We start from the raw sequence: 72,089 nt of genomic DNA, 5'->3' as shown, positions 1-72,089 counted from the left end.
GGGAGGGGACATCGCCAGGGCAGCTGACCTAAACCAACCAAAGGGATATTCCATAACACCTGATGTCACACTCAGCAATAAAAAGGGGGGCTCTCGTGGGGTAGGGGGCTGTCCTCCTGAACAACTGCTACATGTTTTGAGGCCCCGCTTCCCAGGACATGGCCGAACATCGCTCGTTGATGGGAAGTAGAGAATAACTTTTTTTTTTCTTTCTCTCTGTGCTTCCACGCGGCCTTATTGTTTCTTTTGTTTCTTTTTCTCCCCATTCCCTTTCCCTTTAATTAAATCATTCTCATCTCAAACCTTGAGCTCTTTGTGTTGTATTTTCTCCCCCTTCCTCTTTGAGGAGGTGGGGGGGGGGAGGGGGGGGGGGAGTGAGAGAGCAGTTGTGGTGGAGCTCGGCTGCCCACCCGAGTAAAACCACCACAGTCCTTTTTGGCGCCCAACGTGGGGCTCGAGGAATTTGAGATAAGGATGATAGCTGAGAGAAGTAACGGGCAAAACATGGACTGGATGATTGTTATGAATGGAAAAGTTCTGAAGAATTTAAGAAAGCAGTAATTGTGAAGGGATATATTTCATGTTAGTGTGGTGAAGGGATGAGGGGTGGTGTGTGTGTAAATTGTCCAACTCGTCGGTGTTGTGATGATGTTATGTTTATTTTGGTGTGGGGAATTCTCTTTCTTTTTTGATGTAAGTGAAGTTTGTGAAGATTGTGATAATTGTAAAGTGAGAGAATATTGTGATTATTCTTAAATATGCTTTTCACAGAGGCGAGGGGTGGAATGTAGTGGGTTTACGTGGCAAGGTTTTGGTAGCAGGGGGCCATAGGGGTGGCTTCTGTGAGAAGGATCTAGAAGCTGCCTCATGTTTGGTAAGGGCCCCACTGCTGACTAGAGCTGAGCCAGTAAGTGATGTTGTTTTTCACCACTGTGAGAGCATATTTAAGACAGGGAAAAAAAACGCTGTGCCACACAGCAGCTGGGAGAGTGAGAGGAGTGAGGAACAGCATAGCAGGTGCTAAGGTCAGTGAAGAAGGAGGGAGAGAAGTGCTCCAAGCGCCGGAGCAGAAGTTCCCCTACGGCCTGTGGTGAGGACCATGGTGAAGCAGGCTGTCCCCCTGCAGCCCATAGAGTACCACGGTGGAGCAGGGTTCCATGCTGCAGCCCGTGGAGGAGAACACGGTGGAGCAGGTGGACCTGCACATACGGAGGCTGCGGCCTGTGGAGGACCCCTGCAGGAGCAGATTCTAGGCCGGACCTGTAGCCCGTGGAGAGGGGACCACGCAGGAGCAGGTGACCTGGCAGGAGCTGCTGCCCGTGGGGGTTCCAGGTTGGAGCAGTTTGCTCCTGAGGGATGGACCCCATGGTATGGACCCATATCTGGAGCAGTTCTTGAAGAGCTGCTGCCTGTGGGCAGCCCACGTCAGATCAGTTCAGCAAGGACTGCATCCCATGGGAGGGACCCCACAGCACAGGCGATGAGAGTGACTGAGAAGGAGCGGCGGCGAAGAAGCGCTATAGACTGACCATAACCCCTATTCCCCCGTTCCCCTGCGCCACTCGGTGGGAGGAGGTGGAAGAGGGTGGATGCGGTGGAAGGTGTTTTTGGTTTCTTTCATTTGTTTCTCACTTCCCTAGCTTGTTAGTAATAGGTAATAAATCTTACTGTCTCCCTATGCTGAGTCTGTTTTGCCCATCACGATAATTGTTGAGCGATCTCCCCATCCTTGTCTCAACCCTTGAGCCCTTTGCATCATATTATCTCCCCCTCCCCCTTTGAGTAGGGGAAGTGAGAGAGCGGCCATGGAGCAACTTGGCTACCCACCTGAGTAAAACCACCACAGAACTCTAGTCAGGAAAATGGTCAGGAAAACGCATCAATTATAATAGCTAGTTTGTGACACAGATATTTTTCTACTATGCTTAATAAAAGACATTGCTTTTTTTTTCTCTTTTCCGAGTAAGAATTTTCAGTTTATACTAATCTGTCTAAGCTGTATGAACATGGGCATGAAAGCCTGACTGTTATTTAGACAGCTGTTTGGAGGTTCGCTGGTGATTTCAGCTACATTTTACAAATAAAACCTTTATATCCTACACAAATTATGTTCCCTGTGACCAAGGTTTCACAGAAAAATTGTGTAAATTATTTCCCACTCCTGTCTTTGCTAAATAAGGTAAAAACTTTTTTGTTTGTTTGTTTTTTTTGCTTTGTTTTCTATTTATATTTGAAAAGAGTTATACCAAAGAGTTACACCAACACCTGATAGGCATTTTTATAAACTGTTCAGCAAGATATTTAATATTAGCTGTGATGATGACATATCTGGAATCCCTTAGACTTAACAGAAGCTGTTAATTATGTTCTTTTCAGCAGCTAAACTCCAGTAGCTGTTACTTCATGAGTAAACAAACTTCAATCAACTATAAGGCTTTCAGACCTCATTAAAGATCTTAGGAAAAAGAAGAAAAAAAAAAGATTTTTGAATGTTTTGAAAGGCATATTGAATTTGTAAATATTTTAGCTATAAGGAACATAAATCTTTAAACTGAACTGTAAAGCATCAACATCAATTAGTGTTTGAAAGATATATACATATAAAAGTATATGAATTAAAGTAAAATGTTAATTTTCAGAGAAAAAGTATCTACTGAAACCTTCTGCAAAATGGTGCCTAAGTACATGTTTTGATTTTTGCTAACATTGCATATTTTATTACAGGTAATGTGTACCAATACTAATAACCCCCTAATATTAATTCATAATTTTAGAAGAGGTGTATGATCTTTTAAGTGGTTTCCTTGGGTTAAATGTTGAGGTGGTTTGAGAAAAGTATGATTTATGTTTGCTTTTAAACATTGAATATGTTAGAAATTCAGAAGCTGAGTCTGGAAATCACTTTCATAATAACAGTGAAAAGAAAAAAAATTGGAAAAAGTAAACAAGCTACAAGTATTTTGGGTTATAATTCTTGTAACAGCAAGAATTGTGGCATAACAATGTGGCATATGGTTACAGAATGTACTTTTAAAAAATATATGTATATATTTGCACTGATAAATTGGTATTGAATCCATCCAATGTGATAATAATTCATAGTAGCTTCCTCGATTCCCTGAGGCTTATGAAAAAGTCAAACACTTGGTTTTTTTGAACACAGTGTCTACCAAGGTAGACAAGATTCCATACCCTGTTGGTAAAGGGGAAATACATATGATAGTCACCAAGCTAATGAAAAGATGTTCTACTGAATGGTATCTGAACAAGAAAATCAGAAAAAAAAAAAAAAAAAGGAGAAATAAGCAAAGGGTATTAAAAACATATGACTAACAGCGCAAAGCTTGTCAATGTCTAAGTCCTGGTTCCATTAGGAAAAAATATTTTATCCCTTTAAAATATGTAAATGAAGGGAATATGGAAAATTAATATTTTCCTTTGTTCTTCTGCAAGGTGTTTTGTACTGCTGATAAACAATATTTCCTTGAGAAGTCACACTGGATATTCCTCTTGTGGAAAGTTTATTTTTACCTTGACAACAAGATAATATGTGCATTCTCTCAAATGATATGCTTATGGCTCTTATAAATGACAACTTATGTATGAATATCAAGTATATTTTTCTAAGGATATGGAAATAAAATCATAAAGTTTATTAAACACATTCATATAATTAATTGTTGAACACTTGTAGGATAATTTGCAAGCAGTAACAGCCAAAACCAAGTGTAAAAAATAATATATATATGTGCATATATATGAGGTTATTTGAAATATATATGATTGTGTATGATAAACATATGATACAAAACTATATCAAAATGATATCTAGAACTCAAAAAGGAAGCTTAAGTCAATCTTCTTATATGTGCAGACAGTGTCTTTACCTGATGATTTTATGTTGTTATCTCCACATAACCCGCTTTCTCTGTCAGTGCACAGTGAGTTGGAATAAAACCAAATTGGAACCAAAGTAAATTTCAGGTATTCATAGCTGTGAACCTATGTAAATAGAAAATATTTCTTCCTGTGACTCTAGAGGAATTACTAAATGGTCTCAAAGTGCAAACCAAAGTCATAATTGGTCCTGAGGGAAACATCTGTAGTAAAAGACAAAACACAGCAGGGGACAGGCATAGCCAATGGTATCAATTATCTATTTTGTTTGATATTTAACATGCTCTTTAGAATGGCTTTGGTCAGTGCAAATAAACTTTGTTCTAACAATTCTTACTCATGATCTAAGGGATAGCATGATTGGGGAGTACTTCAGGATATATTATGGATACTCGACTGTTTGGAGTGAATAGAGAGTTTTAGCCATGTGGACACAAGCTATACCATGCAACATGAGGGCCTAATACCAACGCCTTAGCTTAGTATTTGCTAGCATATATCTGAGTCAATAAGAATCGTGAAAGAACCACAGAATCATTTAGGTTGGAAGAGACCTCCAAGATCACTTAGTTCAACCCACGACCTAACACTAACAAGTCTTCCACTAAACCATATCACTAAACTCTACATCTAAATGTCTTTTAAAGACCTCCAGGGATGGTGACTCAACCACTTCCCTGGGCAGCCCGTTCCAATGTCTAACAACCCTTTCGGTAAAGAAGTTCTTCCTAATATCCAACCTAAACCTCCCCTGGTGCAACTTTAGCCCATTCCTCCTCAACCTATCACTGGGCACATGGGAGAATAGACCAATCCCCACCTTGCTACAGCCTCCTTTAAGGTACCTATAGAGAGCGATAAGGTCGCCCCTGAGCCTCCTCTTCTCCAGGCTGAACAATCCCAGCTCCCTCAGCCACTCCTCATAAGACTTGTTCTCCAGACCCCTCACCAGCTTTGTTGCCCTTCTCTGGACACGCTCGAGCACCTCCATGTCCTTCCTGTAGGGAGGAGCTCAAAAGAAATCCACTCATCCTTTTTCTTCTGTTGTGTACATCAACTACTCCAGAATCAATCTCTAAATCTGGGTATCAAAACAAAACAAAAAATATCAAACAAACAAACAGGAAACAAAATAAATGCCTACTCAAAAAATCATAAAACACATAATTAACTTTGGAGATGGAGAAAATTCAGCCCTGTTAGGTAGAAGTGAAACAAGTTAAAAAGAAAATGTTGATTGTATCTTCAAGTATCCTTGAGGTTTATGTACTCTAAATTGCTGTCACTTATATTAGAAATTCAAAAACAGTCTGTAGAGATTGCTGCAATCCAGGAAGCCATTGCTTCAGGAAACCGTTCAGAATTGCCAGACTATCTCCAACGTATTTGAGGCTTGGCAGTGCATCTGCTGTCTGGTCTTCTCTCAGTAGGTGTCCAGTTTAAGCTCTGCAAATGTCTTTTTATGCTGTATCACTGAATTTTTTATTCCTCTAATCTCCTTCACCCTTTCTCACACGCTCTGCACACCAAACTGCTTTAAAAGAAATGTCTATCTTCTCAAATCTTCCATCCCCCCAAATCTTCAGCTACCCAAACATGCAGTGGCAAGCAGTCAGGCTTTTTCATCACAACTCCTGAAGAAAGTGTAAAGTACTAGTAGGTATAATAGACAGTGAACAAACAGAAATAGATGGTACCACCATAAAGCTATTACAAATTACAATTAATTTCCCTCCAAAGCTCAATACAGCATTAGCACATTCAGAAAAATACTGTTAACAAAGGATAATCTTCAGATTCCTATTTCTTGCCATGGAGATTGTTAAGTAGATGTGAAACATATCCAGTACATTAGAACTGCATGGACTGTGAAGAAAACTGAAGGAGTCAAGCTTGTTCAGCCTAGACAAGAGATGCTTTGAGGAGACCTAATAGCAGCCTTACAGTGCTTGAGAAAATGTTGCTGAAAAGATGAAACTAAAGTCTTTACTGAGGTGCACAGCACAAGGAATAATGCTCATAAATTCTGACGTGAGATTCTGAACAGATATAAGGAAAAACAAACAAACAAACAAACAACAACAACAAAGAAACACCCCATCACTACAAAGATAAATAAGGATACCAACAGGTTGCCCAGAGGCAATCTAACTCCTTGGAGGTTTTAAAGTCTTGACTGCAGAAAAGCCCTGAAAAACCTGGTCTGAATTCAGTGTTGACCCTGTTCTGAACAGGAGGCTGAAGCAGCAGACCAGTCAAGATCCCTTCCAGACTAAACTTTTCTTTGATTATTTATAAGGATGAACAAAAGAATGAAGTAATATTCCCTTGTCTATTTAAAGAATATTTCACATTCACAAACTTCCAATCTTTTCCAGAACAAAAACGCATGAAAACTAAGACTGAGATTTATTTTTTATTTTTTGTCTGTCTCGTCCTTTCCAACAGACAACTTTGAAATTCTGTCATAAACTGATAAATTTCCATACAGTAGTAATTTTGTTTTCTTGGCACAACTACTTCTCTTGAAAGTTTATCCCAGATGTTCATTCAGCTGATGATTTGAAATCAGCAGGACTGAAGAGCACAGGAGTTTGGATAAAGGAGGAACAGGAATTTCTTTCAATCAAACATGCAAAATGGTAAAAGGTGTATATAGATATCAAAAAAAAAAAAAAAGGAAAAGGAAAGGAAAGGAAAGGAAAGGAAAGGAGAGGAGAGGAGAGGAGAGGAGAGGAGAGGAGAGGAGAGGAGAGGAGAGGAGAGGAGAGGAGAGGAGAGGAGAGGAGAGGAGAGGAGAGGAGAGGAGAGGAGAGGAGAGGAGAGGGAAGGAGTAGGCATCTTCTAGCTATATGAGTAAAACTTCAAAGGGATAATCAATTTAGGGGAAGTGTGGTATCTGAGACAGCAGGGAGGGGCTAAAGAAGTTCAGGCTAAACAAACATTGGCATGCACTTGAACTTATCCCAAATGTTGTGGTTTAACCCGGCTGGCAGCTAAACACCACACAGCCGTTCACTCACCCTCCCCCCTCCCTCTCTGGGATGGGGGAGAGAAACGGGAAAGTGAAGCCTGTGAGTTGAGATAAAGACAGTTTATTAAGACAGGAAAAATAATAACAATAATAACGATAATAGTATTACTAATAATAATGTATATGAAACAAGTGATGCACAATGCAATTGCTCACCACCCGCTGACCGATGCCCAGCCTATCCCCGAGCAGCCGGCCCCCCACCCCGGCTAGCCACCCCTATATATTGTTTAGCATGGCGTCAGATGGTATGGAATACTCCTTTGGCCAGTTTGGGTCAGCTGTACTGGGTATGTCCCCTCCCAGCTCCTGCTGCACCCCTAGCCTGCTCGCTGGCAGGACAGAGCGAGAAGCTGAAAAGTCCTTGGCTTGGTGTAAGCACTGCTCTGCAACAATTAAAACATCAGCATGTTATCAGCGCTCTTCTCATCCTAATCCAAAACATAGCACCCTGCCAGCTACTAGGAGGAAAATTAACTCTGTCCTAACTGAAACCAGGACAGATATCCACCCCTTATTCCATACCATTTATGTCATACTCAGGTTACACCCTTTCCAATACCTTCTAATTAATCACCATTTTCATCTATGATATATAGCAATCATGGTAGTGATGACATACAGTATTATATGATAATTAACATACTATAATTCAACTCATGGGCTATTCTCACCCAGTATTAGGTCCCCTTGAGGTACACACCGGACCTCCCCATTCTTTTGCATTACCCACCAAGTGCATCCAGGTCCCTGAGCAAAAGCAATCCCACGAATGGGTGGTTTGCCTTTTCCTGAGGCAGGAGTAGCCCAGACTGTCTTACCCAGCATGTTTCTTACGTGCACTCCAGGAACTTTATCCCCTTCTACAGTGCGTAACAGGTTTGATTGGGCAGGTCCAGCTCGATTGGCAGATCCCCTAGTATTGACTAACCAGGTGGCCTTTGCCAAATGTGTATCCCAATTTTTGAATGTCCCAGCACCCATTGCTTTCAGTGTAGTCTTTAACAGTCCATTGTATCGTTCAACTTTCCCGGAGGCTGGTGCATGATACGGGATGTGATACACCCACTCAATACCATGTTCTTTGGCCCAAGTGTCTATAAGGCTGTTTCAGAAATGAGTCCCATTGTCTGACTCAATTCTTTCTGGGGTGCCATGTCGCCATAGGACTTGCTTTTCAAGGCCCAGGATAGTGTTCCGGGCGGTGGCATGGGGCACAGGATATGTTTCCAGCCATCCGGTGGTTGCTTCCACCATTGTAAGTACGTGGCGCTTGCCGTTGCGGGTTTGGGGGAGTGTGATGTAATCATCTGCCAGGCCTCTCCATATTTGTATTTCAGCCATCGTCCTCCATACCAAAGAGGCTTTGACCGTTTGGCTTGTTTAATTACAGCACATGTTTCACAATCATGAATAACCTGTGCTATAGTGTCCATGGTCAGGTCCACCCCTCAATCACGAGCCCATCTGTATGTTGCATCTCTACCTTGATGGCCTGAAGTGTCATGGGCCCGCCGGGCTATAAATAATTCACCTTTATGTTGCCAGTCCAGGTCCACCTGAGCCACTTCAATCTTAGCAGCCTGATCCACCTGCTGGTTGTTTTGATGTTCTTCAGTAGCCCGATTCTTGGGCACATGAGCATCTACATGGCGTACCTTTACAACCAGGTTCTCTACCCGGGCAGCAATATCTTGCCACAATGCAGCAGCCCAGATGGGTTTGCCCCTGCGCTCCCAGTTGTTCTGCTTCCATTGCTGTAACCACCCCCACAGGGCATTTGCTACCATCCATGAATCAGTATAGAGATAGAGAACTGGCCACTTTTCTCGTTCAGCAATATCTAAAGCCAGCTGAATGGCTTTCACTTCTGCAAACTGACTCGATTCACCTTCTCCCTCAGCAGCTTCTGCAACTTGCCGAGGCGATCGGCTCCGGGGCAGACGTGTTCTGCAGCGGAGCGGGGGATCGGGACAGGCAGGGCTTTTTTTCCGACATCGAGGCCGCTCGAGCGAGCCGCCAGGACCTGGCAGCCCCCGCGAGGGAGGCTGACGAGGCGTAGGCGGAGCCAGCGGCGCCCCCTCCCCGGCCGTTCAAAAGCAGCCCCTAGGGAGCGTGAGCGACCAGGAGCGCGGCGACCAGGGCGGGCAAACAGGGTGTGGTGCGTCAGAAGGGTGGGCTCGGCAGTTCGCGCAGGCAGGGCGAGCAGGAAGGGCGGAGAGGGCAGAGTTTCCCCCCGCCCATAAGAACAACATCTTTAATGGCTGTCGACTGCTAACTGAATTGCGATGGTCTTCACTAGGCAGAGCACTCTCACTAGAAAGTCTGTGGCCACCCAGACTGGCCGCCTGCTCAACAATGCGGCAGTTCAGGTCTCTGGGTGCAGGGACTGCCTGAGCCTGTTGCTGCCATCTGAGGGAGGCAGAGGCACCGTGTGTGTGAGGTGCGAGCAGGTGGATGACCTGGTCCACCTGGTGGAAGAGCTCAAGGAGGAGGTGGAGAGGTTGAGGGCCACCAGGAAGTGTGAGCGGGAGATAGATTGGTGGAGCAACTCCCTGCAAGGCCTGAAGGAGAGGTACCGGGGTGAGACACCCCAAATGGGGATGGACCCCCTGCCCTGTCGCTGACGGGCAGAGGGTGGCGACCTAGAAGTTGAGGAGGGATGGAGACAGGTCCCTGCTCGACCTTTCAGGCAATGCCCCCCCCTACCGGCCCCACCTTCCCAGGTCCCCTTACGCAACAGATTTGAGGCCCTGGAGCTTGAGAGGCCGGTGGGTGAGGATGAGGTAGAAAGTCTACCCAAGAGGATGCCTAGGGCGAGGAGGCCGACCCCACGCCTCAAGACTGCCTCCACCAAGAAAGATAGAAGGGTGATCGTAGTAGGCGACTCCCTTCTCAGGGGAACGGAGAGCCCTATTTGTCGACCTGACCCTACCGGTAGGGAAGTCTGCTGCTTCCCTGGGGCCAGGGTCAGGGATGTTGCCAGGAAGCTTCCCAACCTGGTCCGCCCCTCTGACTACTACCCTCTTTTGATAGTCCAGGCTGGCAGTGATGATATTGATGAGAGAAGCCTGAAGGCTATCAAATGGGACTTTAGGGGACTGGGACGGTTAGTGGCTGGAGCGGGAATACAGGTGGTGTTTTCAGCTATCCCTGCAGTAGCAGGGAGGGGTGCCGAGAGGACACGGAAAGCCCACCTGATTAACACGTGGCTCAGAGGCTGGTGCCAACACAGAAATTTTGGTTTTTTTGACCATGGGGCGCTTTACTCGGCACCCGGCCTGATGGCCGCAGACGGGTCCCTATCTCTAAGGGGAAAACGGATCCTAGCCCAGGAGCTAGCAGGGCTCGTTGAGAGGGCTTTAAACTAGGAAAGAAGGGGGATGGGGCTGAAAGAAGGCCTGTTGGAGCTGTACCAGGGGGAACAATGGCAGAGCCGGGGAAGATGTCAATGGCCCAGCTGAAGTGCATCTACACTAATGCACGCAGCATGGGCAACAAACAGGACGAGCTGGAAGCCATCGTGCAGCGGGAAGGCTATGACTTGGTTGCCATCACGGAAACGTGGTGGGACCACTCTCATGACTGGAGTGCTGCAATGTCTGGCTATAGGCTCTTCAGAAGGGACAGGCAGCACAGAAGGGGTGGTGGTGTGGCTCTCTATATTAGAGAATGTTTAGATGTTGAGGAACTTGAGGCTGGGAATGATAAGGTTGAGTCCCTATGGGTTAGGATCAGAGGGAAGGCCAACAAGGCAAGCATCCTGGTGGGGGTCTGTTATAGACCGCTGAACCAGGATGAGGAGACGGATGAGGAGTTCTACAGGCAGCTGGCAGAAGCCGCGAAATCGTCAGCGCTTGTTCTCGTGGGGGACTTCAACTTCCCAGACATATCCTGGAAGCACAACACAGCCCAGAGAAAGCAGTCTAGGAGGTTTCTGGAGAGCGTGGAAGATAGCTTCCTGACGCAGCTGGTTAGTGAGCCTACCAGGGGAGGTGCCCCGCTAGACCTTCTGTTCACAAACAGTGACGGTCTGGTGGGAGATGTGGTGGTTGGGAGCTGTCTTGGGCAGAGTGACCACGAAATGGTTCAGTTCTCTATTCTTGGCGAAGTCAGGAAGGGGATCAGTAAAACCGCTGTCTTGGACTTCCGGAGGGCTGACTTTAAACTGTTCAGGTCACTGGTTGGCAGAGTCCCTTGGGAGGTGGTTCTGAAGGGCAAAGGAGTCCAGGAAGGCTGGGCGCTCCTCAAGAAGGAAATCTTAACGGCTCAGGAGCGGTCTGTCCCCACGTGTCCAAAGACGAGCTGACGCGGAACTAGACCGGCCTGGCTGAGCAGAGAGTTGTGGCTCGAGCTTAGGAGAAAAAGGAGGGTTTATAATCTTTGGAAAAGAGGGCGGGCTACTAAGGAGGACTATAAGGATGTTGCGACGCTGTGCAGGGACAAAATTAGAAAGGCCAAAACTCATCTGGAGCTCAATCTGGCTACTGCCGTTAAAGATAACAAAAAACGTTTTTACTAATACATCAACGCAAAAAGGAGGACTAAGGAGAATCTCCATCCTTTACTGGATGCGGGGGGAAACTTAGTTACAAAAGATGAGGAAAAGGCTGAGGTGCTCAATGCTTTCTTTGCCTCAGTCTTTAGTGGCAAGACTGGTTGTTCTCTGGATACCGGGTACCCTGAGCTGGTGGAAGGGGATGGGGAGCAGGATGTGGCCCTCATAATCCATGAAGAAATGGTTGGCGACCTGCTATGACACTTGGATATACGCAAGTCGATGGGGCCGGATGGGATCCACCCGAGGGACTGAGCGAACTGGCGGAGGAGCTGGCCAAGCCGCTTTCCATTATTTATCGGCAGTCCTGGCTATCAGGGGAGGTTCCAATCGACTGGCGGCTAGCAAACGTGACGCCCATCTACAAGAAGGGCCGGAGGGTAGACCCGGGGAACTATAGGCCTGTTAGTTTGACCTCGGTGCCAGGGAAACTCATGGAGCAGATTATCTTGAGTGTCATCACGCGGCACTTGAAGGGCAACCAGGCGATCAGGCCCAGTCAGCATGGGTTTATGAAAGGTAGGTCCTGCTTGACGAACCTGATCTCCTTCTATGACCAAGTGACGCGCTTAGTGGATGAGGGGAAGGCTGTGGATGTGGTCTACCTTGACTTCAGTAAGGCTTTTGACACCGTTTCCCACAACATTCTCCTCGAGAAACTGGCTGCTCGTGGCTTGGACTGGCGTACGCTTTGTTGGGTTAAAAACTGGCTGGATGGCCGGGCCCAAAGAGTTGTGGTGAATGGAGCCAAATCCAGTTGGAGGCCGGTTACTAGTGGAGTCCCCCAGGGCTCAGTGCTGGGGCCGGTCCTCTTTAATATCTTTATCGATGACCTGGAAGAGGGGATCGAGTGCACCCTCAGTAAGTTTGCAGATGACACCAAGTTAGGTGTGTGTGTCGATCTGCTCGAGGGAAAGAAGGCTCTGCAGGAGGATCTGGATAGGCTGGACCGATGGGCTGAGGTCAACTGCATGAAGTTCAAGAAGGCCAAGTGCCGGGTCCTGCACCTGGGGCGCAACAACCCCAAGCAGCGCTACAGGCTGGGAGATGAGTGGCTGGAAAGCTGCCTGGCAGAGAAGGACCTGGGAGTACTGGTTGATAGTCGGCTGAATATGAGCCAGCAGTGTGCTCAGGTGGCCAAGAAGGCCAACAGCATCCTGGCTTGCATAAGAAGCAGTGTGGCCAGCAGGTCTAAGGAGGTGATTGTCCCCCTGTACTCGGCTCTGGTGAGGCTGCACCTTGAGTACTGTGTTCAGTTTTGGGCCCCTCGCTGCAAGAAGGACATGGAGGTGCTCGAGCGAGTCCAGAGAAGGGCAACGAAGCTGGTGAGGGGTCTGGAGAACAAGTCTTATGAGGAGCGGCTGAGGGAGCTGGGGTTGTTTAGCCTGGAGAAGAGGAGGCTCAGGGGAGACCTCATCGCTCTCTATAGGTACCTTAAAGGAGGCTGTAGCAAGGTGGGGGTTGGTCTATTCTCCCACGTGCCTGGTGACAGGACGAGGGGGAATGGGCTAAAGTTGCACCAGGGGAGGTTTAGGTTGGATATTAGGAAGAACTTCTTTACCGAAAGGGTTGTTAGGCATTGGAACGGGCTGCCCAGGGAGGTGGTTGAGTCGCCATCTTGGAGGTCTTTAAAAGATATATATATCTTTTATATATATCTTATAATAATCACTTCCAAGATTCCTGGGCGACTGGGGTTTCCTATTCGAGCCCGCTGAGTAATCAGTGCAATCCACTTGCTCCATGTAGCATCAGTTGCATGATGTGTAGAGGGGACCCTTCCTTTGAACATCCAACCCAGTACCGGCAGTCGGGGTGCCAGGAGGAGCTGCGCTTCAGTACCGACCACTTCCGAAGCAGATCGAACTCCCTCATATGCTGCCAATATCTCCTTTTCGGTTGGAGTATAGCGGGCCTCAGATCCTCTGTATCCTCGACTCCAAAACCCCAGGGGTCGACCTTGAGTTTCCCCAGGTTCTTTATGCCAGAGGCTCCAGGTGGGACCATTCTCCCCGGCTGCGGTGTAGAGCACATTCTTTACATCTGGTCCTGTTCGGACTGGCCCAAGGGCTACTGCATGAACTATTTCCTGCTTACTTTGTTCAAAGGCTTGTCGTTGCTCAGGGCCCCATTCAAAAGCATTCTTCTTACGGGTTACTTGGTAGAGCGGGTTTACAATCAGACTGTAATTTGGAATATGCATTCTCCAAAACCCCACGACACCTAGGAAAGTTTGTGTTTCCTTTTTGCTAGTTGGTGGAGACATAGCTGTTATTTTGTTGATCACATCCATTGGGATTTGACGACGTCCATCTTGCCATTTTATTCCTAAAAACTGGATCTCTCGTGCAGGTCCTTTAACTTTATTTTGTTTTATGGCAAAACCGGCCTTCAGAAGGATTTGGACTATTTTCTTCCCTTTCTCGAAAACTTCCTCTGCAGTGTCACCCCACACAATGATGTCATCGATGTACTGCAGGTGTTCAGGAGCCTCCCCCTGCTCCAGCGCAGACTGAATCAGTCCATGGCAAATGGTAGGGCTATGTTTCCACCCCTGGGGCAGCCGATTCCAAGTATATTGGACTCCCCTCCAAGTGAAAGCAAACCGTGGCCTGCACTCTGCTGCTAGAGGGATGGAGAAAAATGCATTAGTGATATCAATTGTGGCATACCACTTGGCTGCCTTTGATTCCAGTTCGTACTGGAGTTCTAGCATGTCCGGCACTGCAGCACTCAGTGGTGGCGTGACTTCGTTCAGGCCACAATAGTCCACTGTTAGTCTCCACTCACCATTAGACTTTCGCACTGGCCATATGGGACTATTAAAAGGTGAATGAGTCTTGTTGATCACTCCAGTTGACGAATTAGCTTATGGATGGGAATCAGGGAGTCTCGGTTGGTGCGATATTGCCGCCGGTGCACAGTTGTGGTAGCGATTGGCACTTGCTGCTCTTCAACCCTCAGCAACCCCACAACAGAAGGGTCCTCTGAGAGACCGGGCAAGGTAGACAACTGTTTAATGTCCTCTGTCTCTAAGGCAGCTATGCCAAAAGCCCACCGGAACCCTTTTGGGTCCTTGAAAACTGAAACCAGGACACCGAACAATGTTGGTTTTACTCTGAGCTTCCAGACGTTACATGAAGTTCCAAATTCTTCACAAACTTTCATCTTGTCCTCTTGGTATGAACAGTGACAGAATCACAGGATGGATGAGGTTGGCAGGGACCTCTGGAGATTGTGTAATCCATCTCCTTTTCTCAGGGCAGGGCCACCTATAGCAGGTTGCTTAGGGCCATGTCCAGTTGGGTTTTGAATATCTCCAGGGACATAGACTCCATCATCTTCCTGGGAAACCTATTCCAGGTCACCTTCAAAATAAAAGTTTCTTCTTACATTTAAATGGAACTTCCTTTATTTCAGTTTGTGTCTATTTTTTCTTTTCCTGTCTCTGGATAAAACTGAGAAGAGTATGGCTCCATTATCTTAACTCTCCCCTGTCAGCTACTTATCCACATGGATAAGGTGCCCCTGAGCCTTCTTTTCTCCAGGCTGAAAAGTACCAACTCCACAGAATTCAGATGCTCCACATGCCCTTAGTCATTTTAGTGTCCCTAACACTTCGTAGTACATAATTTTCATGACAAAATAAATATCCTTGATTTGCTTACAGGAACAAAATGTATCAGTATTAACATATTTGACATTCCTCTAGAATTAGTTCTTTTCAAGTTTGAAATGTTATAATTTATTTGGAGAGAGGTTGCTGTTCCAGGAACAATCCCTTCTTCTCTCCCCACTTCAAGCACTGCAAAGTCTATGTGAAACTTATACAGAAGTATTTCTTTCACTGCTGGGGCTAATATCATAAGACAAAGTATTGAACACTTGTAACAGATAAAAGGTAAAGTTTTTTTTTTTGTTGTTGTTTTGTTTTGTTTTACTTAACATATATTTTAGCTTTTATAAGGTAATTTACCAAGTTTTGGTCTATGTTATGCTATTCTTGTGGTTGGGGTCTACTACAGGCTGCATGATCAAGGGGATCCTGTGGATGAGGCCTTCATGCTTCAACTACAAGAAGTGTTGTTCTCACATGCTCTTATCCCGATGAGAGCTCAGATGTCTCCTGGGAAAACTACACAGCAGGCTGTAAGCCACCTAGAAGATTCCTAGAGTACGTTGAGGATAACTTCCTGGTCCAGGTATTAGACAAACCAATTAGACAACCATGATGTCTGAGCAAGGGCCTGCTGGACAAAATGAGGCACAAGAGGGAAATGCCCATGCGGTGGAAGCAGGGACATGTGGTCTGGGAAGAGTACAGGGATGTGGTCCAATGCGCAGGGATGAGATCAGGAAAGCCAAGGCATGGATGGAACTGAGCTTGGTAAGGGATGCAAAAAATAACAGGAAGGGATTCTATAGGTACATTGGTCAGAAAAGAAAGGCCTGGGAGAGTATACCCCTCTGATAAATAAGGGAGAACTGATAATGACAGACATGGAGAAGGCTGAGGTACTCAACAACTTCTTTGCCTCAGTCTTCACTGGCAGTCAGGCTTCTCAAGTCTGTCGTTTTCCTGAACCCATAGATGGAGGCTGGGGGAGAAAAGTCACACCTACTGTTAGTGAAGAGCACGTTTGAGACCACCTGATGAAACAAAACAAGTGCAAGTCTATGAGGCCTCATGACATGCATCCTAGGGTCCTGAAGCAATTGTCTGATGTATTTGCTAAGTCTCTCTCCATCATATTTGAAAAGTCCTGTCAGTCAGGTGAAGTCCCTGGTGACTGGAGAAAGGGAAACATCACTCCAATTTTAAGAAAAGGTCAAAAGGAGGGCCCAGGGAACTACAGACCAGTAAGCCTCACCTTTGTGCCTGGGAAAATCATAGAAAAGATCCTCCTGTAAGCAATGACAAGGCACATACAAGACAAAGAGGTGATCCGAAGCAGCCAGCATGGAGTGACTGCATCAGTTGACAAGTGAAGACTGCCAAATGTCATGTACCTGGACTTTTCTCTAAGGCCTTTGATACAGTCCCACATGACATCCTGGCCTTCGAAGTGGAAAGAGATGGATTTGATGTGTGGATCACTCTGTGGATAAGGAGTTGGCCTGAGGGTCGAACCCAGAGAGTGGTGGTCAATGGCTCTACATCCAAGTGCAGGCCGGTGATGAGTGGTGTCCCTCAGAGGTCTGTCCTGGGACCTGTACTGTTTAATATCTTTATCAAAGACATAGAGAGTGGGATCAAGTACACCCTCAGCAAATTTGCTGATGAAACCAAGCAAGTTTGCAGATGACACAGTTGTTACAATAGAAGGAAGGGATGCCATCCAAAGGGACCTGGAAAAGCTTGAGAAATGTGCCCACATGGAACTAATGAGGTTCAAGACCAAGCGCAAGGTGCTGCACCTGGGTTGGGGCAATCCCAGACATGAGTACAGTATGGGAGACGAACTCATTGAGAGCAGCCCTGCAGAGAAGGACTTGCGGGTTCTGGTGGACAAAAGGCTTGACATGAGCTGGCAGTGCATGCTTGCAGCCCAGAAGGCCAACTGCATCCTAGGCTGCATCAACAGAAGTGTGGCTAGCAGGTCAAGGGAGGTGATTGTCCCCCTCTACTCTGCCCTTGTGAGGCCCCACTTGGAGTACAACGTCCAGGTCTGAAGCCCCCAGCACAAGAAGGATGTAGAGCTGTTGGAACAGGTCCAGAGAATGGTCACAAAGATGATCAAGGGGCTGGAGCACCTCTCCTATGAAGAAAGGCTGAGAGAGCTGGGGCTGTTAAGCCTAACAAAGAGAAGGCTCTGGGGAGACTTTATTGCAGCTTTTCAATACTTATTATTATTATTCAATACTTTTCAATACTTATTATACTAATACTTATTTCAATACTTATCGGGAGCATATGAAAAAGATGGAGAGCATCTTTTTGCTCAGGCAGACAATGACAGGACAAGGGGGAATGGTTTTAAATTAAAAGAGGGGAGATTTGGATTAGATGTTAGGAGGGAATTCTTCACTCAGAGGGTGGTGGGGCACTGGAACAGGTTTCCCAGAGAGTTTGTGGATGTCCCATCCCTGGAGGTGTTGAAGACCAAGTTAGATGGGACCCTGAGCAAACTGATCTAGTGGGTGGAGTCCCTGCACATGGCAGAGGGGTTGGAATTAGATAATCTTTAAGGTCCTTTCCAAACCAAACCATTCTATGTTCCTATGATATTCTCACAGAAGGAAAAAAGACAAACAAACAAACAAAAAGATTATGTTTCCATATGTGATTATTTTTCTATTAAAGTTTTGTTATATGTACCCCTGGATTTATTATTATTATTATTATTATTATTATTATTATTATTATTATTATTATTATTATTATTATTTTCAGTTCAGAAGAGAGAACATGCATGTATTTATGTTATCTCACCTTCTTGTGGTCATGTTTAATTGACTCCATTATTTTCCAGAGGAATAGGAACGAAACTAGGAACTTCCTTGCAGTAGCAAGGTGTGGCCTGAATAAATATTTCTTTCCAACCATTTTCTCCTACGATTCAGATAATTATGCTGATTGTACAGATGAACGAAATTCATATACTGCCATTATTCCTTTAGACAATTAGTGATGTAACTGATAAAAATATATCAATAACAATTAGGAAATGATTTGCTTCTGTTATCTAAGTGCATTTTTTTTTGATATCAGAATGACATGTAGTGAACTTCTCTTTATTCATAGTACCAACCTGTCTCTCTAAAATAAACACTAAGCACATTTAACCTATTTTTCTTTGGATCTAGGTGTTAGTATTTTCTGTCCATTTTTATAGGCCAATAGTCAATCTCTGCCCCAAAGAGCTAACACATTAGGATTAAGAGATGTGCAAGAGCAGTCAGCTAATTGTAATAGTGGCTGTGTTTCAATATTAGATGGAATCATTAGGTTCTAATAATATTACTTAATACTACCAAGAAAATAGTTTTAAGTAAGGAAAAATATTATAACTAAATGGATGTTGCACTTATCATCAGCTATTAAACAGGAGTCACCAGATGGTGCTGTAACACCTAATTTTATATAGTCCTTTGTCTGATCAAATAACAACCAGAGGAAAAACTGCTTTCTTTATAATTCCATGATGCAACTCATTTTAGGGAGAGTCTTGCAATCAGCTAAAATGTGTTTCCTACATTGGTCTCATTCACTGATCATTTTTGTCAGGACAAGTAGACTATATATGTTTGGGCTAAGAATCTTAAATCAGACAAATTTTCTGCATACAATGTATCTCTGTGAGAAGAAAAGTAGGTGGTGTAAAATTAACACCTTAGGAACATAATATAGGCTGCTAATTTCATTCTTAAGCGTGTCTGTCCCTTGATAGAAGACTAACGGCTTCCTCATGATACAGAAAAGCAAACAAACCCTCACAAACAAACAAACAAAAACTAAAGCAAAACAAAACAAAACCACCACCACCACCAATTCTTTCACCCCTATTGCTGTTCATACAACAGCACTGAAGCACTTTCCCACTACTTTTACTGCAGTCTTGGAGAGTTGCAGCAGGAATACTGAAACCCATGACAAATTACAGGCTTCTGAATTTATGGTAGCTGGCACTTCATACATTTTAATATGTGAATTTAGACAGGTTCAAATGTAATAGAAAGCTGTGTATAAATATCTATTTCACATCTAAGATCTTTCCCATTGCGGACAGCTATTGCCCACTGATATACTCTGTTATGCTTGGGATTACTTTGACTGGAAAGAAAACTTGTTTCTTTCAGTCCATGACTTTTGAGGGAATTACAGGCTTACTTTTAAAAGAAAGAGTGGTAAAAAGCTTGAAATGTGATCCAGTCATTGACCTTAAAGCTCTGTAGACTTGTACATCTTCCCTTGCAAATACAAGGAAAATAAAGGAAATTTTGGATCTCTTTATCTGTTTCTTCATCTCTGGTGAAAATTCCAGTGGTGGTTCCTCCCCAGATTTTACTACCCGAAATACACTGAAAAAGGAGTAAAAAAATGAACTTTGGGACAATAATGTTAATTGGAAGCCAGTTAATTGTATTTCCCCAATCATTTCATATTTATTTTTTTCTCATTCATACTTGCTTACTTCCCCTCTTAATTTTGTATTTTTTGCAGCCAATTCAAACAGGAGTGCAGGTCTCCTTGTTTCAGAACCTAAGAGGCAATGAAAAGCCTTCTTTCATTGCCTGAAAAGAAATCTGAAATATTTTTTTCCTGCCTGTCAGAGAGCGAACACAGCAAATTTTACCTAAAACTTGCAACAAGATCTTTTGACTTCTGATGTATGCCAAGAACAGATTGTGCAATAAATATTAAAGCAAGCAAGGAACAACATAGAAGAACATATCCAACTGCTTTTATTACAGCAAGTTTTAAAAATAATAATATATGTGACTATTATTAACATTAAGCAATAAAGCATTATTTGTCTCTTTCTTAAAACTTTTCAGTATTATTTATCTTTAGCTGATCTAACACTGCCTCAGAATTTCCATTTGGGAATCCAGTTTGTCTTCAGATCAGAGGACTATTGAGTTTAGGTCCTGTGTGCATACTTAGCTTGCAAAAGTATGTGAGGATAATAAATGAAAATGCTCTACAAAATGTATTAAAAATATCAAAAAGAATTAGAATATTAATAGATTCTTCAGTGTTTTGCTATCAACAATATCTAATCTTTACTTCTGCATACTGTGCTCCAAATAACTTAAAACCTAATCTCTAACTTTTAATTGATCCAAAATAAATATTTTGGGAATTAAGACGATTCTAATGTAAAATCTTCAAGACATCTCTTGGTAACTTGTTTAAATTCCTGATTTATCCAGTATTTAAAAATACATATTTTATAGAATTTATTTGTCTTTAACTTGTTATACAGTCTAAGGTTTGGACATACTACCAGATGACTGGCTACTGCACATTGTGATGGCTATTATTATATCTTATTAGCCTGTAGAATATCTGAGGAAAAAAATATAATAAAAGTGAAAAAAAGCTATTCAAATGAAGCTAAAATAACATCTTTTACTACATTAGCTTTAGTTACTTCCTGAAAGTTAACAAATACCAAGTAATATTACTGCGGTTAAACTAAAGTATTTGTAGTATGCCTTAAACAATCCCATTAGCTAATTCTTATTTAATCCTATGACACATGCAAATAACAGGTATGTAGAAGAGTAGGTGCTTTGGAAGCTTACATTCATTTTTGTAGGTGGAATATCTGATACCATCTGAAATTATTTGCAGAACCCCAGAATTTTGCAGAAGTTCTTTACAATACTTAATATCTTGAAACATGTAAGCTTTCATTCAACACTGTAATTTTATCAAGCAGTAATTCTCATGTCTAATTAAATAGCTATTCTCCATTAATGAATTCAAAGAAGGATGAGACATTTCCCTACAGTTATTGTTTCAGCACTAGACTGTTGCATTTATGTCACAAACACAGATGCTTTTTGTTAATCAGGAGTAAGGTTTAGTTCCATTAGAAGTTTTACACCCAATTATCACATGAAGCATATATGAAACAGCCATCTGTGTAAATAATAAAAAGTTCTTAATGAGATAAAAAAAATCCTAATTTGAACATTTACAGCAGGTGTTTTTTTTTTTTTTTTAACCCATTGACTAATTCATTTTGTGTTTCAGTGCATTTATGTTTTTACAATCCAGAAAATTAAATGTTTTGGTTAGACACAATTTGTTCCGAATGAAGTTCAGAGTACTGAACCCTGGTGTCAATTCATCCATTTCCTAGCATTATCAACATTTTAAGGTAAATCTTGGAAAAAATTTGGAGGTTTTGTCTGATTTACAATTTTCAGTGTAAAATTCTCACCATATTCTTTTTGGGCATATGATGATGATACTAGTTTACAGTGTGATTGAACAATAATTTTATACGTGTAACGGCCTATCAATCAAACCTGGAAGGTAATTCAATTTAGAAAAAAAAAAAACTTGGAGAGAAAAACAATAAAAAATATGTCATCAGTGTGCAGGTGCTCCACAAACTCAAATCTTATTCTATACAAGTAGCAAATAAACAAGTAAATAAGGAGGTAGCAAATGTAATGCTTAAGATTTAAGAAATCCAGTGATGTGTTTCTCTGTAAGATCTTACAAAAGAGCTTGAAGAGGTTTGCCTGAACATGGAAATACCATAATGATACTAAATCTCCTAAAATCAATTATTAGGTTTACAAGATTTGCAGTTACATATGGGAACAGGGTCTGTCAGACTTAGTCCTAAAACCTATAGCCACTTTCTTTCAAAGTACAGAGGAAACAGAAGAATCTTCAGAGCTTATCTAACATCTCCAACATTTGACCATGAGCCAGCAGTGTGCCCTGGTGGCCAAGAAGGCCAATGGGATCCTGGCGTGCATTAAAAGGAACGTGGCCAGCAGGTCAAGGGAAGTGATCCTCCCCCTCTACTCCGCCCTGGTCAGGCCTCACCTGGAGTCCTGTGTCCAGTTCTGGGCTCCCTGGTACAAAAAAGACAGGGATCTCCTGGAAGGACTCCAGCAGAGGGCCACAAAGATGATATGGGGCCTGGAGCATCTTCCCTATGAAGAAAGGCTGAGAGACCTGGGTCTGTTCAGCCTGGAGAAAAGAAGACTGAGAGGGGATCTTGTTAATGTGTATAAGTGCCTGAGCTGTGGGAGACAGAGGGATTTGGCCAACCTCTTCTCAGTGGTTTGTGGGGACAGAACAAGGGGCAATGGCCACAAAATGGATCACAGGAAGTTCCGCAACAACATGTGAAAGAACTTCTTCACGGTGAGGGTGACGGAGCACTGGAACAGGCTGCCCAGGGAGGTTGTGGAGTCTCCTTCTCTGGAGATATTCAAGGCCCGTCTGGATGCCTACCTGGGCAGTCTGCTCTAAGGAACCTGCTTTGGCAGGGGGATTGGACCCAACGATCTTTCGAGGTCCCTTCCAACCCCTTTGATTCTGTGATTCTGTGATTCTATGATCTCATTTTATTCACCATTATTTTTAAAGTTAGTTCCTTACAGTTCATTCATCATGGGAATTTCTAAATTAGCGGTTCTCAAATCATTTTGAATTGGTCCCCTAGGATGGGACTCATCTCAGACAAAGTGCAAGTGAATCTAAGCCTAAAATCACTAAAAACTAGGGTCACTTAAAACACACAGTAAAACAAAATACAAGCGAATATTCTTCAGTTCTATCTTACACAGTGTAAGCACATTCCTTGTTGACAAAGCAGGCTGATTAGTTTGCAGTTTGCCTGGGCAATACTGCTTCCATCAAGACCATGTTTACAGGCAAGTTTTGTTTAGTACATGTGATGTGATTTTTATTATTCCTTCTCTGGATGAAGACACCTAAATTTGTTTTACTGTCATTGTGAGCCAAGAATAGTAAAACTGAAGTTAATACTTAGGAGCTGTAGAGACGTAACAATACCACATATGCAAGAAATGAATCTGGAATGCAGAAGTATAACTTGTCATGTTGAATTATTACAAATGAAGTATGATTGATTGATTATATTATGTCATAAGACGTAGCCTCAGATCAAATGAATTAATTTAGATAAATACTAGGTAATAATGTACTTAGGAAAATGTAATATCAAGGGAATGTACAAAGCAGTAAAGTTCTAGTTAGCACTAGAATAGCACTACAGACCTAACGGCTGGATGTTATTGCACAAAATGGTTTCTGTCATGAGGTATATAACAGGTGGAATGTGGAACAGAGAAAGTAATACAGTCTTAGTAACATTTAACCTCAAAGTTAGCTTTGTGATTATAATCTTAAAATTTGGTAGGAGCAAAACTGAATAGCAAATAATAATATTAATAAAATATTAATGATATTAATAAAAATGTAAAACTTAAAACCTGGAAGAGATTAATGTACTTTTATATCCACAAGAAAAAGTTGTCAAAGCCAAAATATATTGTGAATCAACTGAGATACAATAGATATCTATGAATGCATTGAGGAATAATTTAAACATTACAAATCAGTGGGCAGATCAGTATGATAGAGTCTACAAAGTGCAAGAACATATGCTGGAAACTCAAATTGAATCTCAGAATGATCCCCAATTAGATCGGGTACATTTTGCTAGATAAGACATAAAACTAGAAGCCCAACTACAGTGAATTTGACTGCAGACATGGAAGGAAATGACACATTATGACCAAACTGGTTCAATTTTGTTTGTTTGTTTGTTTTTGTTTGTTTGTTTGTTTTCTTACCTTTCAAATTTCCTTGCAGATTTTCATTACTATTTGAATAACATAGTAGTTCAAGGTAGGAGTCATTTCACCTCTCCATTTCACCTACATATACCTCATTTTTTATTTTTTTATCATTAACTAAATTATGTCATTCAGATACTGAAAGAAGACTTTAGGCAATAAAACCTTGATCTCTAATTCAATCCCTTCTTCAACCTCAATTTCTATCTATGTTAATTACGCAGATCTTGTATAAAGACTGCCTTTGTTGTTTTAAATATCCATCTCATACATAGGCAAGATTCACTTCCTTGATTAAGTATGTCTAATTTCCTTCCAGGTATTACATAATTCATTTCTTTTATGGCAGCTGCTTGTAATTTCTAGAAAGCTCTTTAAATTGACAGCAGATAATAACTTAATAAATGCCTTCTCACCTTCAACAGAGGATCTGGACCTGTAATAGTGGTTGTATGACTGTAGGCTATTGGCTTTATTCTGGAAAACAGTACCGTATGTTTTCATTTTCTCCAAAGACTTTATGGAGCTATTCTTCTTTATGGACTGCCATTAGTTTTGTGATTTCATGATTCATGTTTGAAATGGATTTACCTTAGGAAGTTTGTGTGGATATGCAGAAGAGAAGGGGACATACCAGGCAAGATACAAGAGTAATGTTTTCATTGTAGTAGGCTAGCAGTCTACTGGGGAATATGAAGATATTGAATAAAAGTTGCATCACACATAGAAGACAGCTATACATTTTAGAGCAATTATAATTTGGCCAGCTGTCTTAAAAAGCCTGAGTGAATTAGTCTTCATTAAGGTTGTGGTTTATCCTATTTAAATTTAACTATGAAATTAAGTACTTAGTCTAAACTATCCAGCTAAGATCATAAACATAATGAAAAAAAGCAATTTAAGAAAGTCTCCACTGAAAATGTCTACATATGTACAGATGATAGTTCCTTCCCTCTTCCCCAAAAGTAGCTCACTATCTGGTAAGGCTGTTAATTTAGCTGGAGTGGAACTCCCAGCAGAAAACATTCATGGCACTCCACTCCCGTCAGTAGATACCCAGGGGGGTGAGGCACTTAAGAATGACTCATTTACCAGGATTCAGTGTCAGTACAATTCCATCACAGCTACAGTATAGTTAAATCCCAGCAGGTGACAGGGAATTTGGAGAACTGAGTTATGATTTTCAGCACCTTCTATGTTATATATTTGACATAGAAAAATCATTACAGATACCTCTATTTTATGATGTCATAAATAAAGAACAAGCCTTGTGTGAGCTCAGTGGTCATCACCTCATTAAGGACTGTTTTTCTATCCCTAATTCCCAAGTTTTTCCTGTAATTTTGAATGTACATATTTAGTTGCAGCTTTCTACAATGAATCTTATTATTACCTTTCAATTTCTTTCAACACCAGTTGACAGCAGGCAACATGCTATAACTCCTGATGAAAGAAAAAATTTAAAATACATTCAATAAATGTAAAAAAGATGAGGTTATTATATCATTAAATAATATCATCCAATTAAATTATATTGTCTGGTTGTGTGGTGTTTTTTTTTTTTTTTTCAGATACAGATCCACTGAGAATGATTGACTTTCACCACCCCAGATGAAAAACATTTATCATAAACTTCACATATGCAGAGTGCGGGGGTGCGTGGGTAGGAGAATGACTAAGTCACTGAGAAATATGACTGTGGCATACATCATGTTTAAGAAAAATGTCTTTTTTTTTTTTTTTTTTTTTTTTTAGAATGGGGTATTTATTGCCTTTCAGTAGACTTAGAATCATAGAATCATAGAATATCCTGAGTTGGAAGGGACACGAAACTCAGGGTTCCACACACCACCCAAAATCAAAACATATGTCTGAGTGTTGTCCAAATGCTTTTTGAACTGTGATAAGCGAGATGCCATGACCACTTCCCTGGGGACCCTGCAACTTACTGTCAACCAGAATCGTTGGATCCCTTTCCATGGGGCTGCTCTCCAGACTCTTGTCCTTCAGTATGCATGTATGTCCAGGGTTGCCCCGTCCCGCGTGCAGATTCTGGCACTTGCTTTTGTTAAACTTCAGATTGTAGTGATTGCCCAGCACTCTAATTTGTCAAGATATCTCTGCAAGACCTCTCGACTCTCAAGGGAGTCAAGAGGTCCTCCCAATTTAGTGTTATCTGTAAACTTAGTATAAGTGAGAGTCCTACATCAAAGTAATTTATGAAAACATTAGAGGACTGGCCCTAAAATGGAGCCCTGGGGAACACCACTAGTGACTGTCTGCCAGCCTGATGTAACCCGATTTACTGTAAACCTTTTTGAGCCCAACCCATCAGCCAATTGTTCACCCATTATATTATGTATTTATCTAGCTGTATGCTGGACATTTGTGGTGGTTTTACTCTGGTAAGCAGCCAAACTCCACCACAACCACTCTCTCACTCCCCCTCCTTAAAGGGAAAGTGGGAGAAAATATGATGCAAAGGGCTCAGTGGTTGAGATAAGGACAGGGAGCTCACTCAACAATTATCATGACAGGCAAAACAGACTCAGTGTAAGGAGACAGTAAAATTTATTGCCTATTACTAACAAGCTAGAGAAGTGAGAAACAAAGGAAAGAAACCAAAAATGCCTTCCCCCCCACCCATCCTCTTCCACCTTCTCCCCCCAAGTGGCGCAGGGAAACGGGGCAATAGGGATTGCACTAAGTCACTCTCTTCCCCTGCTCCACATGGGGTCCCTCCCATGGGATGCTGCCCTTCCCAAACTGACCCTGTGTGGGCTTCCCACAGGCAGCAGCTCTTCAAGAACTGCTCCAGATATGGGTCTGTACCATGGGGTCCATCCATCAGGAGCAATCTGCTCCAACACAGGTCCCCTGCAGGCAGCAGCTCCTGACAGGTCACCTGCTCCTGCATGGTCTCCTCTCCTCAGCCTACAGGTCCGTCCTGGAATCTGCTCCAGCAGGGGTCCTCCACAGGCCACAGTGCAAGTCCACCTGCTCCACCGTGGTCTCCTCCACGGGCTGCAGCGTGGAACCCTGCTCCACTGTGGTACTCCACGGACTGCAGGAGGACAGCCTGCTTCACCATGGTCCTCTCCACAGGCTGCAGGGGAACTTCTGCCCCGGCACCTGGAGGACCTCCTGCCCTCCTTCTTCACTGACCTTGACACCTGTAAGGCTGTTTCTCACTCCTCTCTGTCTCTCAGCTGTTGAGAATTTTTTTTTTTTTTTTTTTCCTTTCTTAAACCTGCTATCACAGAGGTTCAAACAGCATTGCTTATTGGCCCAGCTCTGACCAGCGGCAGGACCCTTATCTAACATGGAGCAGTTTCTGGTTTCTTCTCACAGAAACTATCCCTATGGCCCCCCGCTACCAAAACCTTGCCATACAAACCCACTACATGTTGCTCTTATGCTGAAACCAACAAGTTTTGTTTTACTACTCATCATACTCAGCAATAACACCACAGTAGAATAACGACACTGCAGTAGGACTGAACAATCAAGGCAGCTCCTGTGCTGGGTATCATACTCCTCCTTGGGGCCAGAGAAAGGCTGAGGCTAGGCTGGGATGTGGGCCTCTGGGTAGGCCTGGTGGGTGGGGCTCACTTTCTTTAGCTGCTACTGAGACCTTACTAAAGGCTTAGATAAGTATAGATAAGTATAATCCATTAAAATGTTTTCCTTATTTGATTCTGGACAACATTTCTGAGCTATTAAAAATCCCAAATCTTTTGCTATAACTGACTTCTAACCTGTTGTTTCCTAGACTGTAGACTTTGCACATGGTCTTAAAAGACAACATCTTAGTTTACTATGCTGCCTTTCCAATTTGTTAAGAACATATTAGCATCTAATCTTGTTTTCCTATTGCATTGTCCAGGTCATTATGTGGCATTGGCTGCTAAGTAGAAACCTGATGCATAACATCCTAGCTGTTTGGCAAGGCTTATTAATAGTAACTAACATAAAAAGCCTTTGTAAAATGAAGATATGGGAAATTTACAGCTTCTACAGTAGCTATTTGCAATATTTGCTAGCTTGTCATAAAAAAAAAAAAAAGACAATTCTTCTTAACATGCTTATATTATTTACCTCCTTGTTATCTTCTCTGTAGCCACAAATATTTTATTTTATTCTTTGTTCTAGTACCTTTCTGGAAAATAAATTTAACTAGTTGGTCAATATTTATTTAACAGTCTTTTTTTTTTAACGTGTAGATTTTCTTAGTCTTTGGAACCTCATGAGTTCTCAAAGACAAAAGTGAATATCATATCCCTAAAGCAGACATTCATTAAATGCCTTTAAGTGCTGTGATTCCTAATTTTGCATTGCCTAAGACTTAGAGACCTTGTTCCAAAAGCAGAATAGATGGTAATGATAAAGGCTAAAAGCTGGTACTTTTAGATAGCTGATACCATCTAAAGGCTGGTGCTTTTAGAATAGCAGAAATGAGATTCACAGCAGTGAGACCCCTCAGTGCTGGGTATATATACCATAAGAAGGAATAGTTTTACTTTTTTAGTTTTTACTTTTTATCTTTGATAGTTCAAGATCCCCAGCCTCCCTATTTAGAAGCCCAGGGTAATCTGGGCTGAAATGCCCTTTGAAGTTATAAACATGAATAATAAGAAGAATAAAGCCTCTTTCCTTTCCCAGGAAAGTAGAGTAATCCCTAAATAATTAAACAAAGAAGGTACCAGTAGCTTTAGGCTGTAGTATAGGCACAGTCTAAATATGACTTGGAACTTGTACATTTCTGAGAACTTAAAGAAAAGGATACTTTCTTCCTGAATTTTAAAATTTTCATCAATATCACTTCTCAGTTTATTTTCTTGTTCTTACCTGATTCTTTACCTCTTCAGAGCTGATATGAGTTGTGTTGGTTTTCTAATTATCACTGACAATTTTAACAAAACAGTTCAGTCTTGGTATTTCTCTGCATAACAGTAAAACTTTTTTTTTCTTTTCTTTTTTCTCTTTCTCTTTCTCTTTCTCTTTCTCTTTCTCTTTCTCTTTCTCTTTCTCTTTCTCTTTCTCTTTCTCTTTCTCTCTTTCTCTTTCTCTTTCTCTTTCTCTTTCCCTTTCCCTTTCCCTTTCCCTTTCCCTTTCCCTTTCTTCTTATACACAAAGTTTTCTTGATGACAGTGCTGGTTGTGTGTTATTTCATGCATTAACCTTTCTGATTTTCAACCCACAGGTGTGTTGCTACTGTTCTCTGTCATTTGTCCTCTGATATTTGTTCTCTGTCATCTGACTTAATTTCAATGTTTGGTACATCTCCTTAAGGCCATGCTATTAAAGAACTCACAATTATGTGAAATGATCTCATTCATTTGTTCTCCTTCTCCCACATAGATCTGAATTCCAGTTTGAAATTATCTGTTTGTAGAATCAATTTTTTACATAAATTACAAGAGAAAATGTATAAACCATATCTGCTGTAATATTTTGAAACTGTATTACTGTACTCAGTGTATGTGCCATGTGTGGAGAAAGACCACAGTGAATAGCTGAAAAAATAATTGTTTTATGAAAAGATATGAAAATTAATGAAATTATTCTGGTATAGCACCACAGTAGTGATTCAGGCCAAAATTACCATATCAGTTCCTTCAATGAGATATATAGACTTATTTTTGAAATTGCTCGTACTTGTTAGATTGAAAGTCTATCAGTTATTCGAGTGATTATAGAGGTAGCTATATTTATGCTAGAAAACTTACTTGTGTCTGTTCCTGTGCTTAATTCTTGGTTGTTTAACACTTGCAACCTGTGGTTGTGGCTAGTAGCTCTCTGAGCTCTTCCTTTTCATTCCCGATCAGTTTTAAATTCCTTGTTCCTGATATTGGCTCCTGACCTTGGACGTAGCTTAACATACATTTCCAGAGTCTGTGTTCTCTTCTGAGTTCTCTTCCTGTTTCCTTAATACTGTGCTGGACATCTTACAACTCCAGACTGACTAAATATCCACAGAATTTCACGAGGGTTACTAAATATTAATTTTTATTAAAGGTCCACTTTCTAAAAGGCCCACTTACATAATCTTAACTGTTGTGATTTTGTTTCCATGTGGTGGTGTCATTAAACAGCAATAAACTGAACTTGTATTATATTTGTGTGCTACTTTTTTTTTCTTTCTTTTTTTTTTGATAACATAGGATCATAGAATATCATGAGTTGGAAGAGACCCACAAGGATCATCAAGTCCAACTACTACTTCCTTACAGGACTACCTGAAAATTAAAGCATGTGTCTTAGAACATTGTCCAAAATCTTCTTGAACTCTGGCAGGCTTGATGCCATGACCACTTCCCTGGGGAACCTGTTCCAGTGCCTAACCACCCTTTCAATGAAGAACCTTTCCACCTTTCCCTAACATCCAGCCTGAACCTCCCTTGATGCAGCTTTAAGCTGTTCCTTTGGGTCCTATCACCAGTCACCAGAGAGGAGAGATCAGCACCTGGTCCTCTACTCCCACTCATGAGGAAGATGTAGATTGCAATGAGGTTGCTTCTCAGCCTTCTCTTCTCCAAGCTGATAAACCAAGTAACCTCAGACACTCCTCATATATCTTGCCCTCTAGACCTCTCAACATTTTTGGACATTCTCTAAAAGTTTAACATCCTTTTTATATAGTGGTGCCAACAACTGCACACAATACTTGAGATGAGGCCACAAGAGCACGGAGTAATCCCAAACTTCTTTAGATCGTATTTTTAAAATGTCTTCCATATATTCCTATTAACTTCTAGTACATTATTTTCTGATCAACACTACAAAACACAACTGTTAATTCATTAAAATCCTTAAACATTGAAAAATGTACAACAGAAATAACTCTTCTTTGTTATGAACAATTTGAATTTAATGTAATTTAATTCTAGTCAATTGCTACCTGTGTGTTTCATTTTTTGTGTTGTGGATTCAATTCTGTATTGTAAGCAACTGAATTTCTATGCACCCTCTATGTAGGATGTTGTTAATCATGACTTCTACAGTTCCTGTTATACTCAATAGACACTTAAAGTTTGATTCATCCTAGCAATAGGTGTCCAGTGTCATAAGAGATAGTCTAATGTGTCTGTGATAATCATATGTGATTGACAGTAACTGCAGTACAGGACCTATGAGAAACTTGTGTCACACTGGATAGGAAGCTGAAAACCCTATCACTGTAGTAAATTAATCAGCTCTTCTTTGTACATTGGAAAGCCAGACACTGAAGACACTTCAGTTTTCTACACGTGTGCCGTTTGAAATTGTCTTTTTTTTGCTGTTTACTGCTTCTCCAAAAGGGCATAGTTTTTATGCCTGTCTCACTCTTGTACATCCCATGTCATGTCTTCCAGCCTCATGTTGATATGTCAGATACCTTAGGGCATCTGTGTCTTAAGGTATCTTAAATGGCTCTAGGCATAACTATTAACTGATCGAAAGAAACTCACCTCACATGGGGATGTGATGTATCACATGTGAGGTGATGTGTGTATCTTCAGACCCCTAAATGTAGGCATTCACACTGTTATCCTGCCAAGAGCTGAGTGAGGTGTATGTTTATTATTATTTTTTTCTCCTAATCCTCAACTAATATAACATTTCTCTCATAAAGCCTATTTGACAGAAATAAAGAACTTTGGAAACTCTCTAATATTTGTCTGATGCTTCTTATAACTTCTATCATCTCAGGCCAGATTAGAAGCCCTTTGATTAATATAAAGATTCCCAGAACACCTCTAAATTGCCTAAATATGCTCTGGGATAATTTGCCTAACCTGTGATACTGTTCCAGAAAGTTCTGGGTTTCCTACAAGGCCTATATCATGTTTGCTGACCCAGTATTTTGGAAACTCCAGGCTATATAAAATAAAAGTAGGTGTCTATGTTTATACAACTGGACAGAATATACTGGTCAAGCCTCAAATGTATTCAGAAAGAATTGTCAGAAGTCCTATCTATATTTACAGGGAAGAGCTTCAAATGCAGGTTGGGAACTATAAGTTACAATAGCCTGGTGAGAAGAGAAATCAGTTAACACCTCTCCAAGTAGATGGAATAAGGAAACCTGACCTGCTATCCCAAATCAAATCAGTGAACCAATAAATGTATTAGTTGTCATTGTCTGAGACTTCAAGGACAGCTAAAAATATTCCTGTCATCAATACAGTTGGATTACTTTTCTTCACTATATGGAAAAGGGGAAAACAAACAAGCAAACAAACAGAACAACAACAACAACACCAGCAACAAAAACAACAACAAAGAAAAACACCACCACTTTTTCCAGGCCATCATGATGAACTGTTTTGTTTTTGAGAGATGTGAAAACATCTTGTCTTTTATGTTCCTTCTATATGTTTTTGTTTTTTATTGGTTATAAACTCATTTATTATTATTATTATTATTATTATTTTTCAGACTGGGATTCTGTCAGTAGTATTAATTACTATAACTGTTTTAAACATAGGATGTGTACCCATTTTTGCTTCTGAATACTCAGTCATTAACTGCCAAAAAATCTTTTTGGCCTGGAAACATAGTCTATTCTCCTACCACTACAATTTTACAAATTTCATGATCAAATTTTGTGCAACTCTGTATTTGTTAGCAGTAATGCACGTTCAACTTTCCTTATGTTCTTAAACTTGTTCCAGCCTTAAAGTTCTGGGTACATCGGCTTTTGTAATTTCTAAGAGGTTAACTATTTCATTATGTAAACTTTGCTAACTGTAACTAATGCTGTGTTTTGCAATCTACTTAATATTTATTTATTGGATCCAAAATCCATGTGACTTTCAGGGTCTAGTCAGTTTTCTACTCGGTAGTCAATAGTAAGAAGGATTTCCATCTAGAAAAAGTCTGCAGATAACATAGTGTTGGGTAAATTACAGGAGATATCTAGAACTGGGAGAAGTGTAGGCCTATCAGAAAATATTCCTGAAAGGGCCTCCAGTGAATGTGGAGCTATTTAATTAAATATTTTAAAGACTTTAAATGACAAGCGTTCATACACTTATTAATAAGCCTAAAATCAATTAAACTCCTTCTCCATTTAAACTGGAGAAGGAGAAGTTAACTGTTGGAAAAAAAAAAAAACAAAGAAGAACGTGTATTATTAAATCTATCACCCCCCCCTCCCCCTCCCCCCCCCCAAAGTTTGGGAAGAGAAAGGAAAAGAAAAAGGAAAAAATAAAAATAAAAGGAACTCAAAGGAGCATTAAATTTAAGTGACATCGGATGGCATTGAAATTACTTGTATGGTTCATGGACAACAGACAAAGACTTCACCTTAGCGTTATTAGGGAAAGTCATTAGTATTTAATAATAATGTACTACCAAATACAGAATGACTTTAACGGACTTAGGTCAGCTTCTAGTATGTGTCTACAATTCCAGAATTGTCATAACAAATAACACTGCTAAGCTAAAGCTAACGTTTCAACAGATAAAACAAACCGTTATGGCAGAATTAAGATTTGTGTTAAAATTGAAGATACTTGTAGAGCTAGTTGTGGTGCATTTATTTTGTGAATAAACAATGGTATTCTAGATATGTATTTTCATATCACTTATAAAATAATAATAAAGATATTTTTTGTTTTGGTTGCAATGATATCAAAAATATTTCTCTGCTATAGTTGTGTTTTAGGAACTGCAATAAAATGGTAGTGATTTAGAAAAAGCTGAGATTTAATTCAGAATTTCATATATATATATATAAAAATTATTTCTATAGCAGTTCATGATTTGTTAATAGTGATAGTACTGAAGTAGCTTCATACTTTGATTGCGCATAGGACCTGAAATAGTCTATACATGTATAATTTTTCATTTAAGTGATCAAAGGCAGCTTCCAGTCAGATCATTTTGAAACACAGTATCTTAGTTTCTAGATAAAACTGTGCTTGTACTGTAATGACAATATTTATTTTGTCTTCAAATATGAATTAAATCAAGTAGCAGTTTGTTGAAGTTACCTGCAAAATGCCTTTCCTGTGTTTTGATCATTTCTTCAACAATGAACTAGGAGAGTAAACATACACATATGGAAAAAGCAGGCATCTTTCATGAGCAGCCTTTCAGTTGGTTAGAGTAAAACAATAGTATCCCTGTTCTAATAGTTTAGTGGCCATTCTGGTATCAGAGCAATGGATGGAGAAAGGATGGCAGAGGGTGTGATAGAACATTTATCTTTGTTTAAAATAATGAATAAAATGGCCTAGTGACCATTCTGTGAACTTAAGACAAACCAGCACACCAGGTCTGTGTCTGTTCAACCAAGTTCTCTTGTCCCACAGCTGGCCACAGATGTCCTGTGCCAATCTCCAACTTGTCCTAACTTGTTCTTCTAGAGAGTTAATTGGTCTGATCAAAACTTTGACAGAGATGACTCTGGCAATACAATAGCACAGTTAATTGTTTTCCCATGATTATCACAATGAATGTTCCCTGGCCTAATTTAATTTATAACTATATATGTAAACATTGAGAATTGCTTGTTAACCAGGTTCTTTTCTGCTTTCATTAAGCATTAATTGTTTTTGCAAATTCTGAATATTTAATTGTTTCTTCTACTACAATTCCAATCTCTGTGTTAAATGCAAAGACCTTTTCACAAATGCAAACATGAAATTTAGTCCCTAAATCATTGCTGAGATCCAGAAAAGACATTTGTATTTAACTGCTCAGGACCATGATATGTAGGGGTATGTTTGGGTACCTGACCCTACACAGAGCAGAGAGAGATAAACAGAGGGCAGGGACAACAACATCAAGTGGAATTTGAAATGACTTGGAAATATTCAATGGCAGAATAGGAAATCGTGCAGTTCTCATGAAATTAATTGCCACAAAGGAGGGTTTTAGGGAAAGTGGTGAAACACGTACTGTGGGAATTAGTCATCCAGGCATTATCAGAAAAACAGACCAGTGTCTTCCCTCTGAGATCAGCACAAATATGTTCTCAGTGATGCTTCAGAATTGGGTTTGAAACTGTATCCAAATTCAACAGCTGGCAATTCTCTTTATACTACGAGGAACTAAACCCTGGGTCTGTATATTTTGGCTAGTTGAAGAACTGAATGAAAATGTTGTTACCCTGGCTTGCCTCTGTTTTCTATATAGTAAGTTTGGATATCGTTACTAGCCAGGAGAGTCCCATAAAACCTGATCCGTCAATCTCCTTTTCCTAAGCTTAATGCTTCTTTTCTTTTGTCTGTATAAAAACTGTGGGAGCTCATTTGACCCCCAGCATACCACAGAACACCTGCACCATTGTTGATCTAGATTGGTGAATTAACTGAATAGTTTTGTGTTTGATTGCAAGACTAACACAAATCAATGGATGAAAAGAAACATTTTAACCAGTATATGCTTCTGAGAGAAGATATAGATGTATTTAAAAATTTAAGGTAATAACATGCACTGTGAAGTGTAGGAAATAAACATTATTATTATTATTATTATTATTATTATTATTATTAATCCTTACAAGATCAGCATAATTTTAAGAAGTGGAGACACCTTCATTGCTTTTTCTTTATATACTGTTTTAAACTGGATTTGAACATCATGGGAGTGGTTTCAAACAATCCACATACCTATAATACTCAGGAGTATTCACAAGGCCCAGTCAATTCCCTTCTAAATTTCATCTTCAAGAGTTGTTTTTCCAAGAATGCGAATGCCATCCTAATTATCTGTTTCTTCCTTCTGACCATATTGTTAATGTGTTTTGGGTCATTACCAGATGAAATATTCCAAAGTGATAAAAAAAAAAAAAAAAGGCTTGTGTGGCATTTACAATGACACAATGACATACCCTCATATCCTATACTTTTAATTGCTTGAGACTGTATCTTCATTCTGCCTCTCTTTTGCTTTATAGTGTATACTCTGCCCTTTACACTTTCTTCATAAATTGAATAATATGGTCATTTTAGCCCTAAATTAAAAGTGAAAAACAAACAAACAAAAACTTATAAGGACACAGTCCTAGTAATAAATAGGCATATAAATAAATAAATAAATAAATAAATAATAAAAGAGAGAGAAGCTGGAGACTTTTGGCTGAGTTTGAAGTTTCACCTTCAACTGGTCATAGCAAAGACAGCAAAGTAGAAAGATGCCAAGTGCACAGTGCTGGAGCCAGTAACACCTTCTCATTCTCACTTCATTTTTACAGCTTACTTCTCTTGAGAAAGACAGTATTGAGGATGTTTATTGAGGAAAGGTAAGAAATTCTTGTGTGATGCACTGAGTTGCTTCCAGGTTTCTGAAAAGATCCTTTTGCTAACTGTAGTGAACTTCAATTATCTCTGCCCTAGCAGTACTAGATCTGTTACCAGGACAAACATGGGATAACTTGCAGCATCACTGTCTGTTTTCAGGAAGCCCTACTGTATTAAGACAGTAATGATTAAGGGCAGAGGCTTCTCAGGTGGGCATAAATACAAGGAAGATGGTTTCTCTAATATTGACTTAGAGTCCAAAATGTGAAGAGAGAGAAAATAACTGTAAAAATCCTGAGCAAGGCTCACTTTTCTGAGTGCCAGTACAGGAGCTAAGCTATGAATTTCTTAACTCTAAACCTGGAGTCATATTTGTTCTCCTTCAGGGCTCAAGAATCTTGAATTCTTGACTAACCAGTGACACAGCTTCAATATGAGGTGAAAAGCGTATCCCCATTTTCCTTTCTCCTTCTTTCCTTCCTCATGTTTCTGTGATGATTAGGGCACTCTCCAGGGAGAAGCGGGGGGTAGGGAGTGGGGAGTGATTTACCTTGGAATCCTTTAGATTAAGGATACTGAACTCAAATCTCCCAAGTGATTTCTTTAACCAAGATTCTGTCATATAAAACATGAGCAATGCCTCCCCTCAACACCTTTCTCTGACAGCTGTGTTTTAAAGCAAAACAGTTGAAACTGTATTTTGTAAGTGGCTCAGGAGAATCACAGAATCATAAAATATCCCGAGTTGGAAGGGACCCAAAAGGATCATCGAGTCCAACTCCTGGCACCACACAGGTCCACCCAAAAATTCAGACCATATGACTACGTGCACAGTCCAAACACTTCTTAAACTCTGACAGGCTTGGTGCCATGACTACGTCCCTGGGGAGTCTGTTACAGTGTGCGACAACCCTCTCAGTGAAGAACCTCTTCCTGATATCCAGCCTGAACCTCCCCTGTTGCAGCTTGACACCATTCCCATGGGTCCTATCGCTTGCCACTAAAGAGAATAGATCAGTGCCTGCCCCTCCACTCCCTCTCGTGAGGAAGCTGTAGACTGCAATGGGGTCCCCCCTCAGCCTCCTCTTTTCCAGGCTGAACAAACCAAGTGACCTCACTCGCTCCTCATATGTCTTCCCCTCTAGGCCCTTCACCATCTTCGTAGCCCTTCTCTGGACACTCTCCAGTAGTCTTACATCTTTTTTTTTTTTTTTTTTTTTTTTTTACTGTGATGCCCAGAACTGCACACAGTACTCAAGGTGAGGCCGCACCAGCGCAGAGTAGAGTGGGACAATCACTTCCCTCGACCAACTAGCAATGCCGTGCTTGATGCACCCCAGGATATGGTTGGCCCTCCTGGCTGCCAGGGCACACTGCTGGCTCATATTCAGCTTGTTATCAACCACAATCCCCAGATCCCTCTCTGCGGGGCTGCTCTCCAGCGTATCATTCTATATCATCATCAGTAAGTGGCAGGCATGGTCAAAGTAGCAACTTCATCCCTACTACCTTTGTCTTAGGTAACTTATAAATTCCATTATGAGTTAGTTGAGGGGTGTACATCCTCAAGATACCATAAATTCTGGGAATAAGCAAAAGTAGAATTTCAGGTAATCAGGAAAGTTTTAGGTCAAACTTATATAGCCCAGTAAATTAGCTAGTTGCTGAGCATGGGTGTTAATGACAATTATGGCATGAAGCATGTAAACTTTACTTACTTGTTTTTTAAGGATTCTGTAATAGTTCGACAATCAACACCTGAATTGTCTGTCATTGTTCATCTCTTTTTCTGAAACTGTAAAAATCTGATGTGAATTTATTTTTAATTATTGGTAAGAGTATGGTACTTTTCCTTTTCCTCCTGATATCCATTATAACCCTTTTCTGAATCACAGTAGAATTTTTATTTATTTATTTATTTATTTATTTATTTATTTTGTTTTTATGTAACAGCCTTTGACTCTATCTTTCCACACACCATAAGCTGCATTTTTCACTGGCTTGTACCTGAAGATATTAATATCTGGACAAAACTTGTTCTAGAGAACAAATATTATGAGGAGTGGCTGAGAGAGAAAAGAAGACTCAGGGGAGATGTTATTGTACTTTACAATTATTTTAAAGAAGGTTGTAGCAAGGTGGAGATCAGGCTCTTCTCCCAAGCACCAAGTGATAAGACAGGGGGAAATGGGCTAAAGTTGCACCAGGGAAGGTTTAGGTTGGATATTAAGAGAAATTTCTTTACTGAAAGGGTTGTGTGGTATTGGAATGGGCTGCCCAGGGAAGTGGTTGAGTCACCATCCCTGGGGGTCTTCAAGAAATGTGTAGACATAGAACTTCGTAGCACAGTTTAGCAGTGGACTTGTCAGTACTAGGTTAAAGGTTGGACTAGATAATCTTAGAGGTCTTTTCCAACCTGAATGATGCTATGATTCTATGAATATCTGTTATCATTAGTACAATATGTCTTCATCAGTGAAAAAAAGTTAGAGAATCAGATTATAGATGTCTTGTTTTATGAATTAGGCCTAATTTGCTACTTTTTTTATTTGTCCCAAAATGAAATAACAGAAATGACCGCAAGTATGGCTGTATATTATAAATTGTCAGTACCTAACTCTAGCAGATGTTTGGGGATAACTTAATCAATGATAAAATTTATGAGACAGTAGGTTCAGTTTCTTTCCTGATTATTATTATTATTATTATTATTTCCATAATTATGGAAAACAATACAGGACAACGTATAGAGTAGAAGTACTAGGATAACAGGGTGGTTAGAAATGATTTTCAGAACCTAATGTTAAAGAAAGTAGAGTAGGAGAAAACTCATAGACAAGCCAATTAAAAAAAAATAGGATTCTAATCTAACTAAGACATTCAAATTCCCTTCCATTGTAATAAAAAATTACCTCTTCATGTTGGGATGAATTGTTGACTGCAAGTGTGTGCTGTAGTTTTTTTTTTGTTTGTTTGTTTGTTTTTTTTAATTGGCATTTTAGGCATCAGTGTTAGACTGAACGTCTAACTTCAGATAAGTCAATTTAGGTGAGACAAATCTCAGGCTGGTAGACTGAGTGGGTAAGAAATGCTTAACGGTATGTGGTTGTGGGTTATATACAAGATGTCCTGTTACAATTTTGTGGCTGTGAGTCATAAAATATTATTACATTGATTGATCTACCTGACACACCTGTTGTGAAAATGAGTTTGTCTTTGTATAAAGAGAAATAAATCCAAAAGATACAGTTCCACTTCCTCTAGTTCAATACACTTCTGTTTGACTATAGTAGATACAATGACATTAAAGTGGCAGAACTGTATATAACATTTCAATTACAAATAAATAAATAAATAAATAAATAAAATAAAAATCCTTCAAAGCTTTTGGTAGAGGAAATTTGTTGTCCTATCTGGTTTCAAAAGTAGCAAAACCATACAAAACAGGGACAGAAGCATCACCTTCCTTCTTCAAACAAGAGAAATGTTTGTTGCTCACAAATAAACAGAATTGCAGTAATTGAAATATAACTATTTCTTTTCCTGTGTTTATATCTGTTTCATTTGCTGAATGCTGGATTTCACAAGGTTTGAAGATTACAAAATAGACCTACTAACTCTTTTTTTTTTTTTTTTTTTTCCCATTGAAATAACACAGAGTAGTTGCAAATCCAGGCTAATCACAAACTTAAGCTGGTTTAGGGATTCATAGTTGTACCTCAGTAGGGAAAAATATTCTACACATATCAAACTATCTGATCTATTTTGTTACAAACAAACTACCTGACTTATCCCAGCTAATTCAGGTTATCTAAAAATTAAGGTGGATTAGGCTCTAAATTAAGACACTAAAATTTTGATATTTACATGTGAGCTACGTTTGTTAACTCTTATTGGACTTGTGGAACATCTGCAACACAATACAACTGCTAAACAGATATGGTCTTGATTATCTTCCCTTGCTCTTGATTTAGAATGTTGTAAGCCTCCCGTCGCATCAATCACATTGGGATGTCTTTGACACCTTAGGGCATCTCAAATGGCACTAGACAGATATGATCAGGCAAAATAATTGAGTCAGTGGAGTCTGGAGTGCTTTCAACACTCCTCCTAGAGTGTCAGTTTTCAGTGATCCAAAGCTTAGTTTTAATACGTTGTTCCAGTATAACCGTGCTTCCTGCAGCTGAGAAAACTGCCAGACCATAGGAAAAAGGTGTGAAAAAACTACACATACTAGGACCTATGCAAGATAAAAAGGGTGAAACTGGAGGCAAGCTAGGATTACTGAGAAAGTGGCCCAAGGATTCCACAAGGAAAAAAAAAAAAAAAAAAATGACAAGAAAACTCTTAAGAGGAGGAAAAAAAGAAAAAAAGAAAAGAAAAAGAAAGAAGAAAATAAAAAAAAGCTGTGCTATCTATTCTGAAATATTAAAAAATAAATATTTTATAACTTAAAGTTTTATCATAACTGTGATCAATATCAATCTGTAGCACTTCTACTGTTATTTGTTACTTTTGTTCTGTTTCTGTTGCTTCCTAGTCTCTTTATTTTCTGTTCCAAATACAAACCCCAATGAAGAGGAGATATCTTTTTCTTTCAAGATTTTATGCTACAGAAAATAATAAAAGCAATAAAGATACAATTGTAAAAATAGACTGAAAACAAAACAAACAAAACAAAAACAAACAAACAACAACAACAAAAAAATGGACTAAAAGCAGGATACTTGTAATAGTTATTATTTCCACCATTGCAACAAATTTCTGATGTAAAGCTGAAATAGGCATGGGTTCTAAAGTCTTTTACAATGAACTTACACTGGTGTATTCTGGACACCTTATTTCCAGTAAGTAGAAAAAAGCTTTCTTGAGGTATATACAGGGGATCAAAAAGACAATGGAGTGATGCTAAAATAAAACATATGAAAGAGTTCAGCAATCATTTTCATACGAAGAGGAAAGAAAAGGTTATCTGGGCTTGAACTCCCTCTTCCATTAATACCATGAAGCTAAAACATATGCATTTAATTTTACCACACTTGAACATAGCTGAAAAAAGAATTAAAAGGAGCCTTTTTAACTGGAGGAATATGGAGAGAAATGGCCATCAGGAATTCAACCTAAAGAGTGTGTCAAATTGCCTAAAAAATATTCTACCCTCTTTCAAGATCTATCCTAAATAATTTGAGAACAGAGATGACATTTAAAAGCAGAAGGGAAGGTGGGCAGGAAGATCAGAGCAGAAAAGATGAATTTCTTGTGCTGCAGTATAACACCATCATTTTTCTTAATTATTCTTGACATTTCACCTATTATTCTGTGAGCTCCCTCAGAGCATAGCGGGGAAAAAATGCCAGTTGCTTTTCAGAATAAAATGTGCAGAAGATCTCACTGTCGGCTTTTAGGGCTGGAATCTGCCATTTGATATACAGAATCATAGCACCACCTATCTGGTATAATTTGCTATTATGTTTGCAGATGTACAACCCTGGACAGGTTATGCAAAATGTTGTGTGTAGTATGTATTTGTGTAGAAGAAAGCCACTAGAATAAAACTTGTTGTTATGCTAAGAGAGGAATACTGAAGACATGGTGAAGAAAACCAATACTTAAATGCTGAGTTAGGGTTACCTCTAAGAACTTTAACTGAATGTATAGGAAAAAATAAATACTATGTAGCTCTATATACTATTGAAACTCAATATATTCTCTAAAACACAGTACCATTGTTGTACGATAATATCTATGAATCAAAATAAATGAAACACTAATTTCCTAAGGTCCTTAAGGGTGTTGCTGTAAAACAAACATGAACAATTGATGAGATGTAATGTGAAAAGCACATAGACACTATGCTAAGCAGTCTAGATTTTTCATAGAAATATAGAAATAAAAGCAGAAAACTCAATCAGTACTCACTAGTGGTACAAAATTTTGTCTTCTAATGACACCTTCATGTCACTGTTTTTGTATGTTTGATTTTGTTGCTGTTGTTTTACTTTCCACATGGCATAGAATATAGGGAAGAAATAAATTTGTAGCCCACAAAATTACACCAAACAAGACAATTATTATCTTTAATAATGACAATCAACCCTACTTAATGAGGATTAAACAATTAAAAGTATATGGTTGTGAATTAATAAATAAAAGTCAAAGCAATTAACTTTACAAGACAAAGCACATCTGTGTTAGAAGGCCATTATCCATGTTAGAATGTATTTATCTTTTTAATGTAAGGGAATACTGACTACTTCATTAAAAAACAAGCTCAGGATTTAAATCTATTTTATTCATGTGAAACTTTCTGAGAAGTGGATACATTTTGTGAATAAGCAGCTCTTCTTTAAATCTCACATATCTCTAATATATATGATTCATAGATGTAAGATAATGAAACTACATTAGCATAAATCTGTAGAACCTTGTTTCCCTCCTCTCTAGTAAAAAAGCATTCCAGGGAGGAAAATTTTCCATGCCAGTCCACTGTGAAAGGACAATTCTCTAGTACTACTTTGGAAAAAGTTTCATCCATAAATCCATAAGTTTCATCCTCCCCTCCAACACTATGAATTATCCTGATCTTTATTAGTCCTACTGACTAGAGCTAAAAGAGAAAAAAAGCACACTTGTCACTGCCTGCTGAATATTAATATATTTAGGCAGTGATATTTGCAAAGCATTAAGCAACAGAATTCCAGTCCATAACACTCCCACAACTGTGAGGGGAGACAGGGAAAATAGATATGAGCTCTTTTTCTACAAAAGGAGAAACAGAACTCCATATGGGCAGTCAGGATTAGAACCACACCCACGGCTGCAGGTCTTCCTCCTCTTTTCGGGAAGGGTATCATTACTTATCTGCATTTAGGCAGATCTTTGTACTTTAAGTAGGGCTGTACTTAGGGTTTGTTCAGTGTTAATGTGTTTAAGTCAAGGTATGGATAATGAGTCTTGTCCACATTCTGGGACAGCGTCAGCAACCAACACTCTGCACATACCTTGTAGTGTCAAAGGTCAGGACCTTTGGAATGGCCCGGCATGAATTTTAGATGTCTGACGTATGTATACAACTGAGGATATAACATGCTGGGTACTCCCTGCAATATGATACCTCATAAGGAAGGGTCTAGAAAATTGTGGAGCCATGGATTTTTGTGTCATTTACTTTGGTGTAGCGTCCATGGAAATTTCTTTTTTTTTTTTTTTTTTTTTTTTTTTTTTTTTTTTTGTTACCACACTTCAGAAACAAGTATAAGTCACTTAAGTTAATAAATTAAATGTTACTTTTAAGATGGAAATTTTATTATTCAAGGATATATTAGATATTGTTATCATCATTAATGCTTCTTCAGCAATTCTAACTCAATAAAACAAACAAACAAAAAACATAATTAAGTAACTATGTCCCAGGAAAAATAAAGAATAAATGCTATCTGTCCAAATTCTTGACTGGGTTGTGGACCAAATAAACACTTGAAATTATATGAAATTGTTATGAAAATTAGTTTATTAGTGATTATTAGTGGAAAAGTTATTATAGGTGGACATTTATTACCTATTAAGAACACAACATCTGATAATATCAGATCAGGCCTAAGATTCCTTTAGCCTGCTTTCTGCAAATAATCTAAGAGGAAGAATTTATGGCAGGTCAGGCATGAATGTGTTTTTACTTTATGACAATTTGTAGCCTAGAGGCTTCCTGAACCAGAAGATATTTCTACATAATTTACACAATTGTCTTCTGAAATAATATTAAGTTGTAGCACAAGATCTTGCAGAAAGGTCATGTGAAATGTAGAAATTTAGAAGTATCTGCACATTCTTATTCTTAGATTTCTTATTTATTTATTTATTTATTTATTTGGTAAGTTCTCTTGCAGTGCAAATATTTTTGAAACTGAGTGGTATAAATAAAATTCATCTAATACATTTTAGGTGTCTACTTTCATATGCAATGAATAGCACAGTAGTTGCATTGGTTCCTCTCCATTGATCTACAGTTAACTTAGATGTCTGCATTGCAGACATGTAAAATTTGATCTTAAAATTCCACTTTTTCTCTCTGTAAAATAGAGGCATTGAAAATAATGTCCTGAGTCATAACAATTAATGAAAACATATTCTGAGAGAATTATTAAACTTCAAACTTCAGTATTTAGAGGAATCTGTAAGTCAGGAATTTAGAGAAGACATTCCATGTCTTCCCATTATGTTTTACATTTCTAATCTGAAGTGTCAGGTCTGTCTGTTTCTGATTCTGAAGGAGATGGTCCCTAGGCTGAACCTCCTATGTCAGTTATTGTTAACTGGATGTCTTTTGGACACAACTCTTTTTCTCAAAAATTATGAAAATGAGTTTTTATTTAATTTCTTTGTAGCTGATTGCTTGTTGCCATTAAACCAAAAGAAAAGTATTCTGTATCTTCAGTATTTCTGAAATTTGATCAATGTATATAAAGTGCTTCTGTTGTATTCATAGGAGTGTATTGCCTGGAATTGCCTACAAAACACAGCATTCTCGACTTTTGGAAAAGGGGAAAAAAAAAGATTCTATCCATTTCATTATACTGTGATAGACTGTTATTTTTGAGACATTCATACGTGTGTATATGCAGAATGATTCAGGCCTGAGATATAGTAGGTTAATGGCTACTGCATGTGCAAAATGTCAGCTGATCAAGTCTGCAACATTATCAGACGGGATTCCCTCCCTCTGCTCTCTGAGCTGTTATTTGATCTAGAATACAGAGGAAAATAATCCAAAGTGGAATTCTTTGTCATTTTCAAACAGGCTGACTATTTCTTCACTGGAACAGAGTCACTCCGTGCTGTGGACTAATGTCTTTTAAATATATTAGATTCTAAGTAAGTTTAATACATAAGATATCATTCTTATTTAAGATCCATGGATGCAACCTATCTTGAAAAATCACCTACTGTGTTTTCACATTTATGCCTAGGCTCACCCACCAGAGACCAGACACGAGGCCTATACTTGCAGTTTCCCTCCAGATTAAACAAGCTCTAATGCCTGAGAAAGAAGGAACCTTATAATGTTGAATATATATGTGTACTTTTTGTAATGAGAAAACTGAGGTGATTGCAATCGCTTGTCCTTGATATCTTTCAACAGAAAAAAAATCTGACATAAATATTTAACAAAAGCATGACAAGAAAATTCCCACCTTCCATTTAATATCTTTTTATATTAATAATTTTTAAATTATTGGATGCCTACAGCTTTTCACAGCAAAGACTTATAACTCGAGGGGGTTTTGTGTCAGGCAAAGCATTGCTGTTTGATTTATCAAGCACTTGTCTTGTTGTAAGAATAAGAACTTTCTCAGAGAAGTGCAAAGCTGTATTTGACCCCACGGGGAAAAAGGTGTTTTTTTTTTTTTTTTTTTTTTTTTTTTTTTTTTTTTTTAAGAAATGTGTACAAAGTACTTATTAAGTTATGCCACTCAGTTTTACTATAAATTATTTTTTCAGTGACTACAGTTAACTTTCTGAATCCCTAGATGCCGACATTTTAATAAAAACAAGACATTTTCAACAAAATGTCAGTAGCAAAGTGATCAAAGTGCTATGGGAGCAGTTTGGCAACAGTTTGAGCTTTGAATTTCCTATTCGCTTTCAAAAACATTCACTTAAAAAGCACTTATTGAAGCTGAACTGCCTTTATCAGCCTGATCAGAGCTCCATAAAGAGCATGCATGATTCAACTGCCTTTCCAAGTCTTAAAAAAAATATAACTTTGATATATGCTTCACAAGTACAGCACAATAGTTTTCATGCTCACGTTTGTAAAGATTTAGTGCAGCCATTAAAGAACAGAAGGGCTCTTTGGTGGCAATTCTCAGACATACCAAATATCCCAAAGCACAACCTTCTACAAATCAGAGATTAAGGTACCGACAAAAATTTCCACTTGATTGCAGTTTTCACCCTTAAACTTGTACCAAGAGTGACTACTTTTTCTATCAAATCTCTGAGGGAAGTGATTTTTTTTTTAATCTCTGAGAAAAAATATCAACAGAGAGATAAAAAGTGACATTTTATGTGCCTTGTGCAGAAGTCAGTCGATTTATTTAAAAAAACACTTTGTGTGTCTGACCTATACATGAAGTTGGTGACATGTCTCTTGTCAAGTATTGATCACTTAAGACTTTACTGTTTTCTTACTGCAATGTAGCTAATAATCTCTTTTTATTTAGCTTTGTGGCTCTGAATTCTTATCATGGCCCAGCTGCTTTCTCTGGGATCTATTAAATCTTGCTTTTGCTGTGTAAATGGGCTATGGAAATTAGGCTTGCTAAAGCACCTTTCCCAGGCAAACAACATTTGTTTTCCATCAGTTCACATTACAAGTGGTTTACATGCAGATAGATACATTTGGAAGAAGCAGTTGCCATCAATCTTTACAACTTTCCGATACACACCATTTCATCTCTACCTTTTTTTCAACAGGAAATTGTAATGGATGGCTGAGCAACCATGCCATTCACCTTGAATGACATAAAACTTTCTTGTTCAGCTCACTTATGTATTTTGCGATCATTGGTGGGTATACATGAAGGACGGGGCTTTAATTAAATCTCTGCTTGGTGTCTTTCAGATGGCATTCTAATCTTCCAGACCTTCTTCTGTCTAAACATTTCTGTTGTACTGTGATACTTTTCATTGCTTCTCACTTCAGGATGGAGAGACTGATTATATCTCATTTTCTTGATGTACCAAGACTATATTTGTACATACCCAAAATGGTAACAAAGACATTATTACTTTGTTGGCCTATGGTTATTGACAAATGTTATATGGAACTGAGGGAAAACAAACAAACAAACAAACAAAACAGCAATATGGGAAGAAAAAAGTTTATATTTTAGGAAATCAGTATAGATTTCAACAGAGAGTAATAGGATGATCAGCAGAAGGTTTAGTTCCTTTCTCATTCAGAGCTGCTTATATTAGAATCATAGGATCATAGAATGGTTTGGGTTGGAAGGGACCTTAAAGATCATCTAATTACAATGATCACACCCATGGTTAGGGACACCTTCCACTAGATCAGGCTGCTCGAAGCCCCATCCAATCTGGCCTTGAACACTTCCAGGAATGGGGCATCCACAACTTCTCTGGACAACCTGTTCCCGTGTCTCACCACTCTCATAGTAAAGAATCTTTTCCTAATATCTAATCTAAATCTATCATATTTTAGTTTAAACCATTACTTTTTGTCCTATCAATACACTCCTTGACAAAGAGTCCCTCTCCTGTTTTCTTGTCGTCCCTCTTTAGGTATTGGAATGCTGCATGGAGGTCTCCCCAGAGCCTTCTCTTCTCCAGGCTGAACAATCCCAACTGCCTCAGCCCATGTTCACAGGAGAGGTGCTCCAGCCCTTTGAATATCTTTGTGGCCCTCCTCTGGACTCATTCTCATACTTCCATGTCCTTCTTGTGCTGGGGGCCCCAGAGCTGAATGCAATACTCCACGTGGGGTCTGACGGGAGCAGAGGAGAGAGGGAGAATCACTTCCCTCGACCTGCTGGCCATGCTTCTTTTGATGGAGTCCAGGTTATGGTCGGCTTTCTGGGATGCAAGCACACATTGATGGCTCATGCTGAGCCTCTCATCCACCAACACCCGCAAGTCTTTCTCATCAGAGCTGCATTTAATCCATGCACCCAGGAACCTCCTTGATTGTCTATGCCCTCCTGTGCTGTCCCTCCAACAGATATTAAGTTGGTTGAAGTCCCCCATGAGGACTGGAGCTTGTGAACATGAGGTTGCTACTGTCTGTCTATAGAGGGTCTCATCTGTTTGGTCTTTCTGGTCAGGTGGCCTGTGCTAGAGTCCTACTGTAATGTCCTCTGTCCCTGCCTTCTCTTTGATCCTGACCCATAAGCTCTCTGTCAGCTCCTCATCCATCCCCAGTCAGAGCTCCATGCACTCCAGATGCTCATTGACGTAGAGGGTGACTCTCCCTCCTCACCTCCCCGGCCTGTCCTTCCTAAAGAGCCTGTATCCTTCCATTCCAACACTACAGTCATAAGAGCCATCCCACCATGTCTCCGTAATGCCAATGAGGTCATAGCCCTGCAGGCATGCATACTTTAACTCCTCTTGTTTATTACGCATGCTATGTGCATTTGCATAGAAGCATTTAAGTTGGGCCCTTGATTAAGATGGGTCACTGGCTGGAGCGGCTGGAATTCTTTTGTAATGCTCTCCACGTGCCTTCCTGCTGAACTGTGACCCTTCTCCAGGCTCTGGACATCTATTGCTGACACTAACATCAAACTGGGAAGAATGTGATGGATTGAGGTTCTCCTCCCCCAGCAACTCTAGTTTAAAGCCTTCTTAACAAGCTTGGCAAGCCTATGGCCAAAGATGCTCGTCCCCTTTTCTGACAGGTGGACCCCATCAGCCCCCAGCAGACCAGGTTTCTCAAAGCAAGTCCCATGGTCTAAGTAGTTAAACCCCTGGATATGGCAGTAGTCCTGTAACCGTCTATTGATTTGCTAGACTTGACTGGCCTTTTCAATCCCCTTCCCTTTGACCAGCAGGATTGATTAAAAAAAAAATTGAAAAAAAAAAAAAAAAGCTACACTATTAAGTCCTTTATTGCTGCTCCCAAGGTTCTGTAATCCCTCTTGATACTCCTCAGACTGCTCCTGGCTGCATCAGCAGTGCACATATGAAACAACAATGGATAATAGTTATTAGACTATGAGGCTTGGTAGTCTCTTGATGAAATCCTTGATATGAGTCCCTGTAAGCAGCAGACTTCTCTCAAGAGAGGATCACATAATTGACAACATCGACATGATATTACCATCATAGGATACTATAGGACGGAGTTTGTGAAGTTCCATTTATTCCACCCAAGTAATTTGCAATGCAATGGTTCCTTTTACATAAGTTTCAAATGTAATGAACTGAGCAAAGTGTCTATTCAGCATTAATTATACACAGGTGTCTGCAGCAGATCTTTCAAATAAAGCTTGGGATTTGCAGGTGCCTTTAAATATCTGTTTGAGCCAAAGTGGGGAAAAATGTACCAGGTGTTGAATACATCAGTCTTTATGTGTGTCTTTGCTATGGCAACACCCAACAGAATCAGGCAGAAGCACAATCTCATTTGTCAGATCCATCAACCCAAAGAAAAGATTCTGTAATCTACAGTGAAAACAAAGAGAAATCTACATGCCCAACATAGAATCCATGATTTAAAGAAACCCTGCTCAGCTTTCTTCTAACTTTCTGCCTGTGTATATATTACTATTTCTTTACTTAAAAATTCTTAAACCTTCTTTTTGTGCATACCTAGAACTGTGCTGGTCTTATTACAGCTGAGCATTTCAGACCTTACTTTTTACTTGAGATCAGTAAAAACATGAAGCAAGAAATGAATCTTCCAAAATATTACTGTTTGATATGAAAATACTTTTCACTATTGCCTTAGCATAGTGACAAAAGTGGACGGCTAACAAATATTGTTCAGATATTATTTTCATTAAACTCAGCTGGAATAAATAGCATTCTCTTTTTCTGTAAAAAGAAGGTGGTTAGAACAATGCCCAGATGGTAGTAGAGGAAAATTCATTTCTATCTCCCACCTAAAATTATTCAAACACTTGTGACATATGGGAATAGGTTTAACATCTGTATATATCTCTTTTATATGAGTATGGAGTGGTTGGGAAGTGTTACTGGGAATGGAACAGTCTTGAATTGTGACCCCTGTTCTAAATAGTTTGTCTGAAATTTACTTGAATAGTCACTAACAAAATGCTCAAACATTTCTTGAAAAGATACTGTAGTTCTTATGTCCTCTGTTTTAGGTAACATCCTAATCACTTCCACATCTTGTGTTCCTGCTCTACTTCTGTGAATATTGCATTCCTTTTTGCAAAGCTGCATAACTTCAGCAGAAGAGTTGGAATATACTAACCATACAGTAAGGCCTATAATCTGCTGGTGAGGAAAGTCTTCTGGATGAAAGTGGTTGAATCTGATTCTCTCCATCTAAATAAGTATTTGAACAGCATGGCTATTTGGTGAAATACAGGTTACCTCCCTCAGTTTTGGTCACGATTTCAAAGAAAGAACAAGTGACTACAGCAATCAGCTGAGGAATTCTTCCTCAGCAAGTCTTTTGGAAGCTCTCAAAGGACTTAGGAGCTGAGCACTGAGCTGTTCAATTCTGGGGAAAAAATATAATAATAAAATAAAATAAAATAAAAATAAATGAAAAAATGAAGGTTCATTTCCATGGTTATTCCTGAAAGTCAGAAAGTTCAAACTGTAATTTCCCACTTCCATTCAAAGACATTAACCCTGAGGCTATTCACTTCTTCTGTGAAAAGGCAAAGTCTACCTCTGTTACTGAAATCATGCTTCAGTTCAGAAGATTCATTAGGCAAGAAATACATATACAAAAGAATGTACTTTGTTAATCTGGTAGACTGGGCACAGCTGGGATAAGGGTATTACTAGGAATGTGTCTTTTGTATATGAAAGTATTTAAGGTGGGTGATAGAAATCAAATCACCTAAAAATGTTTTACCCATAATAATGACCTCCTTTCTGCTTTAATGCCTTTTTTAGGAAAAATAGCACTTCTTCATCAAGTAGTGTGGCTGTTATGGAGCAATTTTGAATATGTATCTTTATCCCTTCCAGCAAAATATCTTCAAATTTATAAATAAACTTTACATCGTTAAACATATTATTTAACTTCTGAGGTTTTGTTTGTTTGTTTGTTTTTAAAGAATGATACCTAATTGGCTCTTCTCTGAAAGGCTCTGGCTACCTTCTTTCAGAAAAAAAAAAAAAAAGTCTAAAAAGACACCAAGATATTTTTCAAGGTACATCATTTACTTAGTATTTCCTCTTATATACACTAGAATGTGCTGGATGGATGATATTCTGAGTTATCTTTTTCTACATTTATATTAGTAAATTAAACAGTCCCAGAGAATGTTTATATGCTCTGGAACTTGGGTGTCTACTTTTTTTTTTTTTTTTTTTTTTTTTTTTTTTCATTTTTAATGGTCCTTGGCAGTTTGACTTGGGCTATTTAACACTTTCCCAAATGATTCCTGGGTAAGTCACACATGTTATGGACATTCTCAGTTATCACTTTGGGTCTGCTCACCAATTTTGGAGGATGAAAGTTGAATGGTATGAACATATGCACGTCTCATTCAATTTCTATCAGTCTCTATGGCAGACATTGTTTCTGGACATGCTTAATTTACTAGTATAGATGGAGCTTAAAGCTACTAATATACTGTGTAGGGCACGTAGACATCTGACACCTGTCAGATCCTTAAAAAAAATCCTTTCCAGTGATCTTCTTTGGATCCTAAGAAACTTGCCTAAATTTACCCAAGATGTCTATTTGTAGGTAAATGAAGTGAAGACTGATTAGATTGAGTTGAAGTCCTGCTTTTTGATGAGGAAATAGTCTGTATTTCTGTTTTATTATTATTGCCTGAAAGGAACAACAACAACAACAACAAATCATTCAGAACTTTCTGAACAGATGAAGGTTTAGTGCAGATTAAAAAAAATAAAATTAAAAAAAAAAAAAAAAAAGAAATCAGACATGGAGTAATGTTCTGGAGCATTTGATGACTATACATGAATGTGATAAGGAGATGATGAAAAATTTGGAAGACAGCAAGTTACAGAGTTGGATTTCCAGAACAGGGTGATGCATTTAACTTTGATACTTAAAAAAGAAATGGACCAAGGAAGGTGCAGAGGCTGTACAGGAAGAGGATAAAGCTGTCAAGTCAAAAGATAATAAATATATATACCAGCAAAAATGGCTGGAAGCACAGAGGGGAGAGATTTTACACAGAAGAATGAGTAGCAAGACTTTGACAGAGTTAGCTGAATACTAGAAGTATTGAAATGTCTGTTAGTGAGCTCAAATATACAAGAGCTAATATCAGTGTGCTTTCCCTGAGACAAAAGTCTTCCGTGCATGGTGGTACTGTCAGTCAGTCCTGTCAACCTCTCTGTGTGTGTATATATGTATGTCACTCACCTACTCAACAAATGTAAATTTATAATTCTGAAAGAAAAGTACTGGATTTAAAAACTCTCTTTCTTATATACATACACAAAAATGTAGAAATATAGACATTCTGTAAATCACTTCTACCACAGTCGTAACTTTTCCTGAGATTATTTTTTAATAGAAAAAAAGGAAGAAATCTAAATGAAATTTTGTCAACCCAGTCTACCACAGCAGATTATTCAATGTCTTCTCTTCCTAGTTTAGTTATGAATCTGTTTTCTGAAAAGTTTTCAGTTTTTTACTCATTTTCAGAGTATCATGATTATTGCAAAGCCTGAATATTTATGATAGCAGAAATATATTTTCTTCTTCCTCCTCTTCCTCTGCTTCTGCTTCTTCATGTCCAGAATGGCTTTTTTTTTTTTTTCTTTTTTTTTCCTCATGGAATTAGAGGAAAATAAACAGACAAGTGACAACAACAAACAAAATGACTGTGTGATGGAATTCTATTTTGTTGAAATGTAAGAATTTTAAGTTCCTGTTTAGAACAGTGATCTGAGCCATTTATGGGTGGAAGATTTTCTCATTATTTCAGTGATTCTGTTCTGCAGATTTACTAAGAGACTCCATACACGTCTCAGAGTCCCATTCTGGCACAAAATAAATAAATATATAACAGTCAGCTCCTACTTTAAAAATGTGTGAGCAAAGCATAAAGATCCCAACAAGCTGATCTCCAAAACAGAGGGAAGGGATCAAGATAATGAGATAATTCTGGTTAACGTTAAAAGCTGTAATCAGGGCATATCTTCTATACAATTTCATCTAGGTTTCACAGAAAGGTTCATGAAACATATAACAAATATGGGTGGATTTATGTCTACTTGCAGGGAAGCATATGTAGCTAGAGGTATATAGAATAAGTCATGAAGGTATTTGTTTGAAAAAATGATGCATGGGACGTAGAGGAAGGAAGTAAATTTTAATGCTTTATAAGAGCTCATAAATTGGAAAAAAATATACAGAGACTTGGATGAGAAAATGGTATAGATAGCTGCAAAGAAAACAGTGATATTATCTAACTTATCCCTTATTCAGTATGGTCATCACAGATTTGAATTCTACGTATTCCTTCAGTCAGGTTTTATTTGGAATCAAATTGTTTATTCTCTTTTCTTTTAGAAGCTTAAATTCTCATACACAAACCCTAGAAAATTAGCTTCCTGGTTCATAGCCAGCTCTTATTTTTCCTCACTTTCAAACATAAATTGATTGACTTAACAAAAAAAGATTATGGGAGTCAAGGAAAACATAAGAAGGCACATAAGCAAGGCAACATAAAACTCTTAAGTGCTACCTGTTTCATATTCTCTTTTATGCTAAGGTAACTCCTAAGTCAGCTCCCCTCCCCACCCCCCTGCCCTTTACTTTGCCAGTAACATATACCTCACAGGTGGGATTATTCAGTCTTGCTGGTACTTGCTGGGTCAGCGCTACTGCTGACCTTAAGGTGATATGACCTACTTTGTTCTTAATTATGACAGTCCTTCATTGTTTCTTGTTCTGTTACCTACTTACATTTTTTTTCTACGTTGTTCTGCTAGCAGCTTCACTAGCCATTCCAGGTGTTTATAAATTCTTACAAGCAATTCATTAAGCACTGAATACCAACAGTTTTATACCATACAAATCATTCTTAAACAGTCTTTCTCTCAATTTACAGAAACCTCTTAAACTGTCCACTCTGTTTGCATATATTTAGCTGCCCAGTATTCCTGTATACTTTTATTATTAGAAAAGTCTCTTTGTGTTCCTGTATTAGAAGATATACTTTCCAAATATCAATAATGTACGTTAAGAAATAAACTGCAAGTTGCCAGTTGGAGCATTTCATTTATCTCCTTTCTTTCCACTAGATGTCAATAGAGTGTTCTTCCATTTTGGGTTCCATTACTGCTTGAAAATGTGGAGAAAAAAAAAAAAAAAAAAAGCAGGGGTCTGGCTTTTGCTTTAGTCCTTAGCCACAAAGCTTGCATCCCCATACATCCCTGAATGGGTATTCCAAAAGGAACAAGGAATAAAAGGTCTGTCACTAAAGAAGAGAATGATTTTTGTTTACTGAATCAAGATTAGGCTCTGTGGGTGTTGAATTGAAATAAAATTTCTGTTAAATAGGGCTCTGAGAAATCAATTGCAACCAGCGGTTAATGACCAGTTTGTGAACAGCTTGGGGGAAAGCCAAGGGCAGATAAAACTCCAGCAAATTAGTTGTTAATTGTGTTAATGAATGATATTGAAGGGATTATTACTATTATAAACTCTAATCAATCAGGTTTACTGTTGTGTGTAAGAAAAAGTTTGCAAGCAACAATATTTTATGGATACAGCTCTGCACTTCTTATTTTAATTAATATGATAATCTGAGTACTCCACAATGCTGGATTCTACTTTTGGTTCCCTAGGAAATATAAGCATGCATATTACATACAAAAATAATAATAAGTACTTTAAGATAAAATGTGGCCATGTGAATTAAAAAAAAACGTAGCTGATGCATTAGGAAGGTTGCCTTGATTTATAGGAGGACAATACAAATAAAGAGTACTACATGTAGTTGGTTTTGCTGTTGTATTCTTCCAGGTTAATATGAAGTTGTAAATTTGAGTAATTCATGTCTGTTTTGTTGAATCAGTTCTGAAAATGTCACTGCATGTGTAACTCCTATTTACACAGTGCTTTGCTGAATGCTGCATCTCCTGTATTTCTCTCCTAGTCCCAGGTGAGGCACTGGCTAGTTCATCGCATCAGAGAAATGTGTGAATTGTTGCTGTAGCAACTGGCTCTGCTGCATGGCTTCTGGACCAAGGAAATGTCCATGTTTTTAATTTAGTTTATTTATTTATATATTTATTTATTTATTTATTTTAACACTGAATGTGGGTCTTACAAAAGCATTGCTTTCAGTGTTAATATCTGTGTGCAAGAAATAATGGACTGTAGTCTAGAGGTACCAATAGAGTTAGTATATGTTTACATTATGAAATATATCTATATTTTTAAATTGGTTTAATATGTTATTTTCTCTTGATCCTGGAATCCCATTGGCCCCTGCTGGATCTATGTTACTAGTGTGAGTCTCCAGCGTGACAATGCAGAAGAAATATGGATGCATTCTAGAACAAAATCAACACAGTATACCAAACCCTCCATGTAACATGGAAGTGGGCTGATCTGCATTGTTTGGGCACCCTCTCCCACTGATAACAAGCATATTTCAGATGTAGCTTATGCCAGTGATTCTGATGCTAAACAAAAGTGATTCAGAGACTGATCCTTGGCACCAAAGCTAAAGGGTATAAACTGGCTTACTGCTGCACTGTTGAACCCTATTTCTTCTCTACAAATGTTTTCAGACATGCCACTGATCATGCCCCTCTGGACCCAGAGGATGTGCCTGTTATTCAAATGCATAATTATTTTTTGTTTGTTTGTTTACTTGTTTGTTTGTTTGTTTTCTAGTTGTTGCTTGTTTTTCTTCTTTCCCAGGTGTGTTGCAGGTTAACCCTGGTTGGCAATTACACAGCTACTCACTCACTCTCCCCCAGTGGGATGTGTGTGTGTGTGTGTGTAGGGCTGGAGGAGTCAGAAAAGTAAAAGTGAGAAAACATGGTTTGAGATAAAGTAAGTAGAGGAAAAGATGAACATGCAAGCAAAACAAAATAAGGAATTCATTAACCACTTGCCATTGGCAGACAGATGTTTAGTGATTTCCAGGAATGATGGGTTTCACCACACATTATCATAGAATGAATCATAGAATGGCTCGTGTTGGAAGGAACCTTAAAGATTATCCAGTTCCAATCCCCCTGCCACAGGCAAGGGAAGCCACTAGATCAGGCTGCTCAGGGTCTCATCTAACCTGGTCTTGAACACCTCCAGGGATGGAGCAACCTTTTCCAGTGCCTCACCAACCTCTCAGTGAAGGATTTCCTCCTAACATCTAATCTAAATCTCCCCTCTTTTAGTTTAAAACCATTCTTCCTTGTCCTGTCTGATAATATCTGAATAAAATATCTGACTGAGCAAAGAGTCATTGTCCATCTTTTTTATAAATCCACTTTGAGTACTGAAAAGCTGCAATGAGGTCACCTTGGAGCCTTCTCTTCTTTAAGGCTGAACAGCCCCAACTCTCTCAGCCTTTATTCATAGAAGAGATGCTCTAGTCCCTTGATCTTCTTCACGGCTCTCCTCTGGATTCATTCTAACAGATCAACATCCTTCTTGTGCTGGGGAATGTAATGGTTACATGGAAAGACAAATGACTTCACTCTGAACATCCTCTCCTTCCTCCTTTCCCCCATCGTTTTATTGCTGAGCATGACGTCACACACTGTGGAATATCCCTTTGGTCAGTTTGGGTCATCTGTCCTGGGTGTGCCCCCTCCTAGCTTCTTGTGCACCCTCAGCCTCCTTGATGGCAAGGTAGCATAAGAATAACAGTCCTTGATTCTGTTTAAGCACTGCACCACAACAGCTAAAATGCTGGTGTGTTAGCAACACTTTTTCATTATGAATCCAAAGCATAGCACCACATAAGCTGCTATGAAAAAAAGTATTTTATGAATTACAAAGTAGGTGAGATAATTCAGATCAGTATTAAGATTACAATGCAAGCTTACAAAATGTCCTACAAACCCTAAGTGAGCAATGATAACTAAGCTCCAGATGTGTATCTGTGTAAGTAGATTACATAATTTGTTGCTGGACAGAGTTTTTTTCTTAGCAGGAAAAATATGGATTATGGCTATGGCTCATAAAGTTGCAGAGTTCATATTACTGGATTATGAAATAAACACTGAAGATATGTTAAATGGCTTAGAACGGAACAAAGAAAATGGAAGTAACAAGATTTGTGTTAGTTTTGTATGTCTTTTAAAATAGTTATTAATTGCTATTTTTCCATCATGCTATATACTTGTTCATACTTTTTGAATGCATTCAGTTATTCTGATATCTGGTTGATATCTTAATTTCTTCTCCCATGAAAACTCGATGAAACTTATATTTTAACACTTGCAGTGCTCTAATTCACCTTTATTTCTCCTTTTATTCTTTGCTTGTTCAATGGTCTACTATCCTCATGGATTTCTCTCTCTATATATTTCTATATTATATCTATATATATCTATATCTCTATATTTCTGTATCTCATGGAACCTCTAATAGGGTTAAAAACATTTTCTTGATTTTTTTTTCCTTTCAAATGTTTCAAATGCTTGAATAATAATGAGGCGATTGCAAGAAGAAGGACTTTCAAAAGAAGTTTAGAATATAAAAAGTAAACTAAAATTAGCATTTATAGCTTAGAATAGAGTTTGGCCATGATAATTTCTGCTTATGTTAGAATACTGCTTTTAATCTTAAGAAAATTATCCAAACATAAAATCAGTTCACTTTTCCCAATAAATTGAGAAGTAAAAGGAATAGAACCAGCTGTTGAAGTAAACCAATTAGCTAGCTCTTAAAAAAATAAATAAAAAATATATATCTTAACCTATAATGCTCTTTATGTAAAATCTAGGTAAGAATTTTGGCTTTAGTGCACAAATTGATCTTAATATTAATATAAATGAGCCAAAATTTTCATGCATTTGAACTGAAGTAAATCCAAATTGTGTCATTCTACCAATTTTATTACAGTAACTCTTTAGATAGAATAAAATATGAGTTTTCCTTATTATTCTGATGTCTCATAAGAATAAAAGTATATGACAGAACATTTAATAAGATTATACATATATATTGAATTTATTTGTAAAATGAAAAAATATTACAATAATACTGCCTTGGAAATTAAACATATTTATTGAGAATTCAATTATAGCAATTAATATATTTTGGATAATTACACTAGCATGTTCAGAGTCCTAGCTTATTAAAATCTTCTGTTCTAGAAAATAAAGTTTATTAAAAGTGAAAAGAAAAAGTAAATAATTTCTTAGTAGACTCCTTACAATCATCTGAAACAAAGATTTTGGTTGTAAAGTTATTGCACTTTCACAGCATTTACTCTTATGTAAAGAACATTTTATTTTAGGTCTAGCATTTGATTCAAGTTTCAAAAGGTTTAAAAAGTACTGCCTTTAGTGATTAAATTGTATACATTTTTTTGTTTTGTTGGTTTGTTTCACTACATATTTTTTTTCTCATTAATGAATTTAACTTTCCTCAAATATGTGGTACTAATTCAAACATTCAGTAAATTAAAATAATCTCAACCCTAGAGTTTGTCCAAGTAATTACCTGCAGTGCTCTTATTCAAATCACAGAAACAAACTTAAAAATTTTAAGACTGGGGATTGACTTTACTGACTTTACTACTTTTTATTTTTTTCTTTTTTAGTTTATGACCCTATGCCTGCATTTTAATTATACTTTGAAATGCTTGTTCATTTTTTTTTCCTCCAATATTTTTTTTATATAAAAAAGTTATAAAATAACTAGTCAAAATAAAGCCATTTCAATTTGGCATGTTACAATGACCAGTATAGTTATGAATGCCAAAAACTTAAATATATTCTCTCATATAAGTGTGGTGCTTCCTGCCAGCAGAAGGAGCAGCTGGGCAAAAGATAAGATGAGGAAGGTGAAAAGTGAGGGAAGGGGGAAGAGGAAGAGGAGCAAAAGTGGTAGAGTGACAGACATTGGATGAGTTCCAATTCAGATGAAGTCAACAGAAAGACACTGATTTTCAAGGTAATTGTATCAGACTCATTATCTAAGGTTATTGCATTTTTTAAAAATATATGTAGCAAGTGAGAGTTACAGCTGAATTTTCAAACTGCTAAATTTAATACTAAAAATTTCATCTTCTCATTTTCTGAAATTCTTTGGTTTTGACCCAGTGTGTAATTCAGCCCCTCTGACTGGCTGTGCTCCTAGCATACAGCAAATTTTCTTTGTATAGACAGCCTTCATAGAATTACAGAATGGTTTGGGTTGGAAGGGACCTTAAAGACCATCTAATTAAAATGATCACAGCCATGGGTAGGAACACCTTGCACTAGACCAAGTTGCTCAAAACCCCACCCAACCTGGCCTTGAACACTTCCAGGGATGGGGCATCCACAACTTCTCTGGGCACCTGCTCCAGTGCCTTACCACCCTCACAGTAAATAATCTCTTCCTAATAGCTAATCTAAATCTATCATCTTTCAGTTTAAACCATTACTCCTTGTCCTATCACTACACTCCTTGAAAAGAAGTCCCTCCCAGCGTTCCCGTATTTCCCCTTCAGGTGTTGGGAAGTCACAAGTCTCCCCAGAGCCTTCTCTTCTTCAGGCTAAACAACCCCAACTCTCTCAGCTTTTCTTCATAAGAGAGGTTCTCCAGCCCTTTGATCATCTGGACTCATTTCTTCCTCTGGACTCATTCTCATACTTCCATGTCCTTCTTGTTCTGCGGGCCCCAGAGCTGAACATAGTACTCTAAGTGGAGTCTTACAAGATAAGAATGTAGAGGGAGAATCACTTCCTTGACCTGCTGGCCATGCTTTTTTTTTGCTGCAGCCCAAGATCTGTATCTGGGCTGGAAGTGCACATTGTTGGCTCGTATTGAGCTTCTCATCCACCAATACTACCAGATCCTTCTCATCAGGACTGCTTTCAATATACTCTCTGCCCAGCCTATATTTGTTCTTAGAGTTGCCCTGTACGTGGCTTTATTTACACCAGCTTTACTTAAGACCTTTCAGGATGAAAGTCACTATATACTTCCTCCAAAATAGTTCTGTTCCTCTTTTTTTTTTTTTTTTTATTATTATTATTATTTTTTCTAATACCAAACATAAACCTCCCCTGGTACAACTTGAGGCCATTTCCCCTTGTTCATTTCCTCTTATCTATTTGATAAATTTAATGTTGGAAAAAGACAAGACATTATATTCTTCTGTTCTTTCACTTGTAGAGATGTGCAATTGCTTACCTCAAATTTATAATGATTTCTTTTTCCTTAAAGAATTGAAAAAAATAATAAAAAGAAATAAAATGATTATTTATTGATTAGATAGAATGTTAATAAGCATAATTATGAGTTAGTCTGTATTATTAGTTCTGTTGACTTCATTGGCACTTCTTGACTGAATAAGGGCTACTGAATTTTGAGCCTCTATTAGGAAGGTTATCTTCCAAACAGAAGAGCAAGAAATACTATAGCTTTGTTTCCACAGAAAACATAATGGCTCTAAGAAGATTTTTATGTGACCCTCAGTTGAGAACAACAATGTAGAATATATACTATGCAATAGAAAGAAATGTATATGCTGCAGGTTGAACAAAACCAAGACAAAATTTATTGTGAGTACAGTAATTATTATAATTATTTGCTGAGCCTCATCTGTGCTATATTTTGCTCTATGACGTGTGACAGGAGACACAAAACCATGACTGCAAGAGTTGTATAAAACTCTTTACTCTTCGGTATGTTTCATAATAAGCAAGAGAATAATCCTGCACTTATCTAGCTTCAGATGATAAATTGGATATGAAAGGAAAGATGTGAGCTCAGTGAGCTAGGAAGATCTCTGTCTGTCTCTAAATTTATTATGTATATCTTTAAGCATACAGCAGTTTGATCAAATGAATAATATACATGTAAATCAGATAACTGGATTATCTGTGCTCTCAAAGGAAATTTTAAATCTTATCTAAGGAAAAGTATTGTTTCACCAAATCTGGGTCCTATTTCATTCAAAGTTTTACCCTGAGAATAAAAACTCAGGGGTGCATATGCAGGGATGTTTACATATACTGGTTTTATTTGTATCTGTTTTTCACAGCAAGTAAACTGCTTGTTTGGTATGACTAGCAATTTGTTTTCACTCACGCAGGCATTTCTGTAAACAACAGCTGAAATTCTGTCCCAGTCAGGAAGTTTCCAAGTACCTGTTGTCAGTTGCTGAATATTTTGAACTCTGACTAATGTTGTGGCACCTCAGCAGCATGCAGGAACAACTCATTGCCTCATAAAATAAGGCTTGAACCAGAGAAAATATAGCAACACATTAGCTTGGTAGTTAAAGGTGTCTCTAGGGTAGTGAAAGATAGGGAATTAAATTGTCTCAGGAAAAAGAGTAGCTTTATTGTGGACTTTTTGACTCTTCTGTAAAAGTCCACTGCCCTGATACTAGTTGCTACTACTATACCCTGTCTGGAAATTGATTGTACTTGGGTGTGTGAGAACAATGTCTCTTCAAGCAGACGGACACCTAGGCTTTTGTTCCCAAGGACATCTTGTTACACTGATTGCTTTAGCCTCAGACAAAGGCAGAATACAGAACTGCAGGCAAGCAAGATATTTTCAGGTAAAAAATAAACATACCTTATGAATCAAAGCAGTTCAAAGGTTAAATCTCTAGTACTTGTCTGCAGGGGAATTCTTAACAATATTGGATTGTTTGTCAAGCTTTAATAAACATTATTTTTATTTAAAAATCTGGGTGTATACAGAGACACAAATTTATGAATCTTGAACTGTCTGAAGCGGAATAAGTACTTGTGAAGCAATAGCTCCTTTGGGATTAGGGTGCAAGAGGAGCAGAGATTTTCAGAACTTAATTGTTGATGAATATAGTTTCTATTTGCACCGGAATATCAATATAACAGCTTAGATTCCTTAAAAAAAAACAAACAAACAAAAAAAACCCCGACTTTTAAACTTTAGTTCTTTACAGTCTTAATTGATTAATAATCTAGATAACTCAACAAACAATAGTTGTCTTCTGTTGTTTAATCAGTTGCATACCTGAATATCTGTAAATGTAATGTGGTTTGACATGGATATAATGTGGTTTATCACTTAGGCAAGCTGAAGCTACAGCCCATTCATTCTGGCAGTTATAGGAAGCCTACATATATAATTAAATTTAATTTATTTGATTAAAATTCTGTAGGTGTCGAATTGCTAGAATTACCACTTTGGAAACAAAAGAGTAATTATGTTTTTCATTAGATGGAAATAGTCTGTAACATATAGTCTGTTTTTAATATCTTCTTGATTCACATCTGCATTTGCCAGTACGTTTATTCCAACCATCTATAAATGAGCTAAGTTAAAATTGTTGTTCAACTTGTGTAACTCATACAGTTGATCAGTAGTTTCCATTTTATCAATGCAGAATTTTTCCATACACAGAAGAGCACTGAAACATGTACCTTCAGCTGACTGCAAGAAATCCTACCCCGGAAGTGGGATGCATGCTACAATATTCACGTGTGCCATATTTTCTACAATAACATGGTGTGTTATACTCTCCTGCAAAGGTTTGATATTAATCCTTATAATAGATGCAAGCAAGTTCAGATACATATGTATTTCATATTTCAGTGAATATGAAGAAATGTCTCGCCAGGAGGCCAATATTTAAAATCAATACTTATTCCTTAGGACAATAAATTATGTTATTCACCTTAGCAAAGGTCAATATTCCCTCAGTGGAAAGATAAGATAAAAGAGGTCTGGTCTAACTTTAGCCTATGCTATACCAGATCTGGATATTCTTAATTCTACTAATGTTTCATAGAAAGTAATTGTAGTATTTTTGGATAGCTTGATACTCTTGTGATCAATCATGACATAAAGACATTATGATAAACTATAGCCTTTCCATGTCTCATTTTGTATATATTATGGTGAAGTGTTAAATTAGCATATAAGTATATATAAATAAGTTTAACCTCATTTTAGGGAATTAATGCATAGCACTTAAGGTTAAAATTTGTATTAACATTCTCAATTACAGAATTACAGTATAATCTCACTTCACACATGCATACACGCATAGAAATACTAAACCATGGAATAATTCTAACTTTTCTTAATCATAGAATCACAGAATCGTCTAGGTTGGAAGAGACCTCCAAGATCACCTAGTCCAACTTCTGACCTAATACTAACAAGTCCTCCACTAAACCATATCACTAAACTCTACATCTAAACATCTTTTAAAGACCTCCAGGGATGGTGACTCAACCACCTCCCTGGGCAGTCCATTCCAATGCCTAACAACCCTTTCGGTAGAGAAGTTCTTCCTAATATCCAACCTAAACCTCCCCTGGCACATTAGCCCATTCCCCCTCGTCCTATCACCAAGCATGTGGGAGAATAGACCAACCCCCACCTTGCTACAGCCTCCTTTAAGGTACCTGTAGAGTGCGATAAGGTCGCCCAGATCCTCCTTTTCTCCAGGCTGAACAACCCCAGCTCCCTCAGCTGCTCCTCGTAAGACTTGTTCTCCAGACCCCTCACCAGCTTCGTTGCCCTTCTCTGGACTCTCTTGAGCACCTCCATGTCCTTCTTGTAGCGAGGGGCCCAAAACTGAACACAGTACTCGAGGTGCGGCCTCACCAGAGCCGAGTACAGGGGCACAATCACTTCCCTAGTCCTGCTGGCCACACTGTTTCTTATACAAGCCAGGATGCTGTTGGCCTTCTTGGCCACCTGAGCACACTGCTGGCTCATATTCAGCTGACTATCAACCAATACTCCCAGGTCCTTCTCTGCCAGGCAGCTTTCCAGCCACTCCCAGCCTGTAGCGCCGCTTGGTGTTGTTGTGTCCCAAGTGCACGACCTGGCACTTGGTCTTGTTGAACTTCATGCAGTTGGCCTCAGCCCATGGGTCCAGCCTATCCAGATCCTCCTGCAGAGCCTTCCTACCTTTGAGCAGATCAACACATGCACCTAACTTGGTGTCTGCAAACTTACTGAGGGTGCACTTGAACCCCTCACCCAGATCACTGATAAAGATATTAAAGAGAACTGGCCCTAATTCTAGAGTACTATATAGAGGCAGAGTACTTCAGTACTCTGTACAACTAAAGTTGGAGCATGAAAAATCTATGAAAAAGGAAATAAGCGGATGTAGAACTTTGTTAGAACTGATCATGAGTGTATTTCAAAGAATTAAAAAAAATGCGTTTGAGAATGTTACTTGTGTCCAAAGAATCCATTTCTCCAGAAATGAGAAAGCTGTATAATCTTTCTCTACTTTAGAAATTTTCCTAAGCTGTGTGCTCTGGATAATTTTATTTCCAGTATGTTTATTCCTGTTTATTCAACAAGAAGACACCAAAAATCATCCCTGTTGTTCAGCTGGATGAAAGTGAGAAGAAGGAGCAATATTTGCATGTAACCTAAGTTACCTAAACTTCTTGTCTATAAACTATTTTAAATAAACATATGTATATATAAACAGTTATTTAGATTCTTGGCTTATTAGACAAAAAAATAAAACAAAAACAACAAAAAAATCATCCCACAGTAAAATACCAAATTGTTCTTTAGCAAAAAGAATCAAAATGTATTGTTCTTAGATGGCGTCAGGTAATCAGTAACTATAATCCATTATATTACCCCTTTGATCCATTATAAGTTTCTCTTTTAATTAAACAAATTTCTCAAATGACTTGAAAATTAATAAATGAGTATTTCACTACTTGTTTGCACCTACAATCTTTCCAATTAAAGCTTATTTCAAAAAGACAAACACTCACTTCCTATAAAGAACTACATCCTAATAGTGGAATATGTCTGATGTATCACATATTGTATAGCAATTTCAGTAGAAAAATAATAGGATTGGGAACCCAGGTAGCAAATTAGATTGATGCGTTGTCCTCGACACAATGGCATTTTCATTTCTGAGGCCTACCAAGTCCAAAACAAAACCATTTTTTTATACTTGTTCAAAATCTCAAGAGAAATGAGTTCAGGTGGTCTCAGCCCAGTTTTTCATGTGCAAGAGGACACATCAAAATGTTGTCTTGTGTTGATAGTAATTCATCACTCTCATCTGTGAAAAGCCATGGGATTATGAGCATGAGGAAGAAAAAAAGTACTGCTCACCATATTTTTTCCAACAACTGTATCTCTCTGGCCCATTTTGTATGAATATTTGAGCAGATATGTCAAAGAAGGAAATGAAGATCACGTCTTCATGATTATCAGGGACTGCTTATATAATTCACCTTTCGTATTCTTTGCCTCTGATTGAATCTTGATATAATGAACAGAATGTCAAAGTATGGAACGAAAAACAATAGAAACTCTAACTTAAAGAAGATCAGGTAGTGAAAAATATAAGTCACTGAAGAACACTGATGAGATGTTAAAAATGTAATCAAGCACCATGTCACTATGTAATGTTTAATTTTTTCAGTCTCCTAAAATGACCTTGGGAAACAGAGCACCTGAAAATGTTGCATCTTCAATAAGTTTTTTCCCTAAGGTTTAACAAAGGAGACAAAGAGATATTACTGATATGATTATGTTCAGGTTAAAAGACTTCTCTGAGGAATATTTATATTAAGAACACTGTTCAGTTTTTAACAGTGTCAGAGACACACTGTTGGAAATGCTGCAATGTCATACCACAATGTTCAAAATTGTTGTTAGTAGCTGTTTTTGTCCTCTGTTCTTTTAGTCCTTCAACACATAGCTTGTTCCATACAGCTCTGGTGTTGAGAGGGAGTTTCATCATCATCATGACAGGAAAAAAGAAGGACCTGTGAAGTTCGTTTTCCTCTAAAGCTCTGGTAGACTAGGACAGAACACAACCTAACTTGCTAAAAAATTGCATCTGGATGATGACAGCAGATTACTGAAAACAAATTTAACTAGTTGGTCATTGTTTGTGTATTTTGTTTACATAGCAAGGGTTTGGTAGCAGGGGAGGTACAGGGGTAGCCTCTGTGAATAGAGCTCTGCAGCTGCCCCGTTAGTTTAGAGCCAGCTCCAGCCAGCTAAAAAAGAGACCCGCTGTTAGCCAGAGCTGAGCCTGTGAGCGACACTGGTTGAGCCTCTGTGAGAGCAGATTTAAGAAAGGGAAAAACTGCTGTGAAACAGCAGCTGGGAGAGAGCAGTGAGAAACGCTGCCTTTGTTTTCTTTCTTTGGGTGATACAGGAGACAAGCATAGACACTAATGAGATAGAGTTAAGAATAAGAGGAGGTATAAGACAGTGAAGGAAGGAAACTGTTTTATTCAAGAACACATTTCATTCCACTGGCAATGTCATAATCATTGTAGATGGTACAACAATTAGTCCCCAGTAACTAATATTAAAATAGATCGTTTCAATTACCCTATTCATTACTATATCTGTTGGAGAAAATGAGCTCATGTTAGACAGGAAACAAATTCACAGGTTAAATCTGCATGTAGGACTGGTAAGAAAGTAGCTACCATTCACACAGCCATAATCTGGAGAGTCTGCATCGTTTGACCCTTATTATCTAATATGTACAAAAAGAAAGAATATGAAGACTACTATTTCTCAGTTTATACAGTGATAATGAGATCCAGTCAAAGGATCCATTTATTTTTATAATTCAGTAGTTTAATTTTTTTAGGTTCCTATATACAACTTTAATAGAAATATATGTAAAGATTTTCATTTTATTTTATTTTATTTTATTTTATTTTTATTTTTTATTTTTTCCCAGTGGAAGAGAATTATTCTAGTATAGAGATTTTTAATAGATCCAGTGGTATTGCACTCATCGTTTTAATTAATATTATTATTAAAATTAAAATAATTAAATATTAGCTGTATTAAGCAATATGATTTGTACTAACTATTTTAGGTCCATTTTAGGACCAATATTCTTCAAAGGTTTTATAAATGATTTGGATGAAGGACTTGAAGGTTTTTGAGCAAGTTCATGGACAATACCAAATTGGGTAGAGCTGTTGACTCAGTTGAGGGTGGTGAGGCCTTGCAGAGAGATCTGGACAAATTAAAGAGCTAGTCAATCACCAACAATATGAAGTTTAACAAGAGCAAGTACCAGATTCTGCACCTAGGAAGGGGCAACCCTAGTTATATGTACAGACTGGGGGATGAGATCCTAGACAACAGCCCCGCAGAAAGGGATCTGGGGGTTTTGATTGACAGCAAGCAGAATATGAGCAAGCAGTGTGCCCTGGTAGCCAGGAGGGCCAACTGTATCCTGGAGTGCATCAAGCACAATATTGCTATCCAATCAAGGGAAGTGATACTCCCACTCTACTCTGAGCTGGTGCAGCCTCACCTCAAGTACTGTTTGCAGTTTGGGGCTCCACAGTATAAGAAAGATATAAAACTGTTAGAAAGTGTCCAAAGGAGGGCAAGAAAGATGATAAAGGGTCTAGAGGGGAAGACATGAGACGAATGACTGAAGTCACTTGGATTGTTCAGCCTGGAGAAGAGAAGACTGAGGGGTGACCTATCATTGTCTACATTTCCTCATGAGGGGGAGCGGAGAGACAGGTTCTGATCTCTTCTCTCTGATGAACAGCTTGAAGCTGTGACAGGGGAGGTTCAGACTGGATATCAGGAAAAACTTCACTGAGTGGGTGGTTGAGCACTGGAACAGGTTCTCCAGGGAACTGGTCATGGCATCAAGCCTGTTGGAGTTCAAGAAGAATTTGCACAATGCTCTCAGACACATGGTCTGACTTTTTGGGTGGTCCTCTGGGGACCAAGGAGTTAGATTCAATGATCCTTGTGGATCCTTTCCAACTCGGCTATTCTATGGTTCTATGATTAACCTTCCATCTTCTCTCTCCCCACTGATAGTCACTTGTAGTATTGATTTTTTCTGTGCTCTGGTTCACTTTGCAGCTCATAGAGAGCACACTACTATAGCACTGTAACTGAAACAGCAGAGAACAGCACCAGTTTTTGTAAAAATTAATAGTCAGGAGTGGGAGGGTAAAGGATGGTAATTAAGTTGGCTTTGTTGTTGAAATCTGTGTGCTTGTATAACGCACCCAAAAATCTGTAAGAAAGCAAATAGGAATTCTATTACTTGCATTCATTAAAGAAGACACCTAGGTTCCTTTGTTGTTCTAATCAAAGTGTAATTTCTCAAAAAAAAAAAAAAAGTGAATATTTTATTCACACAAAGAATATAAAACAAAGAACTTGCCACAGAAAAATATCGACATGAAGTTAATAATGCAACAATGATGTGACTGGACCTGCTACACAGCAATGTACTGTTCTCAGACCGACAATTATTTTCCATAAACTGATGTCATCACATCCATGATTGCTTTACAAAAATGAGGACTAGCTGTATCTTGTTTTGTTCATTATCTGTATTTCAGCACTGCTGGACTATAAGGAAGACTTTTCAAGCAGTAGTTGTAGAAGGCTAGGAGACTAGGAATGGTGAAAAGGAAGAATCTCTTTGTTGTTGTTTGTTTGTTTGTTTAAGGAAAGAAAGCAGTTCTATAATTTGACTCCAAATTAAAACTTACAATCACCTTCAGACCGTGTACACTTGGAATTCTTCATAAAAACCTCATCTAGTTAGTATACAGCTATGATGTTAGCATTGCTTCTTAATTCTGGTTATAAAATGGTCAAAATTTTCCATGGTGTTTTGAAAGAGGCTGAGGGAGATACCATCAGAGATATGTTACCAACCAATCATGAAACAAGAGACATTACAGGAATGGAGTTCTGTGTTCTGCTTAGAAAGCTGTATTCAATTTTATTGCCTAGAAGAGGATAGGATGCTAATTAGTTAATTCCAACAGAAATTCACGCTTATACTGCATTTTCACAGGGTGTGGCATCTTTCTGTGCTTGCTGAAATATTTTCAACAGATTCCTCAGTCAGACTACTTTAAAACACTTTTGGTAAATCAGCCGACTTAATTTTACAGGCTGTAACTCCAAAGTCTTACTGCTGATCAATATCAATATGGTTGATTTTCTTCGATAAGAAAGAAGACACCACATCCACTTCACAGATGTTTTCTTTGAAAGTGCATTCTCTCTTTCTGTTTTTATTTATGAGATTTCTTATTAGTGTTGTTGACTTGCAGTACATCTTATCTTGCTTTAATTATGGACTTTTCTGAGCATTAATCAGCCTTGTAGATGTGGCCTACTCCTGCTGGCTACTATAGCGTGTAAGTTTCATGTACAACAGAAAGTGCTAATATACTCCATGGTGTAACAAGCAATGTTTACCACACTCAAACAAAGCTCAATTCCAGAAAAAAAAAAAAAAAAAAAAAAGATATCTTTTGCTTGTAATACAGCTTCATATTCAGGTAAACATAGAATTTAGAGAAAAATGTAAATTAAATATATAAATCATTGTACTGCGTGTAGATCACAAGGTTTTGATATCAAAGTGGAAGGGCTGCATGGAAGGCAGTCTGCGAGGAGTGCCATCCAAGAACTTGCAAAACATTTCTGTTATTCATCAAATTGAAAGGAAACTTTCATACAAGAACAATCTATAACTACTTCTTGGGTGTAAAGGCCTGCATTTATCAATATAAAGGTGCATAACTTGTCTATTACTCTGTAACCTGGGTGAAGTGTGCAATGCTGATACATTATGAAATATTGTTAGTAAATAAACACAAAGAATAGAAAACTAACTAACAAGGTAAATTCAATGAATTATTGCCCAAACAATGCAATATTTTTTATGCAACACTGCACACAAAAGAAATAAAATACCCTAACTATATTCAATGAGCCCAGAGCATAAAGCAAAGTCATATCTGAAAAAAAAACAAAAGTCAACAGTTTTGCAAGCATTAAATATTACACATTTTGATCCATTTTCATGCTTATCCACTTACGTGATATTCATATGGTTTACATGGATTACTTTTATTATGCATGTTGAAAAACAATTTTGAAAATGAATTTTGTTTTTCAGGGGAGGGAACTTCCCTTCCCTTCCCTTCCCTTCCCTTCCCTTCCCTTCCCTTCCCTTCCCTTCCCTTCCCTTCCCTTCCCTTCCCTTCCCTTCCCTTCCCTTCCCTTCCCTTCCCTTCCCTTCCCTTCCCTTCCCTTCCCTTCCCTTCCCTTCCCTTCCCTTCCCTTCCCTTCCCTTCCCTTCCCTTCCCTTCCCTTCCCTTCCCTTCCCTTCCCTTCCCTTCCCTTCCCTTCCCTTCCCTCCCCTCCCCTCCCCTCCCCTCCCCTCCCCTCCCTCTCCCCTCCCTCTCCTCTCCTCTCCTCTCCTCTCCTCTCCTCTCCTCTCCTCTCCTCTCCTCTCCTCTCCTCTCCTCTCCTCTCCTCTCCTCTCCTCTCCTCTCCTCTCCTCTCCTCTCCTCTCCTCTCCTCTCCTCTCCTCTCCTCTCCTCACAGCCCTGTTTGAGTAGACTAATGGCCCACTTGGCTTACTATCCTGTCTTCTATAATATCAAAAAGAGGTTTTATGGAAACCGAGTTAGCGTACAAGCCTTAATAAGATATTCTTGCACTTATTTTGTTCATTGCTGTAGCCATAAGAAATCTTGTATGCTGATATATATGCTGATATATAGGACTGTTATGGGTTGCCAATAACTTACTGAAATGAAGCCACCGTTGATGTGGAATCTTTGAAAAGTAAAAACCAGGATGATTTTATTTTCCTGTCTGATGCACATGTGGCCAGTCATATGCATATCATAAGCTGGTCATGTACAAGTAGAAGCCAGTGAGGACTAACACACATGCAGTACCACTGTGAGAGTGTAGTCCCCCAGACAGAAAGAGAGAAGAGCTATCTGTCAATATATCAGTTGTCAGCACCTGGCTCATGATTTATTCCATTTGGTCAATTTTTGAACAAGCCTCTTAGACGCTGATGTGAGGTATCAAACCACTTACAGGTTATTATGTTTTACTGTATTTTTATGTCAAAACGTAGTTCATGGAGACAAAAAAAAAAAAAAAGTAATAATAATAATAATAAAATCTCATGTCCTTGCTTTTGTCGTCTGCAGCTGCCTTGATGCCATGAAACAACAGCTTTTGCAACACTTCTTGTTCTCTTCATAACCTGCTTTTGCAGACTTTTCTAATACCTCCAGCTTGTCTGCCAGCTTGAAAAGCCCTAGAAGATTCAGATACCTCTCACAAGGAAGCTGTTATGTATGTTGTCCATCCTCATCACCCTTTCTTGAACTCTTTCCAAGTTCTACTATACCTATTCTGAGATGTAGTTCTCACTCATAACTACATTCAGTAGTCAAAATTCAGGTGAATCACAAATCCATACAGTGATGCAATGATGTTTTTACTTTGTTTTCCATTCATCCTAATATTCAGCTTATTTTTTTAGTCACTAGCTAGCACTGAACTGTCTATTTATAGCCAAGCAATCTCTTTCCTGTGCCATAATGCTCAGTTCAGAGCCCAGCATTTTTTTCACACAAAATGACATTATTTTTGTTTTCTGTGTACTTCATATTATATTTATATTCACTAAATTTCATCTGTCATTTTGGCAGCACACTCTTATCAACTACTTTAAAGGGTGTTGGAAGATAGATATACAAGGTTTAGACGTACAAGCAGCTGTTTCTCCTAGGTCACTTCTTTGGAGTGGCATTTAAATCTTGTATATTAAAAAGATCAAAGGATTCACGCATGCACATGCACATACACATACAGGCAGACAGGGAACATTTTTTTCAGACTCAGTCTCAATCGTCATTATTCTCTCGCATTACATGTTTTTGTTTTGTTTCAATTTTAAAGGTGTCACATTTTATCACAGATATTACAAGTTCCGTGTTTACCACCTCACTGCAGCCACAGGCAATAGAGAGCTTGAAATGTCAGTTGTGTGTATGTGACCTGATCCTGCAAACCATGAAATTTGTTAACTTTACTCATTATCATTACGACATTTAGGAAAAGTAGACAAGAAGGTAAATTTTGCCTTCAGAGATGGTCCTTTCTGATCGGGGCTCAGGCTCAGGCTCATGCTCTTATTTGGGTCAGTGCAAGACCCCTTCAAAAATCAGCATCTTGAATGTTTTCCTGGTGAGGGAATTGGAAAAAATAGCCCTGCAGGCTTCTTGGTTACTCTGTTTGGGTACACATTTTACACATATGCCCTTGCCCTCAGCCAGGTTTTGAAACAACAGGTCTTTAAGAGCCTACCAACTCCTACTACACAGTCTTGTGACACCATCGCACTGAAAATAAGTCTTTAAATTATAAAATCCAAATCAGTTGTGTTAT

This window comes from Cygnus olor, chromosome 1 (genome assembly GCF_009769625.2).
Source record: "Cygnus olor isolate bCygOlo1 chromosome 1, bCygOlo1.pri.v2, whole genome shotgun sequence".
NCBI lineage: Eukaryota > Metazoa > Chordata > Aves > Anseriformes > Anatidae > Cygnus > Cygnus olor.
The sequence above is the reverse complement of the archived record's forward strand: the minus strand, read 5'-3'. Positions refer to the sequence as shown.